This window comes from Melanerpes formicivorus, unplaced genomic scaffold, assembly GCF_026170545.1.
Source record: "Melanerpes formicivorus ecotype bairdi unplaced genomic scaffold, bMelFor1.0.p_v2 SCAF_3, whole genome shotgun sequence".
NCBI lineage: Eukaryota > Metazoa > Chordata > Aves > Piciformes > Picidae > Melanerpes > Melanerpes formicivorus.
The window spans coordinates 9,417,628-9,489,716 of record NW_027142355.1 but is presented as its reverse complement, the minus strand read 5'-3'; positions in this window follow the sequence as shown (position 1 = coordinate 9,489,716).

The following is a 72,089-nucleotide window of genomic DNA, read 5'->3' as shown; positions in this document are numbered from 1 at the left end:
CTCTTCCAAACATTTGCTTCCCCAGGCTGTCTCATTTGTCATATAAGTCAGCCATGATCATCAAAAAGATAACTTTCTTTTCTTTTTTTTTTATCTAGTCTGTTTTTATCTTTGTTTATGTACCGTGCATTAGGGTTTATTTGGTATCACTTAACATGTTAAAGGAACTCTTAACAGGGGGCCTGTATTCTCACTTAAGATACACAAAAATAAGTTCCACACCTTTCTGGAGATAAATCTATTCAATGTTAACCATGAGATAGGCTAACTGTACATTAGGCATAAATTTTATTCTTCCAGTTCTAACTGAATGTCAGTATCATCATTCAGCCTTCAGAAAGATATGTAAGCACAGCTAAATAGAGAAATTACATATAGTAAGAGAAAAACAAGGAGCAGACACAGGGAGGAGGAGACAAAAAAACAAAGCTCCATAAATCTATCCAGAAAATATGACAGATGGGAGACACATACCCTGGTAAAATGACTTGAGTATCACCTCTGTCCCTGAATGACAATCAGAGTCACTCCAGGGCTAAAGGAGGAATACAAATAGACCATCAGACTGGTATAAGCTCTGCGGGATGACAAATAGCATGATCAAGTAGGAACTGAGAGAAGGTTGTGCTGCTTTTCAAATGTAGATCAAAACTTAAAAGGTCTGTAAAGAGGCTTTCTGCAAGTATAACAGCAGTTCACTCCCCATAGCAGAAATAAAAGAATTCCCAAATTAAAGTGTTTCACAGTGTGTTGAGCTAAGAGAAACATTAACTTAAAAAGCAAATGAGGGAGTCTTACCCTCTTTCTCTGACTTACACTAAAACAAGAGTCCATGATTATTCTGCAGTTCACCACTGAGAGACATCACATGAAATGCAATGCATACCTCTTCCTACACACTTTTAAGTCTGGTTTCCTACTATGTATCCTGAAGTCATCATTATTAAAACTCTTGCTGCCTTTCAATGTAGAATCACAGGTATTCTTATGCAGAGAGAAACTGGATATTTTAAAAAGTGAAGCACCTGCCTTTCCATAAATGTACTGCAATGTTTTTGACTATCTCAGTATGGCTATGTGTCCTGAGTCTCAAAAGTGCAAGAAAATAGACAAAATTTCAGTTGTTAAATTAACAGCAGCAATATGAACTATGAGGAGTGATATCAGTTTCTGTGTACTGTTATCCTCATGCAAAAAAAGTAGTTTTTGTTGTCAAAATTTTAACAAAAGCTCAATCTTAACAAGGGGCTGATTGTTCCCAGTTTCCACTGGGAGCAGAACCTGAGATGGACATACACATAAAGCATTCAGTATAGTGAGGGTTTTCAATCATCAAACAACAAATATAATAAAAAAATATGGCTTATACTCACTGAACTTTGTTGAAACACATCCTAAAATTATATAACAGCCTTGGCTGAAAAAAAGATCTTTCTGCTGAGAAACATCTTCCAAAGTTATCCAATCTGATAAGATTTGATTATTCACTCCCCTTAAAATATATGCAAATTGTACTTATATCTGTCTGAGGTCTGTTTCATGATAATGAATTCTTATATCTTACAATGTCCAGTGAACTTTCAGGCTAAAGAGAAGTACCCAGTAAATTAAAAATCCCAGGGGCTGAAGAAATTCTGAAAGCTAAATTGACCATTTCTGAATTGACCATTTCTTTGACCTCTTATCTCCCACAAAATGGATCCCATTCCATTATTGAATGGTGAGTTTGAGATTAATCTAATATCACAAGAAATATAAAGTAAAGAAGAAAAGATGGCTTGAGGTTATTAATGAATACTGCTTCTAGAGCCTGTAACAAGCAGAACACAATTGTTTGGACCAAAACCAAACTGTCATTGGATTAGAATTTCTGTTTAGTGAAGAGGTCTTGTTATGAGACAGAATAGCTGTTACCCATCAGTGACAGTGATGACATATTTAAGAAGCAGGGGAAAACACCTGTGCAACACCAGCAGCAGTCAGAAGGGAGGAGTGAGAATATATGAGAAAAACCATTCTGCAGACACCAAGGTTGGTGAAGAAGAGGAGGGAGGTGCTCCAGGCACTGGAGCAAGAGATTTCCCTGCAGCCTGTGCTGAGACAGTCTGTCCATCTGCAGCCCATGGAGGACTAATGTCAGAGAAGGTGGATGCCTGAAGGAGGCTGTGATCCCATGGGAAACCTGTATTGAAGTAGGCTTCCAGCAGAACATGTAACTCTATGGAGAATCCATGCTAGAGCAGTTTGTGCAGGACTGCCTCCTGTGAGAAGGACTCCACATTGGGGCAGGGGAACTGTGAGGTGGAAGGAGCAGTAGAAACAACAGCTGATGAACTGATTGCAAGCCCCATTTACTGTGCTGCTCTGAGTGGCAGATGACAGAGAACTTGGGAGTGAAGCTGAACCTGGGAAGAAGGGATTGAGTAGGGGGAAGGTGTTTCAAGATTTGAATTCTCATTAACCTACTCTGATTTTATTGGAAATACATTTCCCAAAATCAAGTACGTTTTGCCCCTGACAGTAAAAAGTGACTAGTATCTCTCTCCTGATCTTGACTTCTGCAACTCTCATATTTTATCTCTCCTGACCAGCTGAGGACAGGAGTTATAGAGGGGTTTGGTGGGCACCTGATGTGTACCCAGGATCAATCCACCACAGTACTGAAAAAGACGAATAACAAGGAGGAGAACATATAGAGGAAGCAGTGATGAGAAGTAGTGGTTTAAGTACCAGATTGTACTGAGGACATATATCCCTGCTCCTGACATTTTTGTTAGGAGATAATGATCACTCGGGAATACTCATCAGCATACTACCTATGGGGGTATGCTTTGGTGAAATAGACAAAAGGATGAAAGAATTGGATTGTGAGTCAAACAGTGCCTGTGAGTGAAGCACCCCAGACTGCCTGTTCTGGTGTTTGTCCCAGAACTGATAATGCTAAAGAGGAATAGGACTGCAAACATCGTGTCAATTAAATGGTTGCAAACAGAATTTGAGACAAAGGAGTAATTTGGAAAAGCAGCATTAGACAAACACGAAAGGGGAAGAGGGGGAGGATTAAGTGGGGAGTAGTGTGTGTCTCTGGGGGTGTGTGCATGTATGTGTTAGAAGAGTTAGGGTTTATTTAGAAAAGAAAATTTAAGGATTTGTAGATGGTCAGTCATTGCTGGTTGTTAGCAAATCAGTAAACTGCTTCAATCCTAGTTTGATTTAAATATGTGAACTGAGCAGTTTTTGCCTGAGACACTAGCTAAACAATTTTAGACAGACATATAAACATTCACTATATGTTGTAGCATCCAAGCTCTTAGGGAGAAGCAGGTGAAGGCTTCTGTAATATGCAGTGCTTCAAGTTGGTAAGGACAATGATTGAAGAGACTGTCAAAAATGCAAATCATCTGCAGAAGGCAAGCATTCCCAATGGTATGGAAAGTATGTAGTGAGCTTTGCAAAGGGTTCAGTACATTCAAGTCATGTGTCTGCTTACTTTATGCATATCTTAATGCATTTCCATTTTAAAAAGTCAATACTAAATTGTAATTTATTTTTTTTTACTTTACAAATACTTACAAAATTCACATAGCAAAAGGTTATAGTATTTTTTATTAGCATTAAATATTTCTTTGATAGACATTTTAAGTCTTATGCTATTTTCTGTGAACTAACAATCTTTCTCTTAGAGTACCTTTACATGCCACAGTAGGGATCAGAGACAAGACCTCCAGATATCAGAGATGTTGCAATTCTGACTATAATTGTTATACCATCTGAAATTGTGAAAGTAAATTTTCCACTGAGAGTAGCTGTTGGATGTTTGTAATATAATAATTTTTTCTAAAACTAAAAATAAACTTAGAAATGTAAATCACTTAAATGACAACATATTGTTTTACTAGATTCAGGTAAATAATAACAACTATTTATAAAGGAAATCCAAATGTAAGAATACCAATGATACTATCAGCATTCTACTGTTTTAATAATTATAATGCTAAATATTGAAAACAAGTCTAACAATGCCTAAATTGAAGAAAAAGATGTTGGTAATCACTTCTTCACTATTGGTAATATTTAGGATATGCTAAATTTATTTCTCTTAAATTAGAATTTGTTCCAGTAAAATTCTTATTTTAGATAAATACAATATTCTTTATTAAATTTTCAAAATTAACACAATTTAAGTCATAATTCCATTTTACTGTTTAATAAGGATTTAGAAGATAGTATTATTAAACTTATCTTTAGAAAAAAGTTCTTGGGTTTAGAGGAGACTGACATCATGTGAATAGAAACAGATCTTAGAAATCTAATTTTTTAACATCATTCATAAGCTATTCAACCATACACTTGAATATTTGTGTTTATTAACTCGGTCTTATTTTGTAAAGTTCAAAGTAATGAGGCATTTCTTTTTCATTCTGAAGTGGAAATAAATGATAAATATTTACTGCTTTATATATACCTGAAGATACAAACATCATGGAAACTAATACTCAGAGGACTTAAATGGGCAGTCCTTGTGCCTCTTTGTATTTGTTTGATAATAATGAAGACATTGGTCATACCCAGAAACCTTCAAAATTTGGAAGGCAGTTTTTCTGCTAAATATTAGTATATCAAATAAATATTTAATCCCCAAATTTTTGTGTTATACTGGGGACTTCTTTCCTGAAATATTTATGTTTAGTATATACTGGTTTAGCTTTCATATAGTGAGTTCATGAAATAAAAAATAAAATCAACCATTGCCTAAATTTAAACTTTAAAATTTGTTTTTCCATATGTTTTTAAAACACATTGTGGTTTTCTTCATCAACTATATTCCAGCAGTGATGATACTAAGATGGGCCATGGAAGGGGAGAATCTGTTTCATTCAGGAACAATGCTGAAAATATGTCGGCCAGCAGAAGCCAAAAAACTCCACAGCTTCATTTTGAAATTTCCAGAAAGAGTCCTTCAGGGAAAATTGATATAAGAGTCAATTTTATCAAAATTCCAATTACTTCTAGTGTGCTTTGGACCAGGAAATGTCGATTAACAACATGCTCATGTACAAATCCATGAGCAGCTCAAACATGATGTTCTTTAATTAATACTAATAACAATGAAATTAAATGTCTTTTTACCTGTATTCCAGACAGTGGAATATTCCTCAAAATGTAAGTTTTTATTTAACTTGTTTCCATTCCATGGTATAGAATCAGATAAGCATAGAATCATTTTAATCAGAAGATACCTTTAAGATTATTGAAACCAACTGTTAGCCTTACACTGCTAAATCCACCACTAAACTGTATCTCTTAGTGCCACATCTACACATCTTTTACATACCTCCAGGGATTCTGATTCAACCACTTCTCTGGGCAGCCTGTTGCAGCATTTTACAACTACTTCTGTGAAGATTTTTTTCCTAATGACAAATCTAAACTGCAGCTGGTACAACTTGAGACCTTTACTTGGAAGGACACACCAATTCCCACCTCACTGCAACCTCCTTTCAGGTATTTGTAGAGTGATAAGTTCTCCTCTCAGACTGCTTTTCTCCACACTAAACAACCCCAGCTCCCTCAGCTGCTCCTCCTAAGACTTGTCCTCTAGATCCTTCAGCGGCTTCACTCTTCTTTGGACACACTCCAATGCCTCAATGTCCTTCTTGCAGTGAGGGGTCCAAAACTGATCATTCAAGGTTTGGCCTCAATTGATATTGAGTACAAGGTGACAATCTCTTCCCTAGTCCTGTTGGCCATGCTGTTTCTGATACAGACCAAGAGGTTGGCCTTAGCCACCTCGGCACATTTCTGACTCATCGCCTGGTTGTTGTCCAACAAACCTGGTTTGTTTTCTGACGGGCAGCTTTCCAGCCACTTGTTCCTAAGCCTGGACCATTGCATGGGACTGTTGTGATCCAAGTGCAGGACCTGAAACTTGACCTTGACCTTGTTGGACTTCATATGAGTGGACTCAGCCCATTGACCAAACCTATCTAGATCTCTCTGTAGAGCTTTCTTATCCTTTCAGATCAACACTCCCATTCAGCTTGGTGTCATCTGCAAACTTACTGAGGGTGTACTTGATCTCCTCACTCAGATCATGGATAAAAATATTGAGCAAAAGTAGCCCCAGTGCAGAGTCCCTGGGGGGGCACCACTTGTGACCAGCCACCCACTGGATGTAAATCCACTCTTTAGGCCCAGTCATCCAGCTATCCTCAAGTAAATTATATTGAAATGTATTTAAGTTGCCAGCTGCACAACATCTACTTTTTTTCATTCTTCAGATCCAGTTCTATTGCAGCACACTGTTTACTAAGGTAGATATAATCAGTTACAGTTAGATATAATCAGTTACTGTTGAAAACCTTGATCTATTTACAGATTAGCCTAACGTTTTTCCTTAAGGATGTTGGAGTGTTCAATTAAAGGTTTTTATTTGAAAAATCGTATCAGAGCTTTACTAAATTTACAAGATAAAATACTATGAGAAACAAATCCTCATAAATAATTTCCTTTAGTCTGGGATCTTCAGTACAAAATCCCAGTATTTAAAATTTTGATGTATTTCTTGATGATATACTTAGAAGGAAAAATGTTCTATTTTAATTTTAAATGTATGTTTGAATAGGAAAAATGCAAGAAAGTTAACAGGAACAGAAATCTGAATATGCATCCAAGTGTATGAAAGAAATTTCATTCTATGAGGTTTATGGTAAGGACACCTATGTGAACTATGTGACCACATACACAACAGTGGCCCCTCAAGTTTTATTGCTCAAAAATCCTCACAATGGTTTGAAAAGAAGGTCTAGTTCAGTAATCATTCACGTATTAAAAGCAATAATAAAAAATAAAGTGTTAAAAGCTTTTAGTGAATGCAGGAGAGAATTAAATTTAAAATTTACAAAGTAATGCCAATTGTATATGATTTCTCTGTAATATTATTTAACACTAAAAATTCATATTTCCTTGATCCTGAGGTAAATCTATTCATTGTTACATGTCTCCCTAAGTTTTTTCAGACTGCCTCATTTTTAATTATGACTATATTTCAAAGGTTTTGTCACCTTTCCAAATTACTTTGTCCCTATATTATAGAACAAGACTGATACAGCCTTTTAATTTCCTTCACCATATATTGGCTATATCTTCCCCATACTGCTCCATAATTCTGAAAGTTTTTTGAAAGCTGTAGGGCAGGATCTCACAACAACCTCCAGATAATCCACTCTAACTGTTGCCTGAACTGAAGCAGTAAAAGCAAGGGAACTACAGGTGTTCTTCACTGTTAATCCTTCTGAATATTTTCTTTTCCTGGAGGCATGTAACTGCTAAATTACTCTAAGGAAAGCTGTCACAATCCCAATAAAACAAATCACCAATTAGTGCCATTTTCAGGATTTCTTATTGATCCCTTGATTTTTGTCCATTTAGCCTGTTAATTTCTAGAGGCATGGGTAATGTCTTTTATAGCTCACACTGCACTTCCACAAGATAGTACTTACCAGGCAATCATAAAAGAAAAAGAAAAAACTGTAATGTCCTCTCTTCTGATTAGCATATTGTAGTAGGCACAAAGGAAAAAAAAAAACTGTATGAACCCATTTCTACAGGATCTTTTGTTCCTTTTTGTGTACTATTGTGACATGCAGAAACTATTACTTATAATGTAAACAGTATTTTTACTGAATTATAACAAGTGACAATAGTGTGAATGGCTTAACCTGCCTGTTTTCCCCCAACACAGAAGTGAAAGAAAAGTAACACACACACAAACTCCGGGTTGAGATAAGATAAAAAGAGTTTAATACAAATGTGATAACATAATGCATAGTTACCTTAGATAACAATACAATGCACAATTAACTTATCTTAGCCTATTTGCAGGAAAAGCACAGTGAAATGCAGGGGGAAAAAAAGCAGTATAAACCAGAAAAATGGCGTGCTAATCAACTCACACCCTTATGATATGCAGCAAAAACTCCACAACTCGCAAGTTGTAAAGCAGGTATGTATTTATTCAGCACTGAGACACATGTGGATAACTCCTCCAAAGTATGCACAACTTCAGCAACATTATTTACCCTTTTTATTCCCTGAACCGTTATGTATGCAGTGAGTTTCACAATCCGCCTATACATATTCATTTCCTAACTCAGCCTAGTCTTGCTTCATATTATAACGAGCTTGAAGTCCCTTTGCGCTTGCGCAGCATTCTCTGGTGGTCTTTTTGGTGGTCTTCAGGATGAAGTCAGTGGTCTTTCTTGGGCTGATTTTGCAAGCAGTTTCTTCCTTATCACAGTAACCTTGTTTCCTGTCCTTCCTTTATCGCGATGATAGCCTTGCCTCCTCACTTTTGCAAGCAGTCATGCAATGAGGCCTTACATCTTGTATCCTTTAATCCTATTTTCACAAGCAATGAATGTCAAGCTATACCTAATCAATGATCCTTCCTTAATTCCTAATTCCCTGCATCACTTATTGTCATCATCCCTGTGGGGGGAAAAAAAAAGTCAACCCCCAAATCCCATAACCTGAAAGTAGCAACCAGAACATGAAGCCTCTCAGGTTACAATCTGAGCTTCACGCCCCATAACACTTTGGTCCAGCCAGCATTTTCATTTTGAAGCTGGCATGGAGCAGGACGGTTTTGAATAACAGCAGAAGATTCAGCTTAACCCATGACATAAAGCTATCCTGCGATCATTGTCTGTGGTTGATTTAGACTGTAGACTCATTTTGTTCTCTCCACTGCAGTAAGTTTAGTATATCACTAGGTAATTTTATTATTTCCAAGTACTTCAGGTACTGAAATGACCATTTTTTTCAGTATCCTATTGCTGTGAATCCAATTGCTTTTTCCATCTTTGAATGTTGATTGGGTGAGTATGTAACATTTCCTCTGCTGTAAATCGGTAGATCTTCCTTCTGACACTTTTATATGCGTAGTGTTTTGAGGGAAGAAAATAATTTTTTATTTTTTTTCCTTTAGTGCCTTCACACTAAATAAATGTCCTGAACTGTGGTGATTCCTGCTGGTGCCAACAGCTTTTGCCTGATGCCTTAAAGGGTCATTAACTTCACTCTAAATATTAATTGCAGAAAACATACTGTACTCATAAAGATCAACCCTAAGGACAGGAGATTTAAAATATTTTTTTTTAATATAGTGATATTAATTCTCCTTCATATTCTGAAGATGGGAACAAGGATAACAGTATGATATGAGAAATATTTTGTCACTTAAAGACTCTCCCCCCCCCCCTTACTATATCCTATAATTTCATACTATAAAAATTTACTTTAAGTTAGGCAGATGTGAGAAGTTTTTGGAACTCTGAAAAAAAATTGAGTAAGAAAGAGTTTCTGCAAATGGTAAGATGAAAAAAAAAAAATGGCCATCCCTAGAAAGACATTGTTAAATAGCAGTTTCCACTCTTAACTGTGCACTCATCTATTTAAATGACTTCGTGCCATTGGTATTTAATATGGCACTGTGTTTTTTCATTAGACTGCCTTTTACTGTCACATTTTTCTTTAAGATGAAATTGAAGTCAGTGGTTGTTTGCCTGTTTGCTTTAATCAGAGGAATACATAGGGCTCTTCTTTGGGTAAGAAAGGATCTTCACATTTAACAAACTGCTGATGTTTCTGCTCATGCTGATTTTCACAAGTCCATGATTCACATATCTGCATTTGTAATTTGTAATGCTTGTCCCTTACATCCTTCCCATCCTTCCTCAAGTGATAAAAGCAGACAACTCATTATTTTCTAACTTTATATGTAGTTATTTGCTATCTTATTCCTGTTGACTAAAAAACATTTCTCATCACTGACTTCAGCGACAGAATTGTCTATTATGTAGGTACCACTGTATTTTCCTAGCACTGAGAAAAAAGAAGTCATTATTTGCTTCATAAACACCTATCTTTCATTAAGTATATCATGTTGCTTAGTATTTCTGTACCACAGAGAAACCCTTCTTACTCCTACCATACTCATACCAAGACTTTCAATGGAATGTCTTCCTTCACTTTTTCATTCATAGTTTCTATAAAAAGACAGCAGTAGTGATCATAACATTCTAAAGTTAGAAACTAGGATAAGCATATTCTTTTCTGAATGACGTTCACATTTCACATTGCCACAAGTCAGCCTCTAAGTTAATAATTTCAAATAGAAATCATGATATTGTGCCACAGTTTACATTAATAGGTTATATTAAAATATCCTCATTATACAAATTCCACAAAAGTATGTCATTTCCTTGATTCTCAGTCAGATGAAACAACAGTGAAAATACAAACCTGGGTATTATGAAGACATCTCATTCTTTATTCATTATTTGAGAATTGGCCTAATTAGATGACTAACTAGGATCATTTTGCTTCTTACACTGACACAGTGAAAAATGCCATGAGTAAGGTAAGAAATTTACCTGTGGTGTTTTGTATTAAAAAAAAAAAAAAAAAAAAAAAGCATGCAAAAGACTTCATTCTAGTGCACATGTAGAGTATAAGACTTGACAACTGGGATGACAACCTAATTTCATTATTTAAAACATAGGTATTGTATTGATTGCTTTCACATACTAAGAGTCATTTCAAGATGCAGAAAAAGTATTGACATTTCCTTTATAGCTTTTTTGGGCCAAAATATTTAGAAATTAGGAATCTAATATAGCAATGAAGTCATGAGAAAAATCTTAGCAAGATAAAACCAGCATTATTTATAAAGACAGATTTGTTTCAGCAATACTTACAAAATGCTATATTATTAAAATGTTAAGTATATTAATTTAAGAAATCTCTTAAACCCATATAAAAATTGTTTATAGTAAAGCTTTTACCTGATAATATATATGTTATTCAATATTCAACAAAAGCTATTGTTTTAAAGAACACTTTCAAAAAAAATTCAGTAATTTCCCCAGATTTAAAAATGTGATCTTTATGATCTGTTTGTCCTTAAGTCATTACATTTTTTTTCTGGGTTTGAATATAATCTTTCCATTTTATCAGATTAGTATATTGAAATGACTTTCTCAAGATAGCCAGTTTCATCATGGCATGAGTTCTTCTACGTAGCTGATTTCATTTTATTCAAGAAAATATAATGAGACTTTGCAGTAATCCTGAATTATGACTGAAGAAGGGTTTTTTTCAGTTTCTCATTACTCACAGAAGTGTATCCTTTAAAAAAAAATAAAAATGGAGAAGTAAGATTCCCCTTTGATTATGCATGAATTAGTTTTATATTTAAGTCATTGATAATGCAATTTAAAAATCATTAATTATTCCAAATTATAGTTTAATTTAAAAAACTATAAATAGTTTTTGAAAACATTTCAAGTCTCTAATGAAAACTGTACTAATGCCATAGATTGGCATATTCTGACAGAATTATTTATTTGACAGTTCTTCAGCTTGGAAATTCTAAATGACAGGTTTTAGAAAATTATGGGAAAACAATTTATTAACACAGATCATACTACATTCTGGCTCTTCCATATCATTCACAATCCCTTCAAATATGATAGCTAAAATATTTATACAGCCACTTCAAATAGCTTTCCAGCTTCATGGGATGCCTTTCCCTTAGAATTTTTTTCCCAATCATTTGCATAATTTCAGTAGACAGTATCTTTAGAATTCTTACGAGAAGTATGATTCATCATTTTTCAGACACAGCTGGTTCTTGAAGAAAAAAAACAACCAAGCAACAAAAAAAAAAAAACACAAAACATCCAAACCCAAACAAACAAACAAAAAAAAAAACACACAGAAAACCCCCACAATCCAATGAACCAATCAAACCCCAAAAAACAGCAAAACAAAAACAACCAATCAAAGAAATTAATGACCCAAAGACAACTGCTGCTGTTCTTCTTATTTTTTTTTACCTTTTATTTTTTTCCCTCTGGGCACCTTTTTCTCACTGTTGTACACATCTCATTGAACTTTGTAGATCTATTTTGATAAGTCTTCTCCTTGATTCTTTTGTGATACTACATAATGAGTACATCTGAACTAGAAGGACATTTTTCTGGGCTTTTTGTTATTGTTGTTGGTGGTGTTGGTTTGTTTGTTTTTTTCCATATAATACCTTTTGAAAATTGAAACAATTTTTTTAAAAAAAAGGCCTCCATCAACCTGATGTAATGATAGAAATTCCTTTTATGGAACAATTATTCTGGGAATTCTCTTAGGACCAACAAGTTTTAATCAGAAAAGATCTATTATGTCATTTCAACCACAGAGGTTTGCTAAGATAAAAAATATCTCCTCTTTTCCTGTACATGAGCTCTTATATGAATTATCTTCTACTCTGAACTCTTTCTAGCATGAATACTATTCTTTTTATCACAAAGGATCATTTTACCTCATGAAAATGCACACAAAGTGTCTACTTTGATTCCCCTTCACAGTAACAGTCAGTCTCCTCTTGTTAGCTATTAGTCCATACTGTTTCTTCATGTCTGTGGATGAACTGAAGCCCATTTTATGGCGCAGTGTACAATTTGTATATTGTACTGTTTCTAGCTAGAAGGAAACAACACTTTGAATTTAAAAAAAAAATAAATTAATGAACTTGTTAAAAATACCTTGCTCTTTTGGCCGAATATGTACAAATAATGATGGAGAAATATTTCTTCTCAATCTTGTTTTTATTTATTTTAGTTTGCAGCACATTCTGATGTTTGTTTATATAGAAGTGTAATTATTTTTTTTTTTAATAAATAAGAACTGCAACATCTATACAAGTTAGAAGAGTTTCTCTTTGTCTGCTACCATGATGTATAATAATTGCTGAGAAAATTGGTTACATCTCCTTTCACTTTTAAACACTAATTTAGTCAAGACAACTGTTTGACTTATACTAAGTAACAAGCTTGTAATTAATCCCTGACTAATATTGATTTCTCCCTTGCCATCTATAATCAGATAAATAAAATAATAAACAACACTTGTTCTTATCATCAGTTCAACAGTACTGTTTCCTGGCAAATATCCCTGCAGAGCCTACCCTTTTTTGTTAATGGTAGTATCTAAATGGCATATGAGCTATCTTCTCATACCTCATACACCATTTCCTATAATAATAGAAAAGTAAAGCGAAGTGTATCTCTAATGAACATAAGACTGATTTGGGAGTCACATTTTGCTGTATTAGTCTTACTTTAAATCAACCTTTGCATTGTTTTCCGTTTTAATATCCTAATTTATTGGTAATAGAAGATGCTCTCTCAGAACTGGGCATGTATATAGTAATTTAGTCTTCTCTCACCTTCAAGGAATATTGTATTTTTTAGAGACTAGTTCTGAATTATTTCAGCATCTCTGGATATGACTCTGCTATCTTTGATTTCTGTTTCTCTTGGAAAGCAGGAAGCTTTGAACTATGACTCTGTCTTGTTGACATAGCACTGACACAGCTGACAAGGACTTTATACATGAACATATTACCAGGTCAACATTTTGAAAAGGTAGAGCTGAGATCAATATCAATCATGGAAATTTGTTTTAATATTTAGTCCTTTTCTGAATGTGAGCTGGCTTGAAAGAGATTTATATTAGCTATACACAATGACTCAGCTGGGGTAGCACCTTTTTTTTGGGTCTTTGTCACTTGAGGCAGGCTATTCCTCACTGAGTGAAAAAAGCTCTGTACTTGAGAAACAGAAAACGTACCTTAAATTTTGTACTTTAAATAAAATGTGAGAGAGGTGAAAATCTGGATGTATTCTCTTCACCTCAGACATTTAATTAAGGGGCTCACACTAGGAATAATAAGACATTTCTCCACAGTAATTTTAAAATGTCTTAAACAGCTCCTAGATATATTTCTTTTGTGATATTGAAGGCAAGTGATTTTTTTGGGGAGATATATATATACACACACACACTTTAAGATAAAAGATGTTGGAATTTCTATTATCTTTTAGATGGAACAAAAATAAATATCAAGCTCTAGATATTTTTCTCAGAAAAGAACAGACCATACTTTACACCCACCCCTAATTCCACATCTCTCAAATGAACTGATCTTTACCCTTGGGAACACAACTACTGGAAAAAATACTTGACTTGGAAGTGAGGTTGGTGGTGGAGTGGGACATGATGGTCAGTTCTGTCAAAATGTCCTGTACAATAGGATCTAGTACTGTTGCTACAGGGAGAAATAGTTTTTGAAAACATGATCATGTCTGTAAACTTCAGCATATTCCTACTATAAGTTCTGTGAAAATTGCCATGCCTATTATCCATGTAGACTACAACAGTAAAAGTAGAATGCAGTGAATGTAGTGATGATTTATATTAAAATTTACTTGTTTTATTTGGGGGGTGTGGGGGGTGGGGGTGGAAGAAATAGTTCCTGGTATTTTCCTGTTGAACTGTTATCTGAATATCATAGCCTTTCATTGTGCTGCTTACCAAAAATTCTTCGCAAGTTGCAAATGGCAATATCTCACATTACAATTCAGTGTAAAATTTTCAGGATCATTACCCTTTACAAGAATTTTCAGATATCCCTGGCTCCATCAGTTTCCCTAATACAGAAATTATCCACCTGGTCTGAACTACTGTTTCTGCTGTAATTGCTAAATTATTAACGTATGCCCCTGCAGGATGGCAGCATGACCCCTGTACTCATTAATGGGCCTCTGCTCTCCTTTTGCAGTTGATTTAACTAGATGTTTCATTGCAAATCTAAAACTGTTACAGAAGGAGGCATTTGTGTTACAATAACCTCTGTATCCCTCTGAAATCTTCTCCAACCTGGAACTCTGAACAAGGTTTAATGTTTTCAGATGAATGACTGTACCTTTCCATGAGTATAATATGTACTTATATGGATTTTTAATTAAGAGCTGCCCTAGATGTCCCTGAACATAGTAGCAAAATGTCATTAACTTTATGGGTTAGGATAGAGCCCATATTATATAAAAAGAGGAAAAGCTACATTGCTTTGCTCATTTGTGCAGCAGACAAATTCAGTTTACAAATGTAGCACACATGTATGAGAAATGTGTCTACTCTCTATTCATAATGTTAATAACCACTAGACCAATGGTAAAAGATTCTTTCCCTTTTCATATTCAGTCAAGAAACTGCTGCAGATTCCCTCAAATCAGTTGGGTCTTCATTTGGCATAAAATGGTCTTTTGAACTCTGCCTGCTCTGACAGTATCTCAAGCTCCTGAGTCACTGTGATTCATGTTCTAGTATTATCTGCCATGCTTTTATGTTGGAATCATTGGTACTGCTGTAGCACTGTAGCACTAAATATATGATACAGGTCAAATAGAATTTATGAGATCAATATAAAAATTACTGGATGATTTTTTGGCATTATGAATGGAGCAAAATTTGGCAGGTCATAAATTATCCTCCTTGGTCCTAAAATCTATGAAAAGATTGAGAATAGTTATATAGAATTTCATCCAATCACAGTCACTCCATCAAGGTTAAGATTATTCTGTCAAGGTGCACATAGACTACAGACCAGATTTTAAAAAGAAATTATCTTTTGCTCCAGCAATTAAAAATAATCTGGATTTTCATAAAACCCAAGAACTCAGATCACACAGTCTGTTTGCTAACATTATTATTTTTTTTAAGTGCTTTACAAGTACAGCTCTATTAAAGCTAATTGCAGTTTTTACAGATGTACAAACATGTTTTCTACCCTGTGAGAAATAGAAATCAATGGAGATATTCACCATGATGTTTACCTTTAGTGACTGACATCCACACTGGACTCTAAAGTCAAGAGATCAGAATAAGCATAATAAGGGTGCAATCCCCTGACCTATTTTGGCAAGTAGCACTGTTGAGGAATGTCTGGTTTAGGTTACTAACTTTACTGCAGCTCTATATGTCTGATCAAATAAATCCTAGTCTAATTGCCCCTGCACTAGGAATGTAGGAATTCAGGGAGGGTGTAAATTGGTGAAACAGAGAAAATACTTATTTCCTATACTATTTTATTACTAATAATCATAATAGGTGGTATTTTCTAAATAAAGTATTAGTTAATTGCCAGTGCTGCTAACTCCAAGGAGTCCTGCTGTGCTCACAGTTCCTGAGACTTGCAGACTAGGTTGTGTCTGCCTCTGCCCCTGATTTCCATCACCAAGCAAGTAAGTCTTCCCGTGCTTATGATTTTTGTTCATAATGTATAAAGTAACATTTTTACTTGGTTATTGTTGGAAAGAATATGTTTGTCTTTTGAGAGACTTGCTCGTGACAGAGATGGAGACAGTGTGGTATTGAAGCACATGTATTTTCTTTGCTATGGTGATGGTATTTTCTTTAGAAATCACCTCTCCTAGAAAGACTGTTACGCAGAAAGCATATTTGGAGTATGTAACTCTGTAAAATATATGTGTTCTATGTTTTCATTAAGTTCATTTAGTTCTATCTATAATTTTTTTCCACAGATCAGAATAGCAATATCCCTTTCTTTTGTCTTTGTAGCTAACTCACTAGCAGTTTTCATGTTTTCTGCTGCCTTCCAGAGTTTCACCTCATAGATTCTGAACTTACATCCCAGTAAGCTTGCTATGCTGATACTCTTACTAAGACTACCTACATATTTTTCCAAAACAGTAGTGTACATCAGTAAATATAGTGCATTTAAAGACTGTGTCAGGGCCTTGATGGACCAAAAGTCTTTGTGTCTCTGTCCTCTCTCTCTGTGCTTGGCTGCCTATGTTTGAAAAAATTTCTAACATTGCTTAGCTGTGTAACCTGAGACCAAAACATTCTGAAAACAGGTCAGCTGTGAGAAGGAGTTGCAGGGTCTCTGTTCCCTTTGCTTGGGAGCTTCATTTAAGCTTAGGTCTGTGCCCTTTGTTCTTGTGTGAGACTCATATGAGTCTTTTTTGAGCCAGCATATGGCTCAGTTGGTAGTGCATAAGACCCTTAATGGGAAGGCTGTGAGTTCAAGCCTGCAGTAGGCAGTAGTGTCCTCCCTACTCTAGTCATGAGGTCTGTGGTGACAGATTGGACTCGATGATCTTTGAGGTCTCTTCCAACCTTAGTGATACTGAATGTAAATACTGAATATCTCATTGCAGCTTTGGCTCTGCTCAGCACCACAACTTGCTGTCCCTGACCTGGCTTGCTGACTTGACTTCCTGGACTATTCTTAGACCTGCGTGGACATGGCTAGCAAGCAGAACACTGTTGGCTGATTACTGTCACTAAAACTTCTATTCTTCTTGTGTTCTTACTGTGGGATGGTGTTCCTCGTTGAGGGGGTTACTGCCCTGACAGCCTGGTCACTCCTGGTCCCTCTTCCCCTGCAGTGTAGCCAGTTCCTGCTGCTTCCTGAAATAACATGCTCTGTGGCCCACATCAGGAAGTGCAATGGCTAAGGCAAGACGCTATACATAATACTCTAAAATATACCTATTAACAGAGTCCACCACTATTTCTGAAATGTGGAAGGAGGTTGCAGGTAACCATTAATCTTTACTACAGGAAATTCATGGTACCAGCCTAATGTTTGAGTACAATGTAAGTATGAACAATGCGGTACTCTTAATAGAAGTGACATTATTTTTCTCTGGAGTTCTATGATATAGCTGTATCAATGTATTTTTGGAGAATAAATATTTTCTTCTTTCTCAGTTAAATATTTACTCCTTCAGTTGTACACTGAAGTTTGGGAAAAGGCCCTAAATAATAACAGTAATGACAAATTCTGCCTGCTACTGTGAAACACTGCTAGACCTGAAGCCAGAAAGTAACTATGTGAGATGATGCAGGAAAACATCTTCTGACATCTGACACCCGAAACCAGTTGTGCCTTGAGGCTCTAATATTGATAACTACATGGAGAAGTGCCTTGTTGCGTTTCCACAATGCCCTAACTAGGTTTCAAATGAGAACCCAGCGCGTGGCTGAAGAGAGAGGAAGCAGCTTGAGGAGCGCAGCTCTGGGAGTTTGGCTTTTGGCTTTACTTCCCTTGCTTTTCAGGCGGTAAGGGGTTGGTGGCTTGGGACTTCCCGAAGAGAGGAGGAGGGGCAGGGGGCTCGGATTGCATACCTGCCGGAGGGCAGTGACGTAGCTGGGGGAGGGGTTGCCGCGGAGACCACGCGCAAACCAAACAGAACCCAGAGCGTGGCTGAAGAGAGAGGAGGCAGCTTGAGGAGCGCAGCTCAGCTCAGCTCAGCTCAGCTCAGCTCAGCTCAGCTCAGCTCAGCCTTCTCACTGACAGGGGAAAAAAAAAAAAAAAAAAAAAAAAAAAAAAAGCCGTGTGGAGAGGGTGGTTACTGCAAGATGGTCACCACCAGAGCAAAGGCTAACAGAAGGACAGTGGGCACCCAAACAGAGACCACACACAAGCATGCAGATGTTCAGGTAGGTGGCTGCAGTGAGTGCTGGAGCCTGGCACTCGATATGGAGGCTGGAGGAAGCAGCTCCTGTTTCAGGTGTGAGCAGGTCAGTGATTTGATGAGCATGGTGGTCAAACTAAAAGAAGAGGTGGAAAGGCTAAGAGCTAGAAGAGATGGCGAGCAGAAAATTGACGATTCCCATAATGTAATCTCTTCTAAACCAGAACAGGGGGTAACACTTAGGGGAACAGGAAGTTTGATACCTTCCCAGCAGCAAGCCTCTCAACCTCCCTGTAGTAACCCACATGAGCAGGGCCAATGGGAACAGATCTCTGCCCGACGGAAGAAATGCAAACAAAGGAAGTCTGCTCCTGTGAGCAGCATGCTGCCTCCAGTGCAGTTACAGAACAGGTATGAGGCTCTGCAGGAGGAACAGGTCATTGGTAAGGCCGAGGACTCAAGAAGGTCAGAAGCTGCACCAATGACAGGTTGCCTCAGGCCAGCCATCAAAACTTACCCAGGAAAGAAACCTCGCAGGGTCATCGTCATAGGAGACTCCCTACTGAGGGGAACAGAGGGCCCAATATGCAGACCAAACCCATTTCATAGAGCGGTCAGCTGTCTCCCTGGTGCCCAAGTAAAAGACATTGTAGATAGAATTCCCAAATTCGTGAGTCCTTCAGACTACTACCCACTGCTGGTCTTTCAGGTGGGCAGTGACGATGTAACAATGAGAGGCTCACAATCTATTAAAAAAGACTTCAGAACCTTAAGGCAAATGCTAAAGGGATCAGGAGCTCAAGTTGTGTTCTCTGCCATCCCTCTAACGTCAGCAATGGATGAGGAAATACTGAGGAAGGGCCGACAGATCAATTCATGGCTCAGGGGCTGGTGCCATCGACAGGGCTTTGGGTTCCACAATCATGGATTGGTTTTCAAGGCACCTGAGCTGAAAACAACTCATGGGACACACTTGTCCCAGAGGGGGATAAGAATCCTGGGGCAGGAATTGGCAGGGCTCATTGATAGGGCTTTAAACTAGATTTGAAGGGGGAAGGGGTTAATAGTCTCCTGCTGGCTGGTGACAAACAGAGGGGCAGCTCACCAGCAGTAGAGAGAAGGAGAGCTGGTAAGGCCTCTCAACTTGCTGCCCTGAGGCAAGCCAGGAATGATCCACCAGGACGTTCTGTGGAAACCGAGGGGATTTGGCACAAGAGGAGGACAGGGCCAGCCCAGCTGAAGTGCTTCTATGCGAATGCGCGCAGCTTGGGCAACAAACAGGATGAGTTAAGGGTCACTGTGCTGCTGGGATGCCACGACATAGTGGCTGTTACTGAAACTTGGTGGGATGAATCCCATGACTGGAATGTAGGGATAGATGGGTATAAACTCTTTAGGAAGGATTGGCAGGGAAGGAGAGGAGGAGGTGTTGCCCTCTATGTCAATAGCCAGTTGGAATCAGTGGAGCTCCAACTGGGGAGGGATGATGAGCTAGTTGAGAGCGTATGGGTTAAAATTAAAGGCAGGACAGGGGAAGGAGATATTACTGTGGGGGTCTCCTACAGGCCACCTGACCAGCAGATCCAAGCAGATGAGGCCCTCCATAGGCAAATAGAAGCGGCTTCCAGGTCACAAGCCCTGGTCCTCATGGGTGATTTCAACCACCCGGACATCTGCTGGAGGGACAACACAGCAAGGCACCAGCAATCCAGGATGTTCCTGGACTGCATAGAAGACAACTTCCTCCTTGTCACGGTCCGGAGACATTAGATGTCTCAGTCCAGAGACACAGTTCTTTTAAATATTCCCGTGTTGTGAAATTAAAGGCACAAACGAGGCCAAAGTATCGACAGCTAGACTATTTAATAAATAAAGTGGACATAAGAAGGGAGAGGGAGAAAAGAGAGAGAGAGAGAGAGAGAGGGACGAGAGATAGAAGAGAGAGAGAAGAGGAAAGGAATTATATTACCACACCCCTCATCCCCCGCAAGACAGTTAAAGTCTGTGGAGGAAAGGTGCTCCAGGAGATGTTGAGTTTGTAGAGAAACCGTGGTGAGGCTTTTGCTGGAGAACAGCTGTGGTCCTCTGGGGAGATGTTGGGTTGATACAGGAACGGTGCTGAGGATTCGGCTGGAGCTGTGGTCCTCCGGGCAGCTTCTTTTCTCCGGAGCAGCATCGTCCCGGCTATCTCTTCTCAGCGGCCTGGCCCGTCTCCTGTGTTTTCCTTCATCTCCGTTTTTCTCCCCGTTTTTCTCCTCTGTTTCTCTCCTCTGTTTCTCTCTACAAACCAGTAGTTGCTCAAGTCTTTTATACAGTTTTTTTTAGTCCTCAGGCAGGTGTTTGTATGTCAGGTATTCCAGAGGCAAGGAAATAATCCAGGTATCTGTTCCCCCGGAAATCTGTGTATTGCTGTGTATGTGGGCAAGATTTTTGGATGGAGGCGAGGGGGGGAATCTCTGTCTACCCCATCTCCATCCAGACAAGTCCTCCCACATTCCTTTACACAGGTGGTGGAAACCATCGTATCACCCTGCCCAAGGTACTTGATGGGCGGAAACCATCCTGCCCAGAAAGCGTGATGGCTGGGTCCTTGGGTCCATTGTTGTAGTCTCGTGTTATCACGATGCAATCACAAGCTGATTTGCATCCAGGATTGGTGGACAGGATTCTTTCCACCTTCTTTCCAGTGGCTCTGCTATCACTTTATCTTTGTTGACTCACATAGAGAGAGACAAACTTATTAGACTCTCACACTCCTCCAAATGGTAGAGGAACCAACAAGAAATGGTGCTATGCTGGACCTTGTTCTCACCAACAGGGAAGGGCTGGTAAGCAATGTGAGGCTCAGAGACAGCCTTGGCTGCAGTGACCATGAAGCAGTTGAATTTAATATCCTCAGGGCAATCAGGAGGAAGTATTCCAAGCTCACGACCCTAGACTTTAGGCGTGCAGATTTTGATTGCTTCAGGGATCTGCTAGCCAAAGTGTCCTGGGACAAAGCCCTGGAGGGAAGAGGGACCCAAGACAGCTGGTCAGTATTCAAGGACCACCTCCTCTGTGTCCAGGAGCTCTGTATACCAACAAAGAGAAAAGCAGGTAAGAATGCTAGGAGGCCTGCCTGGATGAGCAAGGAGCTACTGGACACACTATTACTTAAAAGGAAACTCTACAGGAAGTGGAGGGAAGGACAGGTAGAACAGGGGGAATATAAGGAAGCTGCCCGAGCAGCAAGAGTCCTGGTTAGGAAATCCAAAGCAGAGTTTGAATTGAATCTAGGCAGGGAGATTAAAGGGAACACTAAGAACTTTTACAGGTATATTAATGGGAAGAAGAAGACTAGGGAAGGTGTGGGCCCCCTCAGAAAGGAAAATGGTGACATGGTCACAAGTGATGAGGAAAAGGCTGAGGTACTTAATAACTTCTTTACCTCAGTCTTCACTGCAAGGGCCTCTAGCCACACTCCTGATGTTATGGAAGACAATGCCAGGGACGGGGAGGAAGAACTGCCCATTGTAAGTGCAGATCAGGTTCGTGATCACCTGAAGAACCTGAAAGTGTTCAAGTCCATGGGACCTGACGGGATACACCCACGGGTACTGAGAGAACTGGCAGATGAAGTTGCTAAACCCCTCTCTATTATATTTCAAAAGTCATGGCAATCTGGTGAAGTCCCCACAGACTGGAAAAGGGGAAACATTGCCCCCATCTTAAAAAAGGGTAAGAAGGAGGAACCAGGGAACTACAGGCCAGTCAGGCTCACCTCTGTGCCCAGAAAGATCATGGAGCAGATCCTCCTGGAGTCACTACTCGCTCAAAAGAATAGTGAAGAGGTGATTGGGAGCAGTCAGCATGGCTTTGCCAAGGGCAAATCCTGCCTGACCAACCTGGTGGCCTTCTATGAGCAGGTGACAAAATTAATAGATGAGGGGCGAGCAACTGATGTTGTTTACCTGGACCTGAGCAAAGCCTTCGACACTGTCCCGCACCACATCCTGGTCTCCAAACTGGTGACACATGGGTTTGATGGGTGGACCACTAGATGGATAAGGAACTGGCTTGATGGCCGCACCCAAAGAGTGGCTGTCAATGGCTCCATGTCCCAGTGGAGGCCAGTGACAAGCGGAGTCCCTCAGGGGTCAGTCCTGGGACCTGTCTTATTCAACATCTTTGTCAGTGACGTGGACAGTGGCATTGAGTGCACCCTCAGCAAGTTTGCTGATGACACCAAGCTGTGTGGTGCAGCAGACACGCTGGAGGGAAGGGAGGCCATCCAGAGGGACCTTGACAGGCTGGAGAGGTGGGCACAAGCCAACCTCATGAAGTTCAATAAGAGCAAGTGCAGGGTCCTGCATCTGGGTCGAGGCAATCCCAGGCACAAATACAGGCTGGGCAGTGACTGGCTGGAAAGTAGCCCTGAGGAGAGAGACTTGGGGGTGCTGGTGGACAAAAGGCTCAACATGAGCTCTCAATGTGCACTTGCAGCCCGCAAAGCCAATCAGATCCTGGGCTGCATCAGGAGAAGTGTGGCTAGCAGGTCGAGGGAGGTGATCCTCCCCCTCTACTCAGCCCTGGTGAGACCCCACCTGGAGTACTGTGTCCAGTTCTGGAGCCCCTATTACAAGAGGGATGTGGAGGTGCTGGAACGTGTCCAGAGAAGGGCCACAAGGATGATCAGAGGGCTGGAGCACCTCTCCTATGAGGACAGACTGAAGGAGTTGGGGCTGTTCAGTCTGGAGAAGAGAAGGCTCCGAGGTGACCTCATTGTGGCCTTCCAGTATCTGAAGGGGGCCTACAGGAAGGCTGGGGAAGGACTTCTCAGGATCTCAGGTAGTGATAGGACTAGGGGGAATGGAATGAAGCTGGAGGTGGGGAGATTCAGGCTGGATGTGAGGAGGAGGTTCTTCACCATGAGAGTGGTGAAACCCTGGAATGTGTTGTCCAGGGAGGTGGTTGGGGTGCCGTCCCTGGGGGTGTTTAAGAGCAGGCTGGATGAGGCTGTGGCCAGGCTGATCTAGTGTGGGGTGTCCCTGCCCATGGCAGGGGGGTTTGGAACCAGATGATCCTTGTGGTCCCTTCCAACCCTGAATGAAACTATGAAACTATGAAAACAGCTAGTGCCAAATACAAAACTATCTGGTCTAAATCTGTTCTTGATCTGCTAAAAGAATTAACAACTGAAATACTTGTTCTTAAATTGAAATGTAAAGAAGCAGTACACATGTTTAGTAGTTCATACTGCAGAGGTTATTTGTGAGTTGCAGAAAACCTTGCTAGAGGAAGCAGTTTCAAGAATGTAAAACAGTATTTAGGCTTCTGGATCATAAGGGAATAAACTGGGCAAAAGATTTACAAGCAACTGACAAATCTTTAGGAACTGTGTTGAAAGTGGCTGCTTCAGACTTAGACCCTCTTTTGTATTTAATATAGTGAATATATTAAATACAGTGAAAAATCCTGATAATGAAAACCCCTTTCCTGTAGGTCATTTTACAGTAGAATAAGAATGTAAGATATTCTGTAAAGGAAGCAAGTTTTCTTCCCCCAGTCTCTCAGTTTGTCATCCCTCTTCCACTCGTATATAATCATAAAGGCTTATAAATCTCAGTTGAAACTTACAAATTCCTTACTAATCACAGAATGTTGGGGTTTGGAAAGGACCTCAAAAGCTCATCTAGTCCAACTCCCCTGCCAGAGCAGGATCACCTATTCCAGATCACACAGAAATGCATCCAGGTGGTTTTTGAATATCTCCAGAGAGGCAGAATCCACAACCCCCCTAGGCAGCCTGTTCCAGTGTTCCATCACACTCACAATAAAAAGTTTTTTCCTCATGATTCCATAGAACTAGAGTATGCCTCAATTTCCATCCATTGCCCCTTGTCCAGTCATTGGACATCACTGAGAAGAGCCTGACTCCATCTTCTTGGCATTCACTCTTTAAATATTTATAAACATTAATGAAGTCACCCCTTAGTCTCCTCAACAAACTAGGGAGCCCCAGCTCCCTCAGTCTCTTCTCATAAGGAAGGTGTTCAACTCCCTTAATAATTTTTGTGGTTCTGCACCAGACTCTTTCAAGCAGATCCCTGTCTTCCTTGAACTGAGGGACCCAGAACTGGACAAAATGTTTCAGATGTGGGCTTACAGGGCAGAGTAGGGGAGGAGGAGAACCTCTCTCAACCTACTAACCACACCCCTTCTAATACACCCCAGAATGGCATTGGCCTTCTTGGCCACAAAAGCACATTGATAGCTCATGGTCAACCTTCCATTCACTAGGACCCCCAGGTCCTTTTCCCCTTCACTGCTCTCCAGCAGGTCAGTCCCCAACCTATACTGGTACCAGGGGCTGTTCTTTCCCACATGCAAGACTCTACACTTACCATTGTTGAATTTAATTAAATTTCTCCCTGCCCAACCTCCCAGCCTGTCTAAGTCTCACTGAATGGCAGCAAGACCTCCATGTGTTTCAGCCACTCCACCCAGTTTGGTGGTGTCAGCAAGCTTGATGACAGTGCTCTCTGTTCCCTCATCCAGGTAATTGATGAATATATTGAATAGTACTGACTCCTGAGGGACTCCACTAGATACAGGTCTCCAACTATACTCCATCCCACCACAGGGCTTTGCTAACATAGCTATCGTCAAAAGCTTCTGTACTTCAGATGTCTTCCTGAACAGTATTTTATTAAGAGAGATCAAAAGTACTCCCCTTTTCTCTCTCTTCTCCAGGCCTGATGGTAGCTTTTAGATTCACTACTGAGACAATTTTTTGAGGAATGGCAGTTGTGAGTTTAGGTAGTGTAGCTATGGTGGAAGAGTATGAAAGCTTATAAAATGGAAGAATTCATAATCCAAAGTGTACAAGTTGGGGAAAGGCAACCACGAGCTATAGCAGTGAAATACTGTACCCTACAGAAAGCATAGAAGATATTGGTTTCTTTGTACATAAACAGCTATGTTAGATCCAGTAATTTATTTCTATAAAATTATAATGTATTTTGTAGTGATGTAATCTACTGTTTCTATATTTCACATCAAAAGCAGTACTATTATTTTATTGCCTGTTATGTTTCATTTGATCTTAGGAAGTGAGTTTCACAGAGTTCAAAAGACAGTAAAAGTTTGAAGGCAGAAATGTAAAACTTCAGAGTTCAAATACACTCTAAAGTCCACTGAATTCATAGATAAAAGAGGAAATGATGATGTGTCCTGAAGGAGCCATAGATGCTCAAGATCTTCTTATATACTTTGGATATCGATATAGGAAAAAGGTCAGAACCGATGCACCATGTCAAGGAAATTACCCCAGGTGCTGCATCAACTAGTTTCTTTCCTCAAGGAGATGAATTTATGGATTAAATAGTTCAGCTGAGCCCCAGCTCTGATAATTATTCATTCACTATTCATGAAGGGTTTAAATAAAGCTATGCTAGATAAATCACATTTGGACACTTTCTTTAAGAACAAGTTTAGACATATACAAATTATGTATGTGTTATTTAACTCAAACATATTCACATAGAACAATACCATGACCAAGATGGAAAATTAACAAGCAATAGGCATATGTATACTTTCATGTATCAATTAAAAATAAGTAGTTTATTGTCTTTTCTCTCTGTGGCTATGAATTAATTGCTAAATATAATACAGTGGAGTATGGGTGCACATGGAAACGAGTCTACAGTGCATTAGAAAATATGGTGCAATAATTAGTATTTTGTCTAATTTTGCATTGTAATTTGATTTTTTTTTTTTATTAGTGATTTCTTTCTTGGTACACTTGATGTTTTTCAATGTAAAAAAATATCCTGCATGAAATCTAACACTGTTTTTAAATTAATGCACTCAGTGATGGCAGCTAACCATGTGAACATATTTTGTTTATTGCCAACGTGAAATGAAATCCAGTGCTTTAGCACAATTTAGAACAGAGTTTTCTTCATTGTACTTTAAAATTATAGAATCATAGAAAAGTTTCAGATGGAAAAGACCTCTAAAATTATTGAATCCAACTGTCAACTAACACTGCCATGGCCATTATACTATGTCCCAAAGTGCCATGACTACACATTTCTTGAATACCTCCAGGAACAGTGACTCTACCACATTCCTGGGCAATCTATTCCAGTACTTGACCACAGTAAAGACATTTTTCCTAATATACAATCTTGCACAATTTTATGCCATTTACTCTCATTCTATATAGGGAGAAGAGACCAACAACCCTCACTACAACCTCCTTTCAGGGAATTGTATAGAGCAAGGAGGTCTTCCTTCAGCCTTCTCTTCTGACATCTAAACCATCCCGGTTTTCTCAGTAGATCCTCATAAAACTTGTTCTCCAGACCCTTCACCACCTTTTCTTTGGACATGCTTCAGCAACTCAGTGTCTTTCTTGTAGTGAGAGGTCCAAAGCTGAACACAGTACTCAAGGTACAGCTTCACCTGCGCCAAGTAGAGGCGTGGGATCACTTCCTTAATCCTGCTGGCCAACTATTCCTGACGCAGGCTACAATGCTCTTGGCCTTCTTGGCCACCTGAGCACATTGTTGGCTCATGTTCAGATGGCTGTCATCCAGCACCCAGAGATCCTTTTCAGCTGGGCAGTTTTTCAGCCACTCTGCCCCAAGCATTGCATTGGGTTGTGACCAAAGTCCATCAGAAGGCTTGTCAAAACAGACAGCTTAACATACAAATGTAATTACTTACGTCACTGAATCTTAACAGAAATCAACATACTTCTGAAGCAGACTGACAAGAATAGTAAATTATGGTTAATTTTCCAGCTTCACACATTTTAAGATATTATTAAAGCTTTCTGGACAACTCTTAAGTTTTCTGACTAAACTATGAGCAGAATATATAGCAACAAAAGGAGTAACAATAATAATGAAGCCCAATAGAGACAAGTATAAGGAAGAGGAAAAATAGTCAATAATAAAGAACGTATAGAAAATTACAGTCAGAAGAAGTCAGACTAGAAATAGGTAAATATGACACAATAATTTTTTTTAAAAAATTGCAAAAAGACAATGTAAACAGAAAGAAATAAAGACTGAAAGGAAACCATCAAATTTAAGTGTCTGATGAATGGTAAGGTTAAGGAAGATGGATATATGTATAAGAGAAAAACTGGAAACAACTGAATTCATGTCAGCCAAAAAAAAAATAAAATAGGGAACTCAAGTAGTTTCAGTATGTATTTCTCAAAAAAGCAAGAATGAAGGGGGAAATTATTTATTCATCTAATCAACAATAGAATAAAATATACATGTATAAGCCAATGAATGCCTCTTGAAGTACTAATTTTATGCCATTCATTTATTCTGACAGGTGGAAAAGCAGTGCATGTTTTCTTACTTTCTTACAGCTGCTGTTTTCTGAGATGGAATGGAAGAAAACTAGAAGATTGTGCTGACTACAGAAGTGATGAGACAAAGAATATCAATGGAATGTCTGCTGCCTGTAGTAAAACCTGGAGGTGTTTAACTCGAGATGATGGCTTTCAACCTGGGATGAAAATTTGCAGTGCTGATGCAGGTATTACCTGTATCACTCTTAATGAAGATTATCATAATTTCAGAAAACTTTAAGTCCATTAGTAAAAAAGATCTGCAAGGTCAGCTAGAAGGTGTCTACATGATGACCGTCTCTGTTTGATTAATGCTGTCAACTTAGACTATTGAGATGTAAAATGAAGCAGTTTGTATACATTCTGCTTTACCCAGAGGCTATCATTTTCAAATTCATTTCTGGCACCTAATACAACACAGAAATTGAAAAAGTTGGAGTCAACAATCTTTCATTTTGAAATCTTTCATTTTGAAATGTCTTTTTTAAAGTCGGAAGATGCATATTTAATGGTTCACCTGAAGCTAGAGACTTCTGTTTGATGTTGCAACAGTAACTAATTTATAGCAACATTTTGGATTTAGGATACAAGACAATACTTCTGGTTGGTATGAAAACTTTTCAACTTGATGTAGTCTTGTGATAAATTGCATTCTCTTGTCTAATTAAGGCTTAAAATTTCAGTATATTTAAGTTGATGTGAAGTATTTTATGTACTTTGTTAAGGGCTATAATAAGTGTCATATCCACATTTAGTATTTGTGATTGTGTTCTTTTGACTGAAATTTATTGAAAGATCTCAACAAAATTTAATTTAAAATTAGATGTAAAAGAAAAATTAGGGGTTATTTTCTTTTTTTTTTTTTATCTTTAGGAATTAGAGATAGTAAATAATGAATACTGAAGTATGTCTAAAGGTCACAAGCCTCTGCAGTAGTGTTAATGTGACATGGAAAAGCCAAAGTATAAAATAGTACATTTACCATTGTATTTGTCATTGCATCAGTAACTACCTTCTGTGGTGGAGAAGACTGGCTTATTACTAGGGAGTGTCAGAAGGCTATCATTGTCTGCGGTTTTGCAGCTATGAAATTCTTTGTCAAATTTCAGAAATTAAAGATCCATTAGGTCACTTCAGCCATTAACTGCAAGAAAAAGGCTACATACTGAAAGTGCACTGTAGCAGTATTTTTTTTTCCTACACTCTTATCTAGCTGTTTCCTTGAACAGAGTCCTTTCGATTTCATTTACTACAAAGTGGAAATAAAAATGAAGTTTAAGTTGGACAGAAGAATACCATGTGGACAAAAATGAGGCAACTCAAATATTCCTCATTCAAGACTACTGCTCTTTAGAATAACAAGAAAAACATTTTTATATTAAACATTTTTGTCATACCATCAAAGCTTTCTGCCTACAACTCAAACAATGATTTAGTCCAATTTAGTCACATTTTAGTATTTAGTGTAGTTTCTGTAGAGCCGGGGTAAATTTATGCAAAATGAATACAAAGTTTATAAAAAATATAAGCAGATGCACTTAAACATATATAAATAACAGTATGGAAATAAATTGGTAATGTAATGTGCCATGTAGGTCACACACCATCAGAGATTACCTTGAGAATTACCTGCTTAATATTTACATCTATTATGAATTATTCCAATAAGGTATCCTAACAGCATATTAAAAAGGTTACATACATTACTCCAGATAAAGGTTATTATTTAGGGGAAATGAAAATACAGCAACACAGACTAAGAAAATAGATTTCTGATGATTAAATTGCCAAGGCTAGGGGAATACTATACATTTCTGCTACAGGCAAAGCACTGAAAGAAAGTGTATGTCAGTTTGAGTAATATTTGAAGTTTGAGGAAGGCAACAAACCTGTAAATTTAGTAAACAAACAGAAACAAATTATTTCATTCCAAGACTTGATCTCAATGTAAACAATTACAAAATTATAATTTGAATTAATTAAAAAACCCTGGAGTTACATTCTGCAGGCTACCTTCAGGAGATATGATGCAAGACCTGGTATGCTGAATAGCTGCACATGAAAAATTAATTTCTAGCCTATTTCTATACTAGCAGTCTTTACTAAATACACACTAAAATGTCTGCTTGCCTCATTACATGCTGAGGTAGATACAGAATTAAATTTCTAGAAAAGTAAAATTCCTAGAATTTCAGATGCCAATCACACGACTTGCTCTCAGAAAAATTCAGCCTCATTACACTTTTATGGAAATCAAGTACTGAGGGATGGAGGGGAGGGGTGCATATGTGTGGATGCATAGAAATCAAGGCTTCTCAGCATGTCAGAAGAACCTTCACTAACTAACAGTGTTTCTGGAGTTTTATTTTCATGGTTTTCTTCTTAATATTTTGTTACTTCCCGCCCCCCCCCCCCCCCAATGCAGTGGTCACTGTATGTATTGTAGAAGTGAAGAAATTAGTGTCAGTTTGTGGGGTCATTTACCCTCTATCTTTCCACCATAGCACATTTACCTGTTATAATGGTTTTAGGATAGGATAGGATAGGATAGGATAGGATAGGATAGGATAGGATAGGATAGGATAGGATAGGATAGGATAGGATAGGATAGGATAGGATAGGATAGGATAGGATAGGATAGGATAAACCAGGTTGGAAGAGACCTTCAAGATCATCGAGTCCAACCCACCATCCAACACCATCTAATCAACTAAACCATGGCACCAAGCACCCCATCAAGACTCCTCCTAAACACTTCCAGTGATGGTGACTCCACCACCTCCCTGGACAGCCCATTCCAATGGACAATCACTCTGTCTATGAAGAATTTCTTCCTAACCTCCAGCCTAAACCTCCCCTGGTGCAGCTTGAGACTGTGTCCTCTTGTTCTGGTGTTGGCTGCCTAGGAGAAGAGATCAGCCCCCGCCAACCTCCCTTCAGGTAGTTGTAGATGGCCTCCTTTTCTCCAGGCTAAGCAACCCCAGCTCCCTCAGCCTCTCCTCATAGAGCATGGGCTCCAAACCCCTCACCAGCTTTGTTGCCCTTCTTTGGACATGTTCCAGCAACTCAACATCTTTGCTAAACTGAGGGGCCCAGAACTAGAGCCTTTGCCTACTTGGGACTGCTTTTTCTCAGGCTAGCAGAGCTGACAACTGGAGGATGCTCAAGCTAACCAAGTGCCAAAAGCAATGTTTACGAGCAGTGAAGGATTGTTCTGGGCATGGCCACTGACTGATCCTCATGGTGACAATGAGAAAAAGTTCTTGCACTCATCTCTTTCTCAGGAGACTATTTGATATGTTCTTTGGAATATTTAATGCTAATTTTGTGCTTTCACAAATAGCACTGATAATAACATATTTGGGATTCTACTTAATGATCCAGGAATCTAAATAATGTCTTTTGTAGACTTGACCGCTTGAGCATTCAAAGTATTTTTTTGTACCCAGCCATACTGTTGTATTAGAATATTTTTTTCTGAAGCATCTAAGATGCCTTAATATCCTTAATAATGCTAACAACTAGACACATTTTCAGTTTCAGAGATGATATTTCTGATCAATTTCATTCATGATAGTATTGTTTCTTTCAAACTTAAATTGCAATAATTAAGTGCTGTTCTAGGAACACATTATTTTCTTAAGAGGTGACTTTTGCAGTTATTTGTATTATCCCTTTATTCTTTGAGACGTATAACACAGGAGTATGGAGGGAGAAAAATATAAACTATTTCCCAAGGAAATAATAATTCAAGTCTTTCCTGCAATTACAGAAAGAAGTTGTTAGTTTGTGAAGTATATTACAATTTATTGGCCGACACAGGAAAATAACCACACATTTTATTCACGTTCACTGAAGAAAATACGCGAAAATGCCTACTCATACTAGCTGTTACGATTTATGAATCTCCAGGTTTTGATCAGAAATCACAGTTTAATATCCATTACAGTCAAAGGAGTACCAGACATATAGGCAGCTTTACCAGAGAGTGATTGTGCTCACCCCAATGTATCACCTACAAAATTTTTCATTTTTCTATGGGTGGGCATCTGGTGTTATTTAGATGTCATAGAGGAAACTTGTTTATTCCAGCTGCTTTCCCAGAAGGGTTTTGTACACTTACAGATCCTCTGACATGTCTGCCAATCCTAGAGACACCATAGGATGACACTAGAGTGTTTGATGTATTTGACTTAACCAAAAGAATCTACTTCTTCAGAGAATTGCTAAGTTCATCCTCTGATTTCAAACAAAAATAAACATCGTGTAGAAAAAGCATGAATCTCCTGCTTCTGCAATTTATTTATAGAAAATTAATATCTAGCTGTTCTTCACCTCTAAGCAGTCCCTGTATATTAAAATTATTCGTAAATTATCTTCCACACTTCTATATCCAAATAATTGTCATTTATTATATTTTTTCCAAATGCTTTACCATGGATATTTTCCCATGAAATTTTCATTGATCGTCTAAATCTGCCATATCTACAGTAGAATTGCCAATGCTGCTTAATAACAACTGACTTGTATTCCAAATCACCTTTTTATAAGGATCTCTGAAATTCTGGCTATAGGGGAAAAAAAAGAAGAACCAACTACCCAGATAAACACACTCTTGGAGATTTTGAAAAATTCCTAGTAATAGAATGTCTGGATAACCTAAAAACAGTGGATGAAAGACAGGCTAAGGCCTGAATGTTAATGCATGTCACTTGCATTGAAAGCTGTATGGATACAAAGATGTATGGCAGATGGTAAGTTTTTAATTGGATCTTGTTCAGGAAATATAAACACTGAGCATCTGTGGTCAAGTTACTAGTTATATAACTGACAGTGAACCAGACACCTAAAATAAAACTGGAAGTTTCTTCCAAACAAACACTGGCAGCTTCAGTATCAAAAATTACTTTAATTTTGTCAAAATAGACTAATCTAGAAACTGTGCTTCCTGACATTAAATTTTGACTTAATAATGTATGCCTCCTTTATGTATGTTGTGGTTTAATGCCAGTCTGGGTCTCAGCACTACACAGCCTCTCACTCACTCTATGCGCAATGAGGTCGGGGGACAGAATTGAAAGGGTGAAAGTGAGAAAACTTGTGGGTTGAGACAAAGACAATGTAATAGGTAAAGCAAAATCCATAAGTACAAGTTCAAGAGTACAAGCACAAGAATTCTTTCACTGTTTCCCATTGTCAGGTAGGTGTTCAGCCATCTCCAGGAAAGCAGGGCTCCATCTCATGTAAGGGTCATTTCAGAAGACAGGCGACATGGCTATGAATATTTCCTATTTCTCTTTCTTCCCCCAGCTTTTGCTGGTTTCTTCCAGCTTTTATTGCTGAGCATGACGTCATACAGGACAGAATATGCCCTTGGTCATTTGGAGTCAGATGTTCAAGCTGTATCTCCTCCCAACTTCTTGTGCACCTCAAGACTACTCACTGCTGGGGTGGTAGGAGAAACAAAGGCCCTGATGCAGTGTGAAAACTGCTCACCAATAGCTGGAATATCTCTGTATCATCAACAGTTTTCAGCACAGATCCAGGGAACAGACCCATGCATACTACAATGAGGAAAATTAATTCTATCCCAGTGTCAAGGTTTAGGGATGGGATGGCCACTAAACTACCGGCAGACACTGTCCTGTATCCTCTCTCCCTTTCCAAAGAGGGGAGGGAGGTGAAAGGAATAAAGGAGAGAGATTTATGAATTGTGAAAGAAAGTTACTACAATGAAAATAATACAATTAAATATGTTCAAATATTTAGAAAATCCCCTCTGATATCAGCACTAATGCTGCGGTCCTAGAAGTCCCAGACTGGACTGAGTGTTACACTGAAATCAAATTCAGGAGCTGCATTCTGGGATTGGAATCAGGAATACATGGGCTGGGATTAAGGTAGAAGGGACAGAGTCATCCTTGGATGCTAGCCGTTGAAGAAAAGATCCTAACCCGCATGATCTCTCAGCTTTATACTAAATATGATGTATATGGAATGAAACACCTAACTCTTCATTTTAGTGTTCTGTCTGCTCCTCCCTGCAGACGCGGATTATTTCTCCGCTCCCCCAACATAGTACACAAAAATAAGCAGTGACCTTGGTTTGCATACCAATCCTTGGTACTAGCTAGAAACTGGGCATTATCACTACTAGAAGCAGACACTGTCTGTGAAAACATGTCAGTTTCAGAAAGTACAGTTGCTTAGAAGAGGCTGAGCTGAAAAGTAAAATCACTTAACAGAGTTAATTCTGTTTCAATTCACACCACAACACCAGGCAAAAATCAGAACACATAAAAATATTGTCTTGGTAAAGATGAAATCATGCAACATTATGGATTAGCATTTCCTTCAATAAATTGGAAATAAATTGGTTTTAAAATGCAGATTCCTTTTAAAGATACCTCAAATACCTGACCTAGACAGCAGATCAGATGTTATCACTTCAAATTTCCTAGGAAACTGCAAAAATAATTTTCCTATGAAAACTATATATTCAATATGTCACTTCATGAGACAGAGACAATTTTAATATTCAGTTTATCCTGCAGTTACATTTCAGGGAAAAATACAAAAATCAATGCCTGCATAGCATGATTTAGACTGTATTTTTTTATAACAAAAATAAACAAATATGTATGAACTTACAATTTTACAAATTGCCTCAAAGACTCACTTTCTTATTTTCTCAAAATGTACTGACACTTTTTAAACTAGCATCTTGAGACACAAAACTTTTATTAAAACATTAATAATTTCACTGTTAGGTAGTAGTGGGATCCTGCAAGGTGAATGCCCTGCAAGGTGGTTGAGCCAAGTGCTGTGAGTGATCTCAGTCCTATCTGTGCCCTCATCAGCAGATCCTACCCCACAGATTCTCAGTAGTCTGTGAGGCTGTCATGTTGAAGATGACATTTCAGCAGTAGAGGAGGGGCTGGACTAGGGTACAAGGGAAAAAAGGAAAATAGAGATAAGGAAAACTTCAAATGAGCCAAAAGAAGTCTATCCTTAAATTAATACCAGTGTCAAGCAACGGAGATTGTCGGAGATTATTACAATGGAAACTTGTCTGTTGTCATTAATAAAGTGTTGAAAACTACATATTTCCTAGAAATGCAGATACACACAGGACATTAGAAGTAATATCCTTAAATGTGAAGCTTTTCAAAATAATGCTTTCCTTTCTTCTGGTAAATTGTGGTTTGTTGTCTAAGAAATTACGTAGCAGGATTCAGCCACCAGTTTGGACTCATGGCTTTTATATAATTCTTGAATTGTAGAAACTATGCAAATGATCACTAATTGCTGTCTGGAGAGCAGTATGCCCTCTTTTTGATCTATGTATTTATCCTACTATTTCTTCTGAGAGTAGAGAAACGTTAGAGGAATTGGAGTATGCAGTATGAACAAAGGTTTTGAAAGACAAGAGGCTTAAGAATTTAAAATCTATCATAAATTTGAATTTTTCAGTTTTTTATGCATGGATATATAGTGCAACTTGAGGAAAGGTTATGTGATGTTTTTAGCTGCATAATTCAACATTTGTTTTTGATTAAACATTTTTTATTCACACTGACAAAATATTTGCTAGCCATTATTTCTCAATTGGTATAGTTGGTAGAATATAATGTGTATATTCTGAATTTTAAGTCTGTTACTAGCATTTTCAACAATGGATTATGCTTCAGTTATTCTCTAAACCATTCCAAAGACTGAAAGCCACAGGCAATAAACAATAATTTACACAAATCACTCTAAACATTAGAACTCTATTTGGTAACCTCAGAGTATAAAATAAGTTTAGCTTTTCATCATGTGTCCCCTCAGTGCTGCTCCCATGCTAAAACTACTGTTATGACCCCTGGTTCACTAAGGAAATAGGTGAGGCAGCAAACTAAATCTCTGAATCTACATAAAATTACTGGCCTTTCTTTCTGTTCCTTCTGCCTGTCTATCCAAAAGATGTATTCATTTGCTTTTCTTTTCTTCTGCAGCAATATACAAAATCTCCTGTGCTATATTCTGTTGCCCAAAGTGTAGGCAGTCCTCCCATGATGATCAGTAAAACAATTGAAAATAGATTATTTTGCTCCTGTAGACACAAAGATATCAACCAAATTAATGATTTTAACATGTTTTTGTCTTTCATTTAAAGATTAAGAAATTCCCATACAAAGCTGTTAAACTTTAAAATATATGCAGCTGCATAGTTGCTAGTGTAAATTAGTTATGAAAATACCATTACCCTAAAGCAAAATGATGATGACCTAGCACATGATCATGTAATTAAATTAAGCCCCTCAGCTTCAATATCATACTAAAAATACATACATCCATAGTAAGAAACACTCTGGGATTGAACAAGTCTAGAAATTAGAATAAAATATACTCTCTTAAAGAGCATAGGAATAATGCTAGTGTACAAGAAGAAAATGGAACTCTGAAGCAGCATTGAACTTACTGAATTTGTAACATTGTCAATTAATATAACATTGAATAGATCCTCAACTGGTGTAAACTGGCATAATCTCATTAAGGACAATGGAAATGTACCAATTTGTATGTGCCTAGAATCTATCCTTAGGGTTTTTTTCTCTTGTACTCATCTATTCACAGAGTTCTAAATACCACTTTGTTAATAATAACAAGGAATATATTTCACCAACAATTTCAGTCATCTACAGCTTTTAAAGGTCATGTCCAAAACCTGTTCTGTAAGACAGAAACATAGCTTCTATCAACATTTTCCTAATTGGGCCATTCCTTTAGGAAATTCCAGGAAAATAAATGGTATGACCTTCTTTATGCCTCACAAGCAAGAGAAAAATGTCCATCAAGAAGTTATCTTACAAGTATGTATTTCATCTGACTGTTTCCTTTTTTAACCATGATAACACTTCAGTTGTGATTCAATTCAAGACCCAGTTCTGGACAAAGAATTAACTGGAAGCATCACGACATCTGCTATGGCATGTGCGTCCCTATACCTCCACTTTAAATATAAAAACTGTCGAGCGGATGGGAAGCTATTTTGATTTTGTTTGTGTGTGTGTATATTTTTCCAGATTTAAGATAGTTTGTTTTCTCTGGCATTTCAAAATTCAGTTTTTATCAATCTACATCAGAAAATGACAGATGTCTTTGCTCTGGCTCAATGAATATCCTAGATCTTCAGTGGGTCAAGTACCTTCAATCAGTATGTCAAGTGGTTGACATAGCCTATTAAAATAGAACTAGCTGAAAGACATTGATATGTCTTTCATTGATATGAAATTTGTCTTCCAATGATTTAATGAAATATCAAATAAATGTTCTCAAATTCAACTTTTCACTGATGATTGTGAAGATGTTCATATCTAGGAACTGTTCAAAGGAGTAAATATGTTGTTTGCCTTTAGATACAAGCATTTTCCTTCTCATTTTCATCTTAGAGCTTTTTCCTCACTTTTCTAAATATGTGTTTATAAGACTTTCTTCCTTCCATAGGCTTGTGTCAAACCATATGGATTGAATCCTATATTAGAAACTGTAGATTTCCATGCATAAAAGTTGTCAATCTGTCAGCCCTTGGCTTGAACAGCAGCACTCTATGCTGGGTTAGAAACTGGCTGGAGGGCCAAGGCCAGAGAGTGGTGGTGAATGGTGCCACATCCAGCTGGAGGCCAGTCACTAGTGGTGTCCCCCAGGGATCAGTTCTGGGCCCCATCCTGTTCAATATCTTCATTGATGATCTGGATGAGGGGATTGAGTCTGTCATCAGTAAATTTGCAGACAACACCAAGTTGGGAACAGATGTTGATCTGTCAGAGGTTAGAAAGGCTCTCCAGAGAGGTCTTGCCCAGGACAGATGGGCAGAGTCCAACATGATGGCATTCAACAAGTCTAAGTGCTGGGTGCTGCACTTTGGTCACAAGGACCCCATGCAGTGCTACAGGCTGGGGTCACAGTGGCTGGAGAGCAGCCAGGCAGAAAGGGACCTCGGGGTACTGATTGACAGCCAGATCAACATGAGCCAGCAGTCAGCTCAACATGAGCCAGCAGTGTGCCCAGGTGGCCAAGAAGGCCAGTGGCATAGTGTGGAAATAGTGTGGCCACCAGGAGCAGGAAAGTCATTGTGCCCCTGTACTCAGCACAGGCCATACCTTGAGTACTATGTCCAGTTCTGGGCTCCTCAATTTAAGAAGAACATTGAGACTCTTGAACTTGTCCAGAGAAGGGCAACGAGGCTGGTGAGAGGCCTCAAGCACAAGCCCTATGAGAAGAGGCTGAGTGAGCTGGGGCTGTTTAGCCTGGAGAAGAGAAGGCTCAAGGGAGACTTTATTGCTCTCTACCACTACCAGAAGGGAGGTTGTAGACAGGTGGGGGTTGGTCTCTTCTCCCAGGCAGTCAGCACCAGAACAAGAGGACACAGTCTCAAACTGCACCATAGTAAGTTTAGGCTTGAGGTGAGGAGAAAGTTCTTCACAGAAAGAGTTGTTAGCCATTGGCTGCCCAGGGAGGTGGTGGAGTCACTGTCCCTGGAGGTGTTCAAGAGGGGATTGGACGTGGCACTTGGTGCCATGGTCTAGTCATGAGGTGTTGGGTGACAGGTTGGACTCGATGATCCTCGAGGTCTCTTCCAACCTTATTGATTCTATGATTCTATGATGCTGTGATTCTAGATTGCAATAAACTCCAAACAAAATGTATATCTATTAATCCTGATGAGTCTGATAGCACAACAAAGGGATTGATCAATGCACTTTACTTATAAATAAGGAAAGAGGAAAATAAACCCCTCTAACAAAGAACTCTTGCAGGAGCTGTGCTGAAAGTGCAGAAATTACTGCAGACTCATTCACCTTGAAAGATTTATTGAAATGCAGTCTCTTCCTCAGTAACCTTTTTTGTTTCGCAACCAAAGTGTGCCAGGTTTACATTCCTTCCAGCTGGTGGTGTAAATCCAGGAATGTCATTTCATGTTAGCACATCACTGCTTGCCAATGCAGCTTCCCTTCTCTCCCAGCACACTTAATGCAATAATCACATGCAGACTGTTTATGGATTGGCATCAGATTTCCTGCACTGTGTTAGGTACAGGTTTGAAGGATTGGGGTGCAGTGAAAAATATACATATGTACACTATTATTTTTAAATTATTTTTAAAATAATTTATTACCTACTAAAATAGCAAAACCAATTTTGTTATTTTTTTCTAAACATTTAGTGTAGCAAAAGCATAACACACATCATCAATGCCATTAGGTACATTATCACACAGTTGAGCAGCATAATCCAGATTTCAAGATGGCAAGGCACCAATACTTAGTGAACATCCATGACAGCAATGTTGACCAAAATTGGTTACTGCACTGTGTTGCAGGTCTGGATTAATTATATACCCTCTGCACCCTGTCCCACACAGGCTCACATGTGCCTGGAGATGGGCAAAGCATGCCCTCAATGAGGTAATGCAAAAAACACCACCAAGCTTGCTCCGTAACAGAAAAGCTAGTTGTCTTGTACCCTTTGAGGGTTGTTACTACATTCCCCCTCCTCTTCATCGCTTATACAATAACTTTCTTCACTTACACAGTGACTTTCTCCCCCCACCCTCCAAAGTTCCAATGGCACACAGCCTAGTCAACATGGGTAGGGATTCATTTCACTACTTGTTTAGCCTTCAGTTACTACATTGACTTGTCCCACAGTCACGTGCACAGATAGTTATGAGTTCCTGTCCATCGGTTACAGCTACAGATCATAGATAGTTTTCCCATTGCTCACACATGCATGTTCTACAGATTTTCCCATCACTAGCACACACTGTGAAGAACCTGGCAGACACTGTCAAAGAACAATTTTAGGTAGAACAGACACAGATAAGTATATGTAATTGCTAGAGGTGAGGAAGGAAATAATTCACAAAGAAGGAATTTGGAAGGAAGGAAGGAAGGAATTAGGAAGGAAGGAAGGAAGGAAGGAAGGAAGGAAGGAAGGAAGGAAGGAAGGAAGGAAGGAAGGAAGGAAGGAAGGAAGGAAGGAAGGAAGGAAGGAAGGAAGGAAGGAAGGAAGGAAGGAATTAGGAAGGAAGGAAGGAAGGAAGGAAGGAAGGAAGGAAGGAAGGAAGGAAGGAAGGAAGGAAGGAAGGAAGGAAGGAAGGAAGGAAGGAAGGAAGGAAGGAAGGAAGGAAGGAAGGGAGGGAGGGAGGGAGGGAGGAAGGGAAGGAAGGAAGGGAGGGAGGGAAGGAGGGAAAGAGGGAGGGAGGGGAAAAAACATGCTTCATTATGAAAGATGCTAAAAAATAAATAAGAAATCAGGAAAATATTTGAAATATTGATAAGATCATTAAGAATTTCAAATATTTTTCCAACAAGTAGAGCTTGACAAACATTTACTTAAAGACTCAAATTTACCTCGGAGGGTTTTATTAATAGATAGATAGGTAGGTAGGTAGGTAGGTAGGTAGGTAGATAGATAGATAGATAGATAGATAGATAGATAGATAGATAGAATGATAGATTGATAGATAGATAAACAGGTAACAGAGGAAAAGTCCTTTAACATACACACACACACATACAATTAAAAAGAAAACAAACAAACCAAACAAAAACACCAAACCCCAAAACCACATATGTGAAACAAGTTAACTATTTAAATGCCAGGGAAATTTGAACTCTGAACTTCATCTGTTTGGGAAACTGATAAGAAACAGGAAGTATTCAATAAGGTATGCTGCACACAGTTTGGGCTGAATCATTCAGCACTTGACAACAAAGTGGAAGGTAACATTTTACATTCTATGTTTAACAAGCTAATCGTAGCAAAATATTTTATTATTGGCTACCAAAACAGAAAAGGTAAATATGAGAACAAACTTGTATTTTGCTTAAGGAAAGCACTGTAAAACTCATGTACACTTTGGTTCCAGGTAATTTCTGCAGTGCTCAAGAGTGACTAATAAGTCATTTATCCATAATCAACAATCTAATTTTCATGTGATCATCACCATTTTGCTGACTGGTATTCCAAATATTTTGTGGTTATTAACATAGAAAATATTAATAGAAATGAAAACTTAGAATTATCAATTTCTGTTTAATTTCTAATAGGTAGAAATGATGCACAAGTTTTCCTCAGACTTCTGAAGAACTTATATTATGAATAACTTTTCCAGAAAGCCATTAAATGTTAAGATGAAGTTCAGTTATATACATTCATTTAAATTGATATTTCCACATTTCAAAACCTCAACAAAATATTGATGAAGTATAAGCTTTGAAGCTAATGCTCCATTTCATGAGGCATTATTATGATTAAAATATTCCACCAAACAGTATTTTGTTTCATGAAGAAAGTTTCCTTCTGCTAAATATTTATGTAAATATGAATTAAAATACCTGTCTTAATGTAGAACCTGATTTTACACCTTAGGCATCACCCCTTCATTAAAAAATATTATCTGTATTCCCAAGTACAATTTTTTTGGGTTTTATTTGATCATTAATATCCTAAAAGAGATAATGGAATCAAGACAAATGTGTGCTGTATTATAAAAATTGTAAGATAGTATTAACTAATTTCCTTCCTTAACAATTAAGAAGAGGAATTCTATTTTAAAATAAAATATTTATATTTGCTTCAATATATTCAATGAGTTTTGGGGAAATCCAGGGAACTCATTAAAGGCCATGACCCTGAATAAATATTATTTAGCCTGGAAGCAGTCAAGCACTGGAATAGGTTGCCCACGAATATGGTGGACTCACTGTTCCTGGATGTGTTCAAGAAATGTGTGGACATGGCACTTTAGGTCATCGTACAATGGCCATGGTGGTGTTAGGTTGGTGGTTGGACTCAATCTCAGAAGTTTTTTCCAAGCAAAATAATTTTATGATTCTATGACACTGTTTTGTTTGGTTGAAAACAGTTTTTTTTTATGCAGTGACTGCCATTTACACACTCATGAAGTCAACAAAGTATAAAAGAACAAAGTAATGAAAATGAAAGCTTTAGGAAGATCTAGATGAGCTTAAGGAACGATTTCTAGGTAAATTGCCAACATACAGTTGAAGAGCTAAAAAAGAAAAAAAAAAAAAAAAGGAAACAGCAAAACTCAGAAGGCAACAGATCTATATAGTCACCCCATTCAGTATTTTATAAAGCCCTGTAGCAAGTAGCTAGAATCTCTTTTATCTTGTATTTGATCTTTATTTTAGCAGTTTGTCACACAGAACATTTATTGCAAATAATGAATTTTCAAGCTATCATTTTTCTTATGGACTTTTCTATTCTTTTAAGAAATACAGTTGGAGAGTGAGAGGAATTATTCCTATGGTAACAGATAAGAACTAGTTAGTTTGAATACTCTGTTATTAAAATCTGCTGTTCTATAGAATCACTCAATTATATCATAACTAAATCATTGTGTTCCTGGCTGTGAAAGTAGAGTGGCTGAAGTATTTTTAAAGGAGAACAGCAAAGAGCAGACACTAAGTAATTCAGATGCAAATAACAGAGATATTTTTCTGTTATTCTGATGTTGCTTATTTTCCTGCCTTTCTGGTTGCTTTCTTTAAGAAGGTCTCTAAAATTAGAACTGGTAAAAGGTAACAAACTCATATCCAACACATTGCTAATACATCAGTGTGAGAGACTAAAAGTTTGTCTCTCTTGGTGTGAGTCAACAAAGATAAAATCACTTGCTGCTTGCGCAGACAATAGCTGACAGAGCCACTGGAACGACTCTTGGAAGGTTCAAAGATAACATTGCTCACTGGGCCACAGCTGGCCTACGACAATGACCCAGCCATTCACGCCTTCAGGACAAGATAATCTCCACCCATCAAGTACCCTGGAAAGGGTAGACAATGATGTGTAATGAGTGTGGGGGGTTTGTCTGGATGGAGGCCAAGTAGGCGGAGGGCCCCCCTCCACCCCCCATCCAGATCTCTTGCCCAAACACAGAGAAATGCACAGAAAGGTCTCCGGGGGAACGATACCTGGATATTTACCTAAGGATTATTTCCTGCCCCTGGAATTCCTGAGAGACAATACTTGGACACATACCTAAGGACTAAAAACTGTATAAAAGACTGGAGCCACTACTGGCTTGTTAGAAGAAAAACACAGAAGGAAAACACAGGAGACGGACCATGCCGCTGAGAAGGGAAAGCCGGGACAATGACCACAGCTCTTCTCCAGCCAGAGCCTCAGCACCGTTCCTGTACCAACCCAACATCTCCCCAGAGGACCACAGCTCTTCTCCAGCAAAAGCCTCAGAATCGTTCCTGTACCAATCCAACATCTCCTGCAGCACCTTTCCTCCACAGACTCAAACTGTCTTGGGGGGGATGAGGGGTGTGGTAATATAATTCCTTTCCTCTTCTCTCTCTCTTCTCTCTCTCCCTCTCCATTTTCTCCCTCTCCCCTTCTTATGTCCACTTTATTTATGTAATAAATAGTCAAGCTGCTGATATTTTGGCCTCGTTTGTGCCTCTAATTTCACAACACGGGAATATTTAAAAGAACTGTGTCTCCGGACCGAGACAATCAGTTTGGACACTTCATTACTATATAAAAGCTTTTTCTATATCTATGCTAGGTGAAGCCCAGCCCAGGAAGGGTGGGCTGAAAAAAACTTAGACCCAGGTGGCCAAAGAAAGCTGGCCCCCTCTTAGGAGAAGGGGTCCCCAGGTCAAAGTTTATTCCATTCCCACTTCCTGTCCACAACCCTATTTAAGAGGGGGTGATGGCCTGCCTTGCTCTCTCCTGCCCTCAGCTCTGTGACACTCTGCTGCTGTTGCTGTGAGCTGTTAACCATGTGGTCAGGTCTGTTCTACAGAGTCCCAGACACATAAGGGAACTGCATCCGAAGAGAATCCATCTTACATCCAGAGAATCCTTTGCCAGCTGTGTCTGATTTTGTATATATTTTTATTTATCCCTCCTCCTTGTACCATTGTAACCTTTCTTAAAAGTCTTTTGTTAAACTTACCTTTTTACTTCCAAATCAATGCAAGGCTGTTCTTTCTTTGGTTTACCTCTCTCTTCTCCTTCTGCCTAATTTTCTTTCCCCTACCAAGAAAAGGGGAAAGGGGAGGCAACATAAATCTGTTCCATTGGGCTTTTGGGATCCGGGGAAAATATTAAACCACAACAATATCAAAAATTATATTTTCATACTTACTAATAATTTAATATATGACCAGTATCTTAGGTCTCTTTCTCTACTTTATGTATCTATTCTATACTAATTTTCAACAGCGTGTCTTTGACTGCCTTTTTATATCACCCAAGAAAAGGCAGACCTTGACCACAGCAGCTGTCCTGGGCTCTGCTAGGATAGGGTTGATTTTTCGCAAGAAACTGGGAGGGGCCGCACCCAGGATAACCAAACAAAGTAGCCAATGGGATATTCAATGCCATATTGAGGTCATGTCCACTATAAAAGGGAAGGGCTGGCTAAGAGCAGGTCAATGACTTTTTTGGGCCTGGTGATGACAGTCAGGGCTAGGCATCCAGTGAGAGCACCTAAATTGCTAGCCCTTGTTATTGTGGGGAACTTCAATGTAATGGATATCAGCTGGAAATACAGCAGACAGGAAGCAGTTCCAGAGGCTCTTGGAGTGCATGGAAGATAACTTCCTTACAAAGCTGGTGACTGAGCCAACAAGAAAAGGCTCTCTACTAGATCTGCTGCTTATATACAAAGAAGGACTAGTAGGAGATGTAAGAGCTGGTGGCTGTCTTGGGATGTGACCTCAAGATGGTGGAGTTTTCAGTTCTTAGTACAGTTAGGAAGAGAGTCAATAGAACTACATCCTTGAACTTCCAGAGGGCAGACATTGACTTGTTTGGGAGACTGGCTGATGGCATTCCCTGGGAGGTAGTCCTGAAGGACAAAGGAATCCAGAAGGCTGGGAAATCTTCAAGGCACAGGAACAAGCTGTCCCTGTGCATTGAAAAAAGAACTGGTGGGCAGAAGCTGGCCTGGTTAAGTAAAGAGCTCCAAGAAGAACTTGGGAAGAAAAGGAAAGTCTACTGTATGGAAGAAGGGGCAGGCAACTCAAGAAGAGTACAAGGTGCTTCCAAGGATCTGTAGGGAGAAATTAGAAAGACCAAAGTTCAACTCAAACTCAATCTGGCCAGTTAACAGTAAAAGAAGAACTAGAGATAAAGTCTATCCATGACTGGATGTAGGATGAAACCTAGTGACCAAATACAAGGAAAAGGTTGAGCTGCCAAATGGCTACTTTGCCTCAGTATTTGTCAGTGACACCAGTTGTTCCTCAAGGGTTCAGCTTCTGGAACTGGAAGACAGGGATGGGGAGCAGAAAGCAGCCCCCAGAGTCCAGGAGGAAATGGTCAATGACCTATTGTGACGCTTAGATGTGCACAAGTCTATAGAACCAGGTAGGATCCACTCAGGCAAACTAAAGGAGCTGGCAGATATGCTCACCAAACTGCTCACTATTATTTGTCAACACTTATGGCTAACTGGGGAGGTCCCAGTTGACTGGAGGCTATCAAATGTAACACCCATCTACAAGAAGGTCCAAAAGGGTGATCCAGGGAACTATAGGCCTGTCAATCTGATGACAGGACCAGGAAATATTATGAAGCAGGTCATCCTTCATCCTGAGTGCCATCACACAGCATGTATAATTATGACAACCATGTGATCAGGCCCAGTCAGCATGGGTGTAATGGGTTGGGGCAAACCCCCCTCCCCACCACACACAGAAATAATGACTCAAACAAACAGATTGCAAAAGTGATGGAAAGTTTAAATAGAGAACAGTGAGTATGTGCACAAAGCTAGGAACACAGTGACAAGAGGAACCCCAAAACAGACCCAGAAATATCCCATCCCCACCTGAGGGTGCACCCAAAACCCCCAGGGCTCTTCCTTCCCCTCTGCCCCCCCACTGCTAGGCTAGTCTCAGCTGGCCACATCTGAGACTGCCCATCCCCCTGTGGCCTTGGGCCTAACCAGGCCCATGGCCAGGAGATCTCTCCCCCAGTTACTGGGTGTCGGAGAGGAAAGGAACGAGGAAGTGCCAGACTCCACCGTAAAATTTATAGTGGTGCAAGGGATTATAGTGGAAATACATAATTTCCTGTGTCCACCCACTGGGCTGGACTTCTGGACACAGGAAACACCCCTGTAGCAGAGGGCACCCAGCCCAAACTACGACAATGGGTTTGTGAAAGGTCCTTCCTGACTAATCTGAACTCCTTCTATAATAAGGTAACTCTCCTAGTGTATGAGGGAAGGCCTGTGGACATTTTCTACCTGGAATTTAGTCAAGCTTTTGACATTGTCTCTTACAGCATTCTAATTCAGAAACTCATGGCACAATACTTGGATACGTGCACTCTTCATTGGATAAAAAACTGCATGTATGGCTGGGCCCAAAGTGTGGTGGTGAATGGAGTTAAATTTGTCTGCTGCCCAGTTACTAGTGGTGTTCCCCAGGGTTTAGTACTGGGGCCTGTCCTCATTGATATCTTTATAAACAATCTGCATGAGGGGATTAAGTGCCCTCTCAATATGTTTGCAGATGACACTAAGTTGGGTGGATGTGCTAATCTGTTAGAGGGTAGGGAAGCTTTAAACCAGAATTTGGACAGGTTAGACTGATGGGCTAAGCTTAACTATATGAAGTTAATGAGGTCAAGTACCAGGTCGTGCACTTGGGTCACAACAATCCCATGGTAAGTTGGGATGTGTGGTTGGAAGGCTGCAACTTGAAGATTGACCTGGGGGTACTGGTTAACAATATCACAGGATAGTCAAGGTTGGAAGAGACCTCGAGGATCATCCAGTCCAACCTGTAACCACAGACCTCATGACTAGACCATGGCATCAAGTGCCATGTCCAATCCCCTCTTGAACACCTCAAGGGATGGGGACTCCACCACCTCCCTGGGCAGCCCATTCCAATGACTCTCTCAGTGAAGAACTTTCTCCTCACCTCGAGCCTAAACTTCCCCTGGCACAGCTTGAGACTGTGTCCCCTTGTTCTGGTGCTGGTTGCCTGGGAGAAGAGACCAAACCCTTCCTGGCTACAACCACCCTTCAGGGAGTTGTAGAGGGCAATGAGGTCACCCCTGAGCCTCCTCTTCTCCAGGCTAAACAATCCCAGCTCCCTCAGCCTCTCCTCATAGGGCTTGTGCTCAAGGCCTCTCACCAGCCTTATTGCCCTTCTCTGGATGCGTTCAAGTGTCTCAATGTCCTTCCTAAACTGAGGGGCCCAGAACTGGACACAGTACTCAAGGTGCGGCCTAACCAAAGCAGAGTACAGGGGCACAGTGACTTCCCTGCTCCTGCTGGCCACACTATTCCTAATGCAGGCCAGGATGCCATTGGCCCTCTTGGCCACCTGGGCACACTGCTGGCTCATGTTTAGACAGCTGTCAATCAGCACCCCCAGGTCCCTCTCCATTTGGCCGCTCTCCAGCCAATCTGACCCCAGCCTGTAGCTCTGCATGGGGTTGCCGTGGCCAAAGTGCAGCACCCAGCACTTGGACTTGTTGAATGCCATCCTATTGGACTCCGCCCATCTGTCCAGTCAGTCGAGGTCCCTCTGCAGAGCCCTTCTGCCCTCTAACTGACTAACATCTGCTCCTAACTTGGTGTCATCTGCAAATTTGCTGATGACTGACTCAATCCCCTCATCCAGATCATCAATGAAGATGTTAAAGAGGATGGGGCCCAGCACTGATCCCTGAGGGACGCCACTGGTGACTGGCTGCCAGCTGGATGTGGCACCATTCACCACCACTCTCTGGGCCCGGCCCTCCAGCCAATTCTTAACCCAGCACAGAATGTTGCAGTCCAAGCCACGAGCTGACAGCTTAGCCAGCAGTTTGCTGTGGGGGATGGTATCAAAGGCCTTGCTGAAGTCCAGGTAGACCACACACACAGGCAACTGAACATGAGTCAACAGTGTGCCCAGGTGGCCCAGAAATCAAATGGTATCCTGGCTTATATTAGAAACACTGTGGCCAGCAGGAATAGGGAGGTGATCATCCCCCTATACTCAGCACCGGTGAGGCAACACCTGAAGGATTCTCTGCAGTTTTGTCCTGTCACTATAGGAAGGATACCAAGGTGCTGGAGCATGTTCAGAGAAGGGCAATGAGGCTTGTGAAGTGCCTGGAGCACATGTCCTACAAGGAGAATTTGAGGGAGCTGGGGTTGTTCAGTCTATAGAAGAGGAGGATGAGGGGAGACCTTATCACTCTCTACAACTACCTGAAGAGAGGTTGGAGCAAGGAGGAAGCGATACTCTTCTCCTTGATGACAGGCAACAGGACTACAGGAAATGTTTACATGATGTGTTGGGGAAGGTTTAGTCTGGATATATGAGGAAATGCTTCTTCATTGAAAGGGTTCTCAAACACTGAAGTGGTCTGCTCAGGGCAGCAGTGGAGTCACCATTCTTGGGGGTGTTCAAGCAGCATATGGACATGGTTGAGTGTTGACTAGTCAGTGCTGGTTCATGGTTGGAATTGATCATCTTTGAGGTCTCTTCCAACCAGATATATTCTGTGACTATACTGCAAAATGCTTGGTATCAAACATTTCTGAACTTTTGAGACAATTTACATATTTATAAGCAGTTTCATATGTCATGCCTATATTTACTGACTAGATTTATGGACAGTTATTAACTGTCACAACTGCAAGGCACTGAAACAGCTGATTGATGACACACCTGAATGACTCTCTGATAGCAAGTACCATGCATTTTTTTTGCATATTCTCAAGGATACTTGTGAGAGAAGATAAGAAATCCTAAAACTATTTTTACATCAAGAAAACTATTTTTCCATCATAAGGAAGACCTGTTTTATTTTGTAAACCCACAATATTATTCACTTAATTCTTGCAGAGAAGGCTATATTTATTGTGCACCTCACTTTTTTCTTAATATAACTTTGGTAATTTCCTTACAGATATTCCTGATAAACATATCTGACAGGAGTTACCCATACGTTCTCAAGCATAATATGTAATTATCTGTAGTAAGAGGAAGAAAGTAATATGAACATTCAACATCTATCTGAGAATGCGATGGACCAGATAGTGTACTTGACAGCTATGGTGATGACAGATCTTCAAGATAATGGTGAAAACAGCTCTATTATCTTCCTTCAGCTAAAGTGTCTCTGAATGCTTCTAATATACTGAATACATATAGACTTTATGATAATGTAGTAAAAAAATAAAAATTTAACTGTTTTCCTAGGTCTGGCTCTGCTTCCTCGAGTCATATGGCTCCTAACTTACATAAGCTCTGTAAAAAGCCTGCTGCTGTAGCTAGCTCTTTGCACTCTTGGCAATTCAGAGGAGTTTCAGTGCAGTCTTAACTTTAGTTTTAAATATCAGTCTTCAGAAAATTAATTTATACCTGTAAAAACATATAACTGAATTAATAGTTCAATTACCATTACTTTTTTTAATGGATTTCTAATTATAAAGGTCTCATAGAGGACTATTGTCATTAATTGTCACATATTTCTTTTTCAGATCAGTTTAAGATAAACTTTCATTTCTTTAAGGGACTTGTACTGACTTATGCCTCCCATTTTATTCCATAAGGTTTTAACAGGTTTGCAGGATGTGGCAATTTTCTACAGCACCTTTTATTACTGTAATTTACATATCCTTTTTTACTGAACTGTGAAATCGGCATTACAATTTCAAGTAAGGTACAGTTTCCAGACATGAAAAATAATTATGAGACATAGATAAGATCAGGCATCAGATCACCTTTCTTGGATCTCCTTTTATTACTGTGAACATTGCTCTAACCTGAAACTAGGTTTTTGGCAATCTCTGCTTTTTTATATATATAAAATAATTTTTAGAATTCCAGTGCATGGCGTCAGATATGGCATGATATAGCTAATGCACAGCTAATGGCAGAAAGGCTTCAAAACATGATATATCAGAGCTTTTACATAGCAGCTGGGAAAGATCACTATTGTATGTGGCTGGTTAAAAACTGTGTGAAACTGTACATTGTCTAGAGAGTTAACTCTTTAAACTCTTCTTAGGCCATCAGATCTAGGATCGAGAAGCATTTTTTCTCACATAACAGACTATCATCTGTATTATCATAGAATTATGGAATAAGTCAAGTTGTAATGAACAGAGTCTCCTAGTCCAAATTTCTGATTAATTCTCAGTTATGAGGTTGGACCTGACTGCAAAAGGCTTTAGTCTTGAAAACTTCCAAGGGTGGACAGAATGGATAAATTCTGTTCCAGGGCAGGTGTATCCTAATGACTGTATTGAGTTACCTTGGCTGACTGCTAGGGGCCGTCCCAGAAACTCCCTCATCCTTGTTGCTCAAAAAGCAGGGGAAAGAAATTGAAATAGCTCATGGGTGAAGATTAGGATAGGAGAATTTGCTTACCAACCTCTTTACATGCAAAACAGACTGAACTTGGGTAAAACTAGTTTATTGCCAGTTAAAACAGACTTGACTAGCAAGAAACAATCAAACAAACAAAAATAAAAATTATAACAGTGCTTTCTCCTTCTTCTTCCTTCCACCCCCCCGCCCCCAACAGAGTCAACTTCACGCCTTCATTCCCAAATCCTCACCTATCCCCACAAGAATGTAGGGAACATGTGTTGTGGTAAGTCCAGAACAGCTCTATGCTGCTCCTTCCTCTTCAAGCTTTTCCCCTGCTCCTGCTCCAGAGTGGGTCCTCCCATGGGCTGAACACCTTCATGATAATTCTTTTCTAGCACAAGTTTCCCATAGGTAGAATTATTTCAGGGAATACATACCTATTCTTGGTGGATTTATTTTACACAGGCTGCAGTGAAATATCTGCTCCAATGTGATCTCTTCCAGGGGCTGCAGACAATCCTTGCTCTGATGTCTAGAGCACCTCATTTATTGCATTATTTCTGACCTTGATGCTTGCAAGTTTTGTTTTCCCACACTTTCTTTTTTTTCTTTTCTTCCTTTTTTTTTTTTTTTTTTTTTTTTTTTTTTCCCCTCACTCCTCACTGTCACACCACACTTTCTCTCTTAATTCTGCTTCACATAGGCACGACCATCTTGGCTAGTGGATTGGCTGGAGCCCTGGCTGTGTCGAGCCTGGGACAGCCCCAGTCTCTAATCTCCTGGTAGCTCTACTGCTACTGAAACCTGAAAATGTAAACGCAATACAATAGCAAGGACGATGTGCACTTCAGGCTTGGAAAAGGACAGAGCAAGTGTCCTGAATGTGTGTGTCTGGGAGCGTCTCTGTAATATGTGCCTGTGGCCGTTTGAGCTGGGTGCCCCCCTGCAATGTTTGCTTCCTGTGTCCAGAAGTCCAGCCCAGAGGGGTGGACACAGGAAATTATGTAGTATTTCCTACCACAATCCTTTACACCACTATAAGATGCAGTGTGGAGTCTAGCACGCTCTCTTTTCTTCCTCCCCCATCAGCCGGTAACTGGGGGAGATGCCTCCTGGCTTTGGGCCTGGCTAGGCCCAAGGCCATGGGGGGATGGGCAGTCTCAGATCTGGCCAGCAGAGACTAGCCTAGCAGTGGGAGGGGGAAGAAGGAGCCCTGGGGATTTTGGGTGTACCCTCAGGTGGGGATGGGATCTCTGGGTCTATTTTGGGATCTTTCTTTGTCACTGTGCTTTTGGTTCTCTGTAAATGTTCACTGCTTTCTATTTAAACTTTCCATCACTTTTGCAATCCGTTTGTCTGAGTGTTTATTGTTGCCAGTGGTGGGGAAGGGGGCTGCCTCAACCCAGCACAGTGCCGAGCTTCACTTCTGGTTGTACCTGCAAACATGAAAGCAGCGATGATGTTCCTAAGCCTGGGTAGAGACTCCAGGTCCCTAGGCTGGGCTTCAGCAGCTGGGCAGGAGGAAGGCCCAGAACTTCTGGAGTAGAAGGCTGTTTTTAACTTCGCTATTTAAAATCACTATTTAATTCATGGCTACATCAGAGTCTATAATGGAATCCTACAGAATTTATTTTATTTTTTCTTGTGAAAATAATGAGCACAGTATGATTTTAGCTCCACACTTAGGAGAAGAAAGAATGGCAACAATACATAACAAATGTAGGTCAGCACCTATATAACTTTAAAATATCTTACCCTCTTTTCCCAATACACTTGTCTATCCTTAACAGCAAGAGCTTCCCCTCTGATTAAGGGGTTTTGAATAATTAGGTTCAGCTGAATGTAATTAGCTTCCAGCTGGCAGTGCTTATCTAAGTGGCACTGAATAGTGCTGAATTCTGTAGGGAAAATAAAAATTTAAAAAAAAAAAAAGGAAGACACAAACCCACCTTCTTTTCAAGTTGTTTATTGTCAGTGGCATTTTGCTCATTGCCTCTTGACTTGGTCACTTGGTACAATTAGACGCATTTCAATACCGTTCAGGATCAGTTGAATGTGTTGACTCATACTGGTAGCATGCTGTTTCAGTTTTACACCAAAGCTTAGTGAGTGTCTGCATGTTCATTGTTTTCCTCTCAATTATGTAAAACTCAATAGTACCCCTAAGAGTTGTTCTAACTGATTTCCTTGCAGGTAAAGATTTCATGATAAAATGTAAGCAGTCTATACTGGATTAGAGGAAAGTATCAGTAGACATAGAACTGTCAAATGGTTCATTTCAGAGCGCTATCTGGGGAGTCCTGATGCACCCTTTACAAATTCATGTTCTTGTGAGCATGACTAAATTTCATTTATTTTAAGAACTGCGTGTAATGGTAACTAATTACTTAACTGAGGGAACATTCTTGATGTACCTGCAGGCATACTCTTGCTTTTTTTATCTTTTTCTTTTTTTCTTTACCTCAGTTGTGTTTATCTCAGTCATGTTTTTCTCTTTTTTTTATCCACCAAATGATATATCTCTTCTGCTGCTGACATTCAGAAGCTCTGATTTATTTTGTGTTTTCTGCTTACTCTCTCTAATTCTACCTTTCAGGTTTAATACTTATCTACTGAGGGGAAATTCCCAAGTATTCAGTTACTCTAATTCTGTATGTCTACCTCTACAAAATCCTTCTATTATCTCCCTTTTGAATAACTTAAATGTACAGCTAGAATAATAAAGTACCTACAATAAATTCTACCTATGGACTTGAATTTTGCCTGGATTTTCCTCATTTCCTTGTAGTTCTAGTTTTTATTCTTTTAGCTGTCCTGGATTTTATGTGCTTGTGTTTTAGGATAAACAAAGCTATATTCCTCATTATCTTTTTTTTATGCAAAGTACACACCTACATCCAGAAATACAGAATTAAGAAAACATACAAACAAACCAACACAAAGGAAAAAAAAAAAAAAAAACAAAAAAAAAACCAACACACACACACAAAAACCCCAACAAATTAATGATCTTGTGAAGGGGAAGCTGGCAATTCTTGTCATCTAGATTTTTTCCTGTTTAAGGCTTACATGTATCTGGTGCACTCTGTGAACAGCCTGAAGCACACAGTAGTTCTATCCTTCTCTCTTCGTCTCTCGTTCTGCATTTTTAGCCTAGGCAAAATAGTAGATCTAGTGTACAGGATTTGGGATTTCCCATCAGAGTGAGCATATCAGTTCCAGAGGTGTAGGCACTGGTATGAAAGCAACTGTTAGAAAAATTACATCATATACATGGGTGTTGTACCTCTTTCCAATGGGACAGTGTTCACTGCCATTTTCGTTTTTTGCAGAAATAAATTCTGCAGTGTAAGTCTATCTCCTATAAAAGTTTCCTCTTCAAAATTTGCTCTGTCTTGTTAAATGTTTTATAACTGTGTTGTGTAACCACTGTGAAAGACCCTTTTTACCATCTTTAAAAGGAAAGAAGTAACTCCTTAAGCTATCAAGAATAAGTGCAACATAAACCAGAATGGTTTTTTTTTAATGTTACCCTCCTGAGTGAGAAGATAGTGACACCAGCAATAATCTAACAGCTTTGTAAATACTTTTTCCTAGGGAAAGATTCGTGTCTAAATATATGTCATAGGAACATAATTTAACATAACTTGAATCCTGAATCAGTCCTTTGTCTTCAAATTTGTAGATACAGGAATCATGAAGGACCTACTCTTCCATTTTCCTCCTTTCACTTTAAACATCTGTAATAGCTTTTTATTATAAATCATGAAATTATAAATTCTGAGAAGTTTAAAATTCTTATATATAGGCTTGCGTATACTTTTGGGGCCAGTTTGCTTATCACAGAAATTGCTGAGGAGGTATTTAATCTGTATTACTTTACATCCACATTCCTTTTAATGAAAGAGAAAAAGGCCAAAGCATTTACAGTGATCATTGTAAACAAAACAATGACTGTGTGACATATTGTAGAAAACATTCAAATATATGTAAAATCTAATAGTCAAGTTGTCTCACTTCCTTCATGCTGTGGCAGAACAAAGGTTTGGCACCCTGAATGGAAAAAGTGTAAAGAGAAGAACTACGGTGCAAACACTTGGTTCATTACTAGCATGTAACAAAAAGCCAAACATGTTTAGAATTCATTTATTCCCTCCATTCTGAACCCAATCCTATCTTTTTCTCTTGGTCAGTGTGGACAATAGTAGAAACCTATCTAGTACCAAAGCATCATCTTGAACCTTTCTTTATTGAAACTTTATGTAAACACTGTTTTTCTTTTTCTGTAACCTCATTAACACAGTTTGCATTAATACAATGTTTTTGTAACCTTGCACAGAAAAGCATCTATGCTGTCAAGACACTTGTATTTGGAATCATGAAACATTTTCCCTAACCCTGAAAAAAGCATTGTTTTTTTTTAATGCAGCTATTCAGAATACTGCAGAAATATCATTTTCCTAATGCATCACTTAGAGATTTTCTTAACCACTTTTATGATCATTTTTTGTCTTACTAATCAGCATTGCCATTGCTAGTCTAGTACTCTGTTGACTTCCTGCATTCCTGCATCTCTCTCCTGTCTTGGTATGTGAATTCTCTTGGGAAAGAATAATTTTGTTGTGTCTGTGGTGGGTTGAGAGAAGGCCTAGCTCTCCCTCAGGTGGAGAAGCAAAAGGATATGCTATATTTACAAGCAAAATGAAATCAAGGTTATATATATACACAATATACAGTATTTACAATATATATACAGAAATACACAACAAAGAAAAATAATCAGAACAAAACTTCCTCCTCTGGACAGAGGAGGGTTCCCCCTCTGTACCCCCTCTCTCCCCCTACCTCCCTTTTTTCCCAAAAAGGGCTAGAGAGAGAGAAAAGGTAATTAATGAGGATGAAATTTTGTTAGGCCTCAAAGCTCATGCCACTTGCTCAGAAGCAGACAGGCTGGAAAGGCAGAACAGAGTGGAACTGAGAAAGAATTCCAACTGAACTAAAACTTAAAGTTGCATTCTACCAATCTACCAATGAAATTCGTTTAGAATATCATGTTTTCATTTCGATACCAAAACATTCAGCCAGAGAGTGTTCCAGCACTGTCCCTTTCTTAAAGGTACAGCCTCAAACAGTCACAGTGTCTTTGAGTCATATTAATTCAGCAGGTCCCAAATACATGCTTACAACTGGTTAATGTTATAGCAAGAAAAAAAAATATCAAAAGTATTTCTCAATAGTCAATGCTATAAAACAAGTGAGGACTAGAGATTACAAAGACAGAGCAAAGAAGAAAAGTTCTTTGCTACCACACACTATTAAAAATCAAAGAAACTCCTGTCTCCAGTTGCCAGACATTTTTCATTGTACTTCAAAAGTATCTAATTGCAAGTGAATTTGTTTACTGTTTTGCAGTGAAAATCTTGTTTACAGGCAAAAAGAAATGGTCATATGGATAGACAGAAATATTTGTATAGGCACATAAAACAAAAAAATATATGTATAAAAAGCTGTATAGATACATAGATGTGTAAAAGCAAGAAATCATTGTTGATATACGTGAAATGTTAAAATTATTAGCAGTCCAGATCATAATACTTCAGAAAAAGAAAGAACAGTGCTCATTAAATTGTATATTGTCATAGGCTGAGTTTCAGTCTGCTGCTATTCCTACCATCCTGCTTCATGCCAGCTTCAAAAGTCAAAGTGCTGGCTGGAGCAAAGCATTATGGGGCTTCAAGTTCTGACTGTAACATGGGAGGCTTCCTCTTTCATTTGTTGCTTCTGCGTTCTGGGGTTTTCTGGGTGTTGGCTCTCTTCTGCTGTCATGGCAGAGACACAGGGAGGGATAGTGGGATGGTTTTTTGGCTTGGGCTTTTAGCTTGCTTGCTTCTTCTTGTTGCTGTTTTCACATTTGTTTTTTTTCTGCAAATAGGCTAAGGTAATTATGCAGTTTGTACTATGATTATCTGCTTTGCTCAGTAAACTCTTATCTCGTTCTCTTTGTCTCAACATGTGTGTTCCTTTTTCCTCAGTTCTTTGCTGGAGAAAACAGACAGGTTAGCCTGTATGGGCTTTGCTAAAATATTCTACTTTGGCTGTGCTTTCTGGTGCTGTTCTTCAGAGGAATATATAATCAATTCTAAGCAGTCTTTTAGACAAAGAAAATCATACTGGGTAAATAGAACACGTAATTGAGCTTAGTGAATAAGAATTCAAGCATATTCTTGTCTTCCTTTTAAAATTACTAATATTCCCTAGGAACCATCTTGCTGTGAATGACATCCTGTTTCTTTTTCTCTTATTGTTTGTCTTCATTCATTACAGCTGTTGTAATTACACAGCAAAATGATTTTGAGTTTGGATTATCAAAATATCTATTGTGCAGAAGACATCAGGGTTTATAATAACCCAAAACTGATTAGACTGATTAGACTTTAGGGTGTGAGTATGTCAAATGACTGTTTTCTACACTGCATCTACATCATCTCTCTAGGAAGAAAAAAATAATGAAAAAAGAATTTGGAGAGATATTGGCTTATTATTTTTGTCTTGCTTATCCTAGTGTTCTGATTGCCGGATGGATTCATGAACAAACTGAGGTTTTCATGGCACTTGCTGCATATAATTATCAGAATTAGTATGTGTTTAGCAAGAATTTTTCCTTTTCTAGAGTAATAGAAAATTACAATGACAGTTATTGCTGAAACTGAAAAATACAACCAAATAGAAAAAAAACAACAACAAAAAGTAACCAACCAAAGCAACACAAAACAGAAAGGAGAGAGGGGAAAAGAAACAGACAAACAAAAATAACACCTTTTGGATATATTTATCCTGAGAATAAATACCTGTTGATTATAATCTTTTCATTATTTATGTCAAAAATATATTCTTGTGAAAATATGATTGTATTAAACTGCTAGTCAATAGTATTCTGATATGTAGAAAGTTTCTGGATACAGCCAAAGCAAAGATGATGATCACAGATCTCCTATAAAGGAAGGATTAAAGTTACTGTTGTGATAATGAAAAGTTTCCAGTTTTGTTGTTTCAAAAGAAGTGCAGGCAATAGTTAACTTATGTGGGCAAAAGATTTTTCTGTGAGACAAGAAAGATTATATCTTGACAAAGATTCATGAGACACATTTTCAACAGGAAATTCCCACCAGCAAGAGAGTCTTGTAGTTAGTTTCATATATTTAATCTTGAGTCCTACATCTTACCTCCACAGGTAGCTTCTGATCACTACTTGAAACAGGAATACTAGAATACTTCTGGTGAGTAAATATTTGATATATTGCAGTAAAAGTTTTACCTTCATGTCATCAGTCTTATTTCATCATGTAACAGCAACCATAAGGTCTTTCAATCATGTGTAACCCAGCTCCAATTTATGCGTCCCATATATTTTCATAATAATATTCTTTTTCCTGGCTTGAATATAATCCTCCATTTAAGTTCACTTTCACAGAATGCGGAAGAAATATCTTTATTCTACATGTAACTTTATTCCAAAGGAAAAGAGAAGGCAGCATTTTACATCTCAGTTATCTGCATGTACTGTATGATAACATAATTCATAACAGCCCATTTTCCTTTCCTAGTTCATGCACAAGATGTGATAAAAATATGAGATACATATTTTGCTGTATAACTACATATTTCCAAGGTTATACATGTTTGATCACCACTTCCTGTTTTCTTTCAGTCCTTCAACATTGCCAATATTTATTTTTGTATCTATTCTCTCTTCTCTTAATCAAGTAATTACCTAATGTTAAGGAATTCATACAAAGCACTTTAGTTATAGCTAGAAGAATATTTTCTCCTCTTTTATGCAACTTTTCTCATGAGAAGTGAGAAAAAAACAGGAAGAAAACTGGACTCTGGAAGGACATGTGCTTACTTACATGTGGAAAGATTCCAAATTATGATCAAAATGATGATTTATGTTTGTTGGCCCCATTCCTGAATATAATTGTTAAATTTTGTGAAAGTTTTATGGAATTCCTGGAAGCCTTTTGTTATGCTTCCTCATATACAGCACTCCACTTAAAACGTTTGCAGCCATGCAAAGTATAGCAAGTTATGTATTCACTCCTTCAGCTGACGGATAGATATGCCGCAGAGGGATTTTTCTAAACCTTACAACTATACAGTGCGTTGTGAGCATGTCATGTTTCCTTAAGGTATTGGAAGGAATCTATGAGGTCCTTCTGAGTCTTCTTTTCTCCAGACTGAACAATCCAGCTTCCTCAGCTTATCCTCATAGCAGAGGTGCTCCAGCTGTAAAAATACTGTTTTCTAAGAACTAATGCAGTCTTTCAATGGAAAAAAAATTGAATTACCAAAAGGGTGGTTAACCAAGATGAGAATGGAAAACTGTGTTCAGTTCAGATTTGCAGTTTAGGATAGATGATCATAAATATAAGGGCTTTCAAAGAAAATTCATTGGAACAGTGTAAATTACAATGCTTGTGCTTGAGAAATATATAGAGAAAATAATTTATTTGTATATGTAATATTTTATATATAAATGTTAAAAAGAACTGTAATCATTCTGAAGTTATACATGTTTCTACTTAAAATGTAAAGTTGCGTTCCTAATTACCTTTGTTTTGGTTGTGTTTTTTCCTTTTGTATAGAAATATTATTATGGTTTTATTTGTAAGGCATTACTTTTTATGGTGAACAACTCTTAGCAAATTGAGTCCCTTTTAAAAAGCCTTTAAGATCTGAAGTCTCAGTAAAAACTGATCTTTACTTGAGTGTCTACTCACCTGTCTATTTGGGAGTTATACAGTAAATGACAGGTAGATGTTAAAACCGTACACATATGCACATAAGGTGGTTTCATTATAATACATTTCTCTTTCATGCAGTCAGCAAATGGAAAAGGAAACCGTATAATACTTGCTTTATTTTGTTGTTAGCAAAACAATTTGGTAGGTTTAACAGAATAAAATAACATTTCTATATATCACAAGAAACTCTCTAAGGAAAAATATACATGGCGCAGCAGCTGTTATGCTGCCTAAAATATGCCCTTATTTTGGATTGCTCTTGTTTGATTGAACAAATTAGTTTGGCAGAACAAAGTCTATTCATGAATGTATAATGACAAATTAAACACTGTGACTTGTTTAAAAAACAAAACAAAACAAAACAAACAAAAAAAACCCAACCAAAAACCCAACCGATTTTCTCTGAACACCTTTGGAAAATTAATCCATAAAAATTATGCCCATTTTAATTAATGAATTTCACATTGTATCAAGTTCAGAATCTTGAAATATGAAACCAGTTTTACCCATATACATATAATACATCATTCTGAAGTGAAAATGAACACAGATGAAGATATATTTCATCATTACAGCTGCACTTTTACTTCTAAGTGAATTCCAAACCAGGGGATTAGACAGCCCTAGAAAAGTACAGGGAAAAGAAGTAGTCATGCCAAAGAGAGATGTGTTGCAAAATTAAAACCTGGAGTTTTTGTTTGGTTTTTGGGGGTGGGTTTTGTTCGTTTGTCAGAACTATGTAACAGCTCAGAGTGCTTATCTTTATCTGTCTTCTGAAAGTATCTTGAGCACATGGAAGTGTTTTGTTTTCCCCATATTTTTATTAGCAATTTTATGTATGTTGCTGCATGTTCTTCCTATAACCATAAGCTACTTTTGAGTGCAATACTGTAGTCTACAGGAAACTATTTAAGATGTTATACATAAATAAAACTTTTTGATTACACCCTCAAATGAAGGATAACAGTGTTTTGTGACTTTTGCAGCTTCAAAGCACTAGCCTCCAAGTATTTTCTGAAGTTGCTAAATCTTGTATTCATAGAAGTGTTTAACTGGTTTCTGTGGACGACGGAGACAGGAGTCAATACGGCTGATCAATATGATCTAGTATTGTTCCTTTATTGCTTCAGCATTGTTCCGTTATAAGGCAAGCATAGTACAGAGCAGACAGTAGAGCTGACAGGCTAGTAAGAAGTGCGCAGAAGTGCGTGTTAAGAAAAACTTTACAACTTATATAAGCTCGGGGGGCATTGCTGGCATGGCTTCATTGGCCCCTCATGAGTGACCACACACTGTACTACTATGGATTATTGGTTAACACACGGGATTGTTGATATACATGTGCGTCCTGTTATTCCAAGATAACTCTCTATGTTTATGGCTACCAGTGCCCTGCTTTGGTTACACAGTGCGGGCACAGCACTATTCTCCTATACTGCTAGCCACTTCCGCACTCATGCTGGCCACGGCCTACCACCATGTCAGGCTCTAGGCCTACACTGCCAGATTGCTCACACTGCTTATTACAACCATTACCACAGGTTTCTATGTTAAATTCCAACATGAATGGAATTGCCTGATGAAGTAATTGATGTTGTGCTTAGATTCTGTGAATGTGGATTCAAATCTCAGGACCAGCGTTCAGAATGATGCTTTGTCCTACAATATCTTTTCCTAAGGCTTTTTAGCCTTAGGAATTAAAATAGTTTTACTTTAAAGATAGTAACACAGTAAAAGAATATAACAAAAAGCTAAGCTTCAAAGCTATCATGATAACTCTTGGAACGCCAGTCGAATATCAGAGTATAGTGAAAAAAATGCATAGCTTAAATTTTTTAATATAACAGTAAATTAATTTTTAGTATCCCCTTAGGTTTACACCCAGAAGTACAGGAACAAGTTTGTTTACTCTTTCAATTTGAAAAAAAAATATTTATTTCCTTTAGAAGCTCATCCTTGTTGACTGAGGATTAGTCCATTTATTTCACATTCCAGTCAACATATATCTTTATAAAATACATTGTATTTTTCTTTTGGCAAAGAGCTGTATTTATTTTTCAGTTACTCACATCACCTTCAACTTAAATAGATAACATACAGTAGATTTTCCCCCCTTTGAAGCATAAGTGTAGTAATGCCTGGACCTATCTTAATACCATCTGAACTTGAATTGAGGGAACGATTGGCTTATTCTTTCACAAAAGGTGTGCTACGTTCCCTGACCATCCATTTCTAAATCTGTGATATGCTTTCAGTATTTCTACTACTTCTGTATGTGATGAACTAGACTGGGATTTGCTCTGGCTTAAAATTTAATCAGATAAGCCATAAGTAAACACTGCCCATCCCCCATCTTAAATACAGGCAAATTGTTCTGTCTGGGTCATCATATGGCTCCAGAAGAATCAACTCATATTGCTGATGGGGCTGCTAAGGAATGAAAGGAAGCTGTGGGTAAAAAGCTACCTAAACCAGTCCCCTTTAGACTATTCAGGACACTGGCTGAGAGTTTCCCTTGGTAGACAGTCCTGAATGGAAAAGGGGTCCGGAATAGCTGGACATTCTTCAAGAAGGAAGTCTTAGAGGTACAGGGGCAAACTGTCCCCATGTGTTGTAAAATGTGTTGCAAAAGAAATTGTAGGAGAAGACAACTGGCCTGCAGGGGGCCAGGAGAAAGAAGAGTTTTATCACATTTGGAAAGAGAAGCAGGAAGAGTACAGAGATCTAGTTAGGTCATGCAGAGAGAATATCAGAAAGACAAAAGCCCAGCTAGAACTCAAACTGGCCACTGCCATGAGGAATAACAAAAAAGGTTTTTACTAATGAGTTAACAACAAAAAGAAACCCAGGGAGCATGATCACCCTTTATTGCATGCAGGGGAGAATATTGTTATAAAGGATGAAGAAAAGGCTGATGTAATTAATGATGTCTTTGCCTCAGTCTTTAGTAGTCAGACCCAACCTTGATTATTGCAAACAAAACTGTGAGCAAAGATGAGCATCCCAAACCATCACTTTGATATTTTGACCACACTGTTCTCTGCATCTTCTTTGTTGTTATTGCTGTTCATCTATAATTTTCCATTTGTATTACAGATTCCTGTTTCCTATCATGAAATACTATTTTACCAATAATGAATCATACATTTAAAAAAAAAAAAAAAAAAGAAAAAAAAAATCTTGCCAGTGTTATGCTTTTATGTATGAGACAGATGTAAGAAGTGGTGGGATATTCTCCCCTGCTATTAGATAAATAAAGGTATTGCACAGTAGAGATCCACAGCAGATGGAACATCTCTTGCCCAGGAAATGTTGCTCAGACCTTCCTACCTGTAATGGCAGCAGGAAACAGATGGAATCTGCAGATCATTTCTCTGTCAAAATTTAGCAAGGCTTGAATATATTCTATAAAATCAGACTTTTCTAAGCTTTTATCACTTAGCCAAATGCTTGTTCTTTTGTTCCCCCATGCTATCTTCCATGCTACCCTAATGAAAATTTTTCCACACATCACCAAATCATATATTTTACTTACTGTGACACTTTCTGGTAAAGTCTAACTGGAAATATTTCCAGGTTTCCAAATTGTGTAGAAGTCTCCATGATAATTAAATACATTTTCAATGAATAGAAACTGTAGAAAGATGTAGTCCTCATCTGATGCATTTAGTGATAACACACACAGTACAGAGGGTTGTAAAATGTCATGTTTTTAAAAGCAGCACTGCATTCATTTCTTACTGACATCCTGTAATGCCATAGCAGATAAAGATCTTTTGCAGTGTTCATTGCCACTAGGATATGCTTCTTCATATTACTATGTTTAAGATAACTATTTTCCAGTGTCTACTGCCCTTATTGCTGTGTCATTTTGGATACTACAAGGTGAAACAATCAAAACAAAACAAAACCAAAACAAAACTAAAAATAATCGATCAGATTTCATGCCTGTATATTCCATAAATGATAGTTCCTTCCTTACAGAAAGCTTTTTTCAATATCTGTGATAGTTAAAAGCACTATAAAAAGTATTCAAAAAATACAAATTTCCTCCAAATACTTCCCATGTCTAAATTATTTATATTTTAAAAGTAAAATGTCAGTAGAATTCTTCAAAAAAATTTTAAACAAAGAGCGAACAATTACTGATGATAGTTGTATTCCATATTAGGAGACCTTTTCCTCATTGTGATGTAGACATTTCCTCAAGATTCAATTATTTTAAGATCTAAAATGCTAGAAATATGTTAACTTTAATTATATCGTCTAAAATCAGAGTCTACATTCACTAATCAATAATCTACAATGCAAACTACACTAATGAATAATCTACAAAGATCACTTTGTAGATTTTCCTAGTTGAACCCTGAATTTTATGGGGTTGGCTTACATTTGAAACTCTCATGAATGAGAGAAAACAGCATATTACGTATTGTTAGCCTAGTAAAAAAGTTTAAAATCAAGTTGAAATGCAACAGTCCAACAAAAATTATAGTAACAGTCATGGTATAAATTAGTACAAGAAAAGCTATATAATATTAATACTCTTTGGAAATCTTATGCAAAAAAAAAAAAAACAAAACAAAAAAAAAACACAACAAAAAACCCACAAAAAACCAACCCTTTTTTAATATCTATCCCTTTTTACTGGTGGTTTACTTATCCTTCTAGTGTCCTGCCAGCTCATGAGCCAAGGGAGTCACCCGACCCTAGCCAAGAGGTGCTGGGCTGTCACAGCAAGTCTTAGACACCCTGAGTTCCTTCCTGAGAGAAATATAGTGCTACTGGCAGAAGTTCCCTCATCTGCAGTAGTGGAATCTAATTGGATTTAATTTTGTTTTCTCACCCTGGACTGTTGCCTTCTGGCTACTCCCAGATGAGTATGAGGGCAGCCCCACAGCCCCCTCTAGGCTCAGCCCCACTACAGTCTCTTGTATGTTGGGCAGTGACCCCTGGGTTTACTAGACCTTTCCCACAGAGGCACTGGCAGAACTCGGAATCAGGCAGGGGACACAACAAACACTTGGTCCCGAGGCAGGAACTGAAACAAGCTCACCACAGTTCCAGTCAATGTAAGCCCAGGCCAGCCTTGAGATCTATGCTCTGTAGAGTCCTATATTAGGAATGACAAAAGTCAAAGTCACTGGGCTGCAGATGGACTTTTGAAACTGTTAATAAATAAATCTACCTGTTTCCAGACATTCTTAACGTACACTGCCTATGAACCCAGCACAACCAAGTTGCAAATACATTCTCTTGATTTTTTTTTAATATAAGCAGTTACTGCACTGCTTTTCTGTTTACTTTTCTTTTTTCCAACCGAAAAAGTAGCTTTTTCAATGAAGTGAAAATTGTCATATAACCTGTCTTCTTTCCTCAAAAGTGATTGATTTGTCAGTAAAAATCCAGAACCTAAAGCTGAAAACCAGTGAGAACAGATGCTGACTTCAGAAAAGTTATTTTAAGGTGAAAAGAAATGGCAACAGAGACAGCGCTCACACACACACACACACACACACCAAAAATAACCAAAAGAGATTTTATTTCAAGAAAAAAAAAATTACTACACTTTTAGAGAAAACTCACCAGCTTGCTCCAACAATTACTCTTGTAACTAAAGCAATTATATTGAAACTATTTAAAAAAAAAAATTCTTAATTAAGTTTCATGCACTGTCTTGCTACTAAAATCAATGTCTGCTTTTTGCAAAAAAAATATTTGTAAGAGCATGATTTCATGTATTTAGTTAATATTCAGGGGTTTTTTATGTTTTCAATTTTAAAACTTCATCTCCAGCGCTATTTCTCCAACACTGGTTCTTCAGCAGATACTTAAAATAAACCCTATTAAAATATAATTTTTAAGAAGTCCTGAGCAGATAACACTTTCAGTCCATACTCTTTACTGGTAAATCATCAATACAAAGCTATTATTTCTTATTGTTGAAATCATTACAATGGAAAGGTTGTGTCTTAATCTCTAAAAGGACAAACAGGGACTGATTTAGGAAGTTTGGGAGTCTATGAAATAAAAAGTTATTAAATATATTAAATAGAAATGTCTTGATGGTTGTACTTACCTAAGATGAGACTTTGCTTCAGTCTTTACTGTGAGTAGAAGCAAGATATTAAAGACAGTAAAGCCTATCTCAGCTATGAGCACTCAGTAATTTGTTACAGTGGTCTCTCAAGAATTATATTCTAGAGTTAAAATGCCCTTACCATTACATTTTTTCTTTTGGTAAAAATTCTTACTGGTTCTACTTCCAACTTACCTTCATCTTTTCCTGATTATAGACATACTTGAAATAATTGCTACAAACACATTAACTTTGAAAGTCAGACTTCTGATCTATCAAAATCTAGCAACAGAAAGAATAACATTGTGCTATATCACATGGAATCTTCCATCTCTTTAGAAGTCAGTGAAACATGCTGAGGGAGATCTCAGAATGGGATTTAGGGAATATTTTGCTGAAGCCTATCATACTATTATAACATCAATTAAACTGCAGAATTCAATTGCCACAGGATGAAAGTAAAAAATATAAATGAAATAAAAAAGCAATTAGAGATATCTACATCTGTAATATCCTTCCAGACCACTTAAAGAAGATATAAATAGACATTTTAACTCAGAATATGCCAATAATGCAAACTGTTGGAAGAAGAGAGTATATTGGGGAGAAGATAAGTCTATATAAAGCTCATTTTCATAATCATCATTTAAACATCTACCACTTGCCGCAGTAAGTGCAGAGCATTTTATTAGATTGATATTTGTTCTTATTTCATATAATCACTTCTAAAAGTTACATTTAAATTCTCAAAGAATTTATTATGCCCCAAGCAGTGAAAAAAATTGACATATATTGTGACCGTTTTAGGCTGTGCCTTTAAGAAAGGGACAGTTACTGGAACACTCTGGCTGAATATTTTGGTATTAAAATGAAAACAAGAGATAAGTCTAAACTAATTTCATTGGTAGATTGGTAGAATGCAACTTTAAATTTTAGTTCAGTTTGAATCTCAGTCAGTTCAGTCTGTCTTTTTCAGTCTGTCTGTTTCAGTCTGTCTCTTTCAGTCTCTCTGAGCAACAGCTGTGCTGGATGGAGTTGACCTTGAATTAACTGAGCTAACCAGATAAGAAACTAATTCTTGCATAAGCTTTGAGCTAACAGAATTTCCTCCTTAATAATTACCTTTTCTCTCTCTAACCCCTTTTTGGGAAAAAAAGGGAGGTAGGGTGAGAGAGGAGGATACAGTTGGGGGGACCCTCCTGGCTGGAGGAGGGGAAGTTTTCTTTTCCTGTGTTACGTTCTTTGCTGTATATTTCTGTATATATTGTAAATACTGTATATTGTGTATATAATCATCTGCACTTCATCCTGCTTGTAAATACAGCTCTTACTAATTTCCGCTTTTCCGACTGAGTTAGCCATGGTTTCTGTGTGTGGGGGGAGAACTGAACTTTCACCACCACATATATTCAATAAAATTAGCAATATCAGAAGCAGCCTCTGCTTGTGTCCTGGTTTGAGGCCAGGTAGATCCTCTCTTGCCCCTGAGAGGGGCAAAAAAATGACACTCACACATATGGATTGCAGAAGTGATGGAAAGTTTAAATGGGAAAGCAATTAGTGTTTTACAGAAAGCTACAAATGCAGTGACAAAAGAAACACAAAGCATACAGAGTACCCTACAGCACACCCAAAAGCCTCCCAAACACTTCCCTTCTCCCCACCTGAGGGTATACTCAAAACCCCCAGGGCTCTTTCTTTCTCCCACACTGCTAGGCTAGTCTGAGGCTGGCCAAGGTGTGAGACTGCCTTTCCCCTTCTCCTCCTGGCATTAGGACTAGCCAGGCCTAAGAGGCCTTGAGATACCTCCCCCACCATTACTTGATAGGGAGCATCTCCCATGGGAGCAGAGAGGGAAGAAAGATAAAGACTTTGTAGATGGATTTATAGGGTACAGGATGTTATAGGTATGAAATACATTGTTTCCTGTGTCCACCAAGTGGGCTGGACCCTCCAGACACTGGAGGTATAGCTTGTGTAGCAGGAGCAGGAAGCACCCAGCCTAAACTGACACTGCTTGCTACTTATGTGTTCATATCATTGAGTCAATTGTTTCAGGCATGCTTTGTTCAAGTATGAAAAGCTTGACTTAGATGCCTAAAAGAAGACAAAAGAGAGAATAACCTAATGAAGTTCAACAAGAGCATTAAGATCCTGCACCCAGGGAAAGCATACACCAGTACAGGTTAAAGGTTGATCTCCTGGAAAGTAGCTCAGCTCAGAAGGACTTGGAGTCCTGGTGGACAAAGAGTTAACCACTAGCTAGCCATGTTCCCTTGTGGCCAAGAAAGCCAATGGTGCACTAAGAAAAGTGTGGTCAGCAGGCCAAGGAATGTTCTTCTCTCTCTTCTCTCACTATTCTCTGCCCTAGTGAGGCCACACTGGAGTGTTGTGTCCAGTTCTGGGGCCCCCATCTTAAGAGAGACAAGGAAGGAGTCCAGGGAAGAGCTACAAAGATGATTAGGAGACCAGTGCATCTATCTTAAGAAGAGAGGCTGAGACCTGTGTATGTTTAGCCTGGAGAAGACTGAGAGGAGATGTGGTGGGTGGAAGGGTAAGGCCAAGAAGCCTCCTCCCTTCCCCCTTGTAAAGTAAAAGGGAAAAAAAAATTGAAGGGAAAGGAAAAAAAAACCTCACAAGCTGAATTAGCAAAGCAGTGGAGCTATATTTACAAAGCAACGTAGGGAATGCAGGGGAATATTTACAAATTTACAATATCTACAATATATACAAAGATATACAACAGAGTAACACAGAAATGAGAGTGCCCCCCTCGGCAGAGAGGGGTTCTCCACCTCCGCTCTCCCCTCTCTCCCCCCTTTCCCCAGAATGGGATAGAAAGAGAAAGAAAAGAGAGGGAAAAAAGTTAGAAGCAGCTCGTGTTAATTGGAAGGGAGTTAATATACCGGCCTTTATCTATCTTCAAGGCCGAGGCCTTGGCAGAAAGCCCAGCACAGAGATAGAGAGCGGCCGCACCGTGGAAAGGCGGAAGCAAGACTGAAAATAAAATGCCGGAGTGCCCAGGATATCTTTCCTACACTCCCAGTTCAGAGGGTGCTTCCTCCCACTTTACCAATGAAATAGTTTAGATTATTCCTTCCGTTTACCAACTTCCGTCCACCATATTCCCTTTCTTAAGGGGGCAACGTCAACCGGCCACAGGAGATCTTACCGATGCTTATAAATATCTAAAGAGCAGATATCAAGAGGATAGGGTCAATCTTTCAGCGGTGCCTAGTGACAGGACAAGGGGCATCAGGACCAAACTGGATCACAGGAAGTGTCATCTAGACATGAGGAAAAACTGGATTTTGAGGTGACAGAGCTCTGGAAGAGGCTGCACGTATAGCTTGTGGAGTCTCCTTCACTGAAGAGATTCCAGACCTGCTTGGATATGGGCCTTGGCAACCTACTTAAGGTGAAACTTCTTTAGCAGAAGGGTTGGACTAGAGAATTTCCAGAGGTCTGTTCCAACAGCTACCATTCTGCAAATCTGTGAATTTGTGAAAAAGAAGTGAGGGAAGTTATTTATGGTTTAGCTAGGATTTTTGAAACTTAATCTGCTTGAATGCTACAACTGAAATCATTCTTAGAAACTCTGATCAATAGTATGGAGTAACCAATAAAGTAAGGAGACTGAAGGCTAGTTGACCCAAGCTATTTGCAGAAGGCAATTTGAAATTCAATCATCTAGATAATTTAACAACCTATGCAGTGCTTGTCCTTTAGGTTCATATTAAATCCAAACCACACAAACCCCAAAACTTTAAAAGCAGTCTCCTATAAATTTTGCTCTGAAATGTCAGTGGGGGGAAAAAAATAAAAAAGTTGCATGAATTAACCATGGAACTCCAAAGTCTAAAGCTAGCTGGTAACAACACTGGAACCATAAAGGAAGAATAAAGGTCTATGATGGACTGAAAAGATAGGCAGTAACACAGATGGAAAATGTATCTGGCTATAGGAAGAATTATGTTTGCAGTAACATTGCTGACTAGCCAAGAGAGAATTGTATTTGCCTGGGAGCTATGTTTAAAGTACATGAGAGATTATATGGACATCACTGTGATTGATTCTTATAGCATGCTGGATCAGTTAAAGGTTCATACCTCTGATAGTTGTGATTTGTATACAAGGAAAATGGATTTCTATCCTCCTATATGAGCTTAAGCATCAATACAAAATATTGCACATTAACAGAAAGTGCAATTCTACCCAGCAAACAATGTTAAACATTATTCTATAGGAAATGTTAAACAACTTTTCGTGACATAAGTCTTTTATGTACTTCAATGTACAGCTACTATTTCTGCCGGTGTGAACTACATAATAATTTTGCAGCAGATGCTATTACAGTCATGAAAGAATGGAGACAGTTGTAATGTTTAATGATCTCTAAATTCCCATGCTAATGTGTTTACATATTTGCTTCAGCAATATATATGACAAGTTTCCAATTCAGATGTAAAAAAAAAACAACAACCCAACCAAAACAACAAAAAAGCTATTTGCCTGTCCATACCTAATCCACTCTAGTAAACTTCTCTGTCTTCATTTAAGAGTACAGTCACTATTTTCTAAATCTCCCAAACTGATAAAAACTTAAATGAAATAAGACTTAATAGGTTTTTCTAGGAAATTTGGTAAGTGAAGCATTAATTATCACCATATAGTTCAAGCCAGTATAAGGGATCTGTACGTCTTGATCTGACTATTTTAAGATTAAGTTAGCTCTGCAGAAAGTATTTTTATTCCAGTAATATTGCATGTTTATATTAATTTTACATATGTGCATCTGTATTTCTGTTATATATGTATATATTAAACACATAAACCAGTGCCTATGAATTAGCATCAGTTCACATAACATGTATTTCTTTTTTTTCATGAATGTCTGCATACATTTTTCTCATAAGGTTTTCATACTTTCTAATTACTGCAGGTACTTGGCCTGAAGGGACAAGACCCAAAACATGCCCTAACCCTGACACTGGGCTAAGCACACGTGAATGTGCAAACCTGGACACTTCCTGGGGTCCAGATGGTCCAGGCAAATGTGTAGCACGTGTGATTAACCTTGTAACACACCTCTGAACTGTGTGTCCCCCTGACCATGTTTAGCTGTGCCCCATCCTACAGGTTCAGCTATCAGGTTTCTCTGTTACCAAAAGGCATTAAATGTCTTTGGACAGTATTTAAACCGACTGAGATGGTAGGCAGTTTGCCTTGTTCTCATCCAGAAAGCAACAAGAGCCAAATGGTGCCAGGTTTGCATCTCAAGAGCTTGTCCTAACAGGCAAATCACACCTGGGCTTTGCACCCGGAACAAGGCAACCAACACTCCAAGAGTCCTGTGCTGGAAGTAGAAGGGGAAAAAGCCCCAAGAGAACTAAATCCCAGAAGAGCCAGGCTACAGCCTGGCAACAGAGCACACAAGAGAGAGAGGCCCCTTAGCCCCCTCTGAGCCAAGGAAAAGCTCCAGACCGTGAATTGGGCATGAGAAGACGGAAGCCACTTAGCCCTCTCTAAGCCAAGAGCCACTTGAATTATAGTTGCAGCATCTGGGAAAGTACCAGACAAAGGAGCAAGCCATGAGTTCCCAGCTAATCTGCTACAGATTGTGGCACCTTCATTTCTAATCTAAATCGCTGTATTGGAAATTTTCATATTTGTGCTTAAATTGCTTAACTGTCTTCATATATGGAATATATTACTCACAACTGAATAACAGAAACTGTAAATATATTTTGTAAATAAGTTATGGTGGTGTCTGAAGATAGCACCACCCAAAATATAAAATATATAAATATATATATTTTATTACAGTACTCTTTCACTTATTGTAGAGTCATTGAATGATATAGATTGGAAAGGACCTTAAAGATCACCTACTTTCCACTTCATGTCATAAGCAGGGTCACACTCCAGTTGATCAGGTTGTTCAAAGCCCCATTTAGCGTGTCTTTGAATGCTTCCAGGGAGGGAGCCATACACAGGTAGGTTCAGTCCTATTTTGCAGACTGATCTGCAATTTTGGATTGAACTTGAAGCTAACTTTTCACCTTGCCTTGTTCTGTCTAATGATTGTCAGACTGTCACTAGAACTTGTCAGTCCAGCCCTGTTTGGGTACGCTGAACTGCACTCTGTCAGTGAAGCCTATGTCCTTGTCTACCAGCTGGTCTTTCCTCATGTAACAGCTCAGACCTCTGGCCTGACAGCCTGAGTAGACACTGCAATTAAAAGCTATGGTTAAAAGGACACTGAATAACTCTGCATTTTCTATATTCTTTTCCATTAGTTCACCACCTCTTTTGGCAGCAGGACAAGAGTTTTTTCTTGGACTTCATTTTTACAAATTGACAAACACCTCGATGTCCTTCTTTTTGTCCTTCAGACCCTCTATTAATTTCAACTCCCATAAAGTTTTCTGTATGGCTATGTGACATTTCTCTGTTACTCTTTGGCAGGCTGCAAGAGAGGAGACTCTACACAGGCTCTGTGATGAAGGAAAAATGTCCTTCTCCTGACATATATAGACACAGATCAAGAAGCAAGCTACAATTTGAAAGATTCCATTATTCCACTAGGAAATCTGCTTGAAACAAGGACTGTTCTCTTTGAGATTTGCATATGCATTAAACGCATCTCCTTACAGGACCAAGTAACTTCTAGTAAATTTCTGAATAACCAAAAAAATATTAGACTCATGACTTGGGTACTTTGTGGCTTATTTTTTTTTTCTTGCTTTCTTATATTTTTTTTTAAAGTTTTATAATAAAATACTCAAGTGCAGACATAATATTTATGAGAAAATATGTGGATTATAAAGATTAACAAAACTAAATGATGGAACTTTAAATCTGTGTTTTATGAAGTTATTTAGATTTTGAAAGAATGAATTAGAATTACTAATGTAAACTGTGGCCTAATATTTTTCTTGTACAGAAATAATGGACTGTTTTTCTGTTCCACGGGAGAGGTGTTCTGATGTTTCAAGAACTTCTCACCTCAGTAGGGAAGAAAAGAAGAGCTAGCATTATCTACTAATAATTGTGAGCGTTCTAGTTTTTTGAGAAGTAAGTCTTGTGAAAATAATTGCAGACAGTATGAGCTTTCACTGCTATTAATGTCAAACTCTACTT